This window comes from Mercenaria mercenaria, chromosome 15 (genome assembly GCF_021730395.1).
Source record: "Mercenaria mercenaria strain notata chromosome 15, MADL_Memer_1, whole genome shotgun sequence".
NCBI classification, from domain to species: Eukaryota; Metazoa; Mollusca; class Bivalvia; order Venerida; family Veneridae; genus Mercenaria; species Mercenaria mercenaria.
In genome coordinates, this window is record NC_069375.1 from 37,215,289 (window position 1) to 37,266,046 (window position 50,758).

General features: G+C 35.4%; 3 protein-coding genes and 2 non-coding genes across 5 annotated transcripts; 3 read left to right on the forward strand and 2 right to left on the reverse strand.

Annotated features, from left to right (window-relative positions):
- Positions 1–527: 527 nt before the first annotated feature.
- Positions 528–15,028, reverse strand: LOC123551263 (mannan endo-1,4-beta-mannosidase-like). Its single transcript, XM_045340065.2, has 7 exons — positions 14,706–15,028; positions 12,419–12,589; positions 11,760–11,909; positions 9,609–9,757; positions 4,370–4,552; positions 1,767–1,917; positions 528–1,248 (listed from the first exon to the last, which is right to left on the reverse strand). The coding sequence occupies exons 1-7, from the start codon at positions 14,950–14,952 to the stop codon at positions 1,067–1,069; spliced, it is 1,233 nt and encodes a 410-aa protein (XP_045196000.2). The 5' UTR covers positions 14,953–15,028; the 3' UTR covers positions 528–1,066.
- On the forward strand, positions 6,105–6,176 carry Trnam-cau (transfer RNA methionine (anticodon CAU)). The gene has a single exon. It is a non-coding gene; the product is annotated as a tRNA-Met (tRNA).
- Trnam-cau (transfer RNA methionine (anticodon CAU)) lies at positions 7,495–7,566 on the forward strand. Its single transcript has one exon. It is a non-coding gene; the product is annotated as a tRNA-Met (tRNA).
- On the forward strand, positions 15,010–22,773 carry LOC123551271 (MORN repeat-containing protein 5-like). The gene is made up of 5 exons (XM_045340077.2): positions 15,010–15,122; positions 16,641–16,788; positions 17,493–17,604; positions 19,159–19,290; positions 22,316–22,773. The coding sequence occupies exons 1-5, from the start codon at positions 15,076–15,078 to the stop codon at positions 22,396–22,398; spliced, it is 522 nt and encodes a 173-aa protein (XP_045196012.2). The 5' UTR covers positions 15,010–15,075; the 3' UTR covers positions 22,399–22,773.
- A 1,976-nt stretch (positions 22,774–24,749) lies between these two features.
- Positions 24,750–47,324, reverse strand: LOC123551275 (monocarboxylate transporter 4-like). The gene is made up of 8 exons (XM_053525028.1): positions 47,263–47,324; positions 45,649–45,945; positions 44,640–44,756; positions 34,019–34,162; positions 32,319–32,583; positions 30,541–31,259; positions 29,982–30,208; positions 24,750–28,671 (listed from the first exon to the last, which is right to left on the reverse strand). The coding sequence occupies exons 1-7, from the start codon at positions 47,297–47,299 to the stop codon at positions 30,045–30,047; spliced, it is 1,743 nt and encodes a 580-aa protein (XP_053381003.1). The 5' UTR covers positions 47,300–47,324; the 3' UTR covers positions 24,750–28,671; positions 29,982–30,044.
- Between the last annotated feature and the right edge of the window lie 3,434 nt (positions 47,325–50,758).

Below are 50,758 nucleotides of genomic sequence, written 5' to 3' on the forward strand. Positions count from 1 at the left end.
ATCTTGGTCTGCACTGTTCGCAAAGGCAAAATCACTTGCCCCCAGCAGGCTTAAGGTTAAATGGCCAAATAAAATTCAGTTTGCACTGCAAATTACAAAAATGCAGAAGATTTTTTTTAAAATTTAAAACCTGACTAAAAGCCCAGAACAATATCATCCTAGAAATGTAAATGATAATGATATTATGCAATCTGTATGTACTGGTGGATTATACCTTCCATACATCCATGTCCTATGGACACATTTCTGGTTCTAATTTAAACTTTAGCCTGCTGCCGGCAAGTGATTCTGCCTTTGTGACCAGTGCAGACCAAAATCATCCTGCACGTCCGTGCAGGCTGATCTTGGTCTGCACTGTTCGCTATGCAGTTCGTAAATTTTCAGTTAACACCCTTTAAATAATAGATGGTATTGCCCAAATTGAATGATGGGTCAGTCCATTTTAACGGAATATAGCAGTTAAATTTCTGTACCTTAACAATTAACATCCTTCACTTGTAAGAAAAACATATGCTGTAACAAGTGTATACACTTGGCTGTCAAAGTATTTTTATTATACAACAACAAAGCGTTGAAACAACAGAGATTAATACTGGTAAAGAACTTTGTAAAACAAAAACACGATTTTACAGAAAACAGGAATTCCTACAAGTACAAAAAGGCACGATGAGCAAAGAAGGGTGTAAATTTGTGTTAAAAAGGATTATAAAGCATTAAGATTCATTCTGAAAAAAAGTTGATGAAACCAAATGATGCGCCGCAAAAATAACAGCAGCCAAGTCCGTGTTTACTTTTGGTCATGGTTTAGTGTCGCATTTGCAAAAATGAATCCGGACATTTTGTCATAATTTGACAAAAGGTCAAATTCATACAATTACGTTTTTTGGACTGCAAAAAAAAACACACATTCTAACGGGAATTTAATTCATGATACAGTAATACTATATGAAGTATCACAAAATGTTCATTCGATCATGTGTGTGATAGAAAAAAGTTCGTGCAAACTTATTCATAATAAAACTTCTTAATTTAATACACTACAAAGTACTAGTTTTTATTATAAATGTCAAAGGACAAATATGATATCTGCGATCCATGCAATGTAGCCAAATAATATATACAGAAAACATCTCGTCACTTCCGTTTCCTGTAGGTTTATATTTACACGTCCGCCTTTTGACTGGTCATTTTTGTCTTTCAGTGATCGTAAACCAGTCTCCTGGACGGCCAAAGTGTCTGCAGCATCATCTGAAATACCAAAATAAAATTAACAAAATCCAGGACAAGTGCTTAGTTTATACTTATTTATTTTAGCTCGACTGTGAGGAAAGCTTCCAGCTTTTTTGAAAAAAAAATACAGCATTGATGTCATATGAGAAAGGTGTGGCCGTGACACAATTGGGACTCGAACCCATGACCCCCGGCTTAACCACTATTTTTCATTCTAATGGTATAAATCTATTGTACTTACTGCTAAGATATATATCAATGTATGTAGGTGTATCAAAAGCCGAACTGGCTGGCCCTTTCAGTAGGGGTGACACTATAATAAACAAACACTTTAATTTTTACTTTACTTTTACTGTTAAGATAACAGCATATAGATTTTTCAAGAATCAATCATTTTAACCACATCAGAGAGGCTAAAACACGTTGTGCTCATGCACTGGCACTCTGTGGGCGTGAAGAGGCAGGAAAAGTTGAATGAAGGTCAATATTTCGGTACACAAAATACAGTTTTTGAAAATTATACTGGAGAATCGTACCTGAATCTATTGCACTCCAAGACCATGCTCCATTGTAACCATGGTTATAAGCCCATGTGAATTGTTCTGGTGACGTCAAAAACCCGCCTTTCTTCTGACTAAATTCTCCAATTATGATAGGTTTGTCCAGTTTATAAACGCTAGCATCTACCTGTAAATAAAAGAATGGTGGGCTATGAAACAGGGGTGAGACCTGTGGTTGCTAAGTTCTTCCATTTCATGTTTTTGTGCTTTCGAAAGACCGGAAAACTGCTTATCTGTCGTGTTTTCGCCTTTTCGCACGCGGGGCAAACTACATATTTTTGCATCTTAGACGAAATAACGAGACTTTATTCGCGAACACACAAACTTTTCTAATGGGAAACTTTCGCATCGGTAGGTATTAAACGCCGTGTCGCCGGCTTATATGTGTCGCTTCTTCCTGCCTTCGCCCGGAGCACATGCCAGTTACGACAAAATCGACACCTTATATCGTGTTTTCGGGTCTTCAACATTTCGTAATCAAGTGGGATCCCATGGTACTTTTGCACTCACGGTCACTGTGACCTTGATCTTTGACCAAATGGCCTTCAAATCAATAAAAGTCATCCACTGCCTATGAGTAATGTGTCTGCAAATTTTGAGGATCGTTTGTCAAGGCACTGTCTGGACAAATAACAGAAGCATTTTACGTATTTTGTACCAAGTCACCGCGACCTTGACCTTTGGAACCACGTACAAGCCATAGGTCAAATCATTCTCAAGACACCGTTTGGAAAGGATTTTTAAACTAACGGACAACGTGACCCTGATCTTTAACCCACTAATCTAAAATGAAATAGGGGTTATTCTCTGCCAATGAGAAAATAATGTTTAAGGATCGTACGTGAATGCGTTTTCATGGTATTTAGCGGAAACGGGGTTTGTACTACCAGTCAATGTGACCTTTTCCCTTGATCCACTGATCTCAAAATCAATAGAAGACATTCATTGCTTGAGTAATGTGCGTAGTTTGTTTGAGGACATAGGTCAAAGCATTCATAAATTATTGCGTGGAAACATCCCTTTTGCCCTTTTGGCGCATAAAAATGGCAGCTAAATATAGGTATGAATACATGAGTAATAAGGCTTTGTTTCTACTTCTTAAATGCAAAAGTTCTCTTTGAAAATGCTAATAAAATGTTAGGATACATATACAACGAAATAGAATATAAATAGGGAAATTGAAACAATTTCCTGTGCGACTTTTACTATCACCCTTCCTAGACACCAGATCAATTTACAGCTAATGTCACTCCTTCGAAATAAAAAGTTATTATTAGCTAAACCATGTCGTTTTGAAAGTCCACACAAATTATAGGTCGAACATAAAATCACTGAGGAACGATAAAACAAATCGGGCATAAGAACGTTCATGATGATTATGACCAAAAGGAGACTGAACTAATTGACTGACAGTTATTTCTACAGAGCAGTCTATACATAATTGAGCCGCGCCATGAGAAAACCAGCATAGTAGCTTTGCGACCAACATGGATCCTGACCAGTCTGCGCATCCGCGCAGTCTGGTCAGAATCCATGCTGTTCGATAACGGTTTCTCTACTATTACAATAGGCTTAAAAGCGAACAGCATGGATCCTGACCAGACTGCGCGGATGCAAAGCCACTATGTTGGTTTTCTCATGGTGCGGCTCATATCTTTTTAAGTGAACAGATTATAAGTCCGTACACATGGTAACATAATATTTAGAAACTTTACGACTAAAGTTTTAAAAGCACTGTTATGCTTTGAGTTCTTTATAACAAGACTACGGACAGTGCACAACCGTTGAGTGAGATTTTGTCGTCGAATCAAAATCATTATTTGGAGTTCAGATGCGGAGGAATTATATAGTATTATGAATCGAACCGACAAAAAAATATTTATTTTAAAGAGAAAATCACTGTTTTAGATACATGTACATTTTTTTCGATTCTAACACGATATCAGTGATTACTATCAACTCGAAGATTATAGTCGTTGTTGTTGTTGGATTTAACGTCGCACCGACACATGATAGGTCATACGGCGACGTTCAGCTTTAATGGTGGAGGAAGACCCCAGGTGCCCCTCGATTATAGTCGTATTCATAATCAGCGCGTCGCTATTACGTTTGGCGCTGTCGTAGACAGAACAGCAGAAATCCAAATCTAGTGGTAAATAGTTCATCTATGCTATCGTTATTTGTAATTACTAAGTCCTACCGTTATGTCGGAATAATTACTCTATCGTATTATTATGTCTAAATGAATACTCTATCCTATCTTTATGTCTAAATGATTACTATACTCAATCGTTATGTCTAAATGATTGCTATGTACTGTCATTATGTCTAAATAGTTAATCTACTCTATTGTTATGTCTAAATAATTACATCGTCACCTAAACGCAAGAAGTGGATAACTGCACTGACTTAAAGAAGGGCTTATTCACTTTTTGCGCTAAGGTGACGACATGTACTCTATCCTACCGTTATGTCCAAATGATCATTTTATCGAACCTTTATGTCTAATTGATTACTCTATTCTATCGTTATGTCTAAATAGTTACTATATCTAATAACAGAAATTTAATTCGTCTCACCATGAAGGGGTCATGTGGGAGATATATGTAGAATGTATCGTATGTATGTATCTGGTAGAGGTCAAGACGTGCTCCCGGTTCACCATCGCTTGCCCGCTGTAGACAGTAATCCGAGTAGAAATTTCGCCGGTCTAATGCGTTTGTAATTGATTTGTATGTCCAAGATCCGACGGTAACCAACGACTGTAATGAGACAAAAAAATGAGGCAAATTGAAACCAGTCCGTACACACTTTCATGATACTGGACACAGCCTTGACAGTTCAGGAAAAATATAACAACCCAAAGACGAGGAACATTCAAGTACTTTTCTGGTAAAAAAGACCATATTTTCAGCATATCAAACTTTTAGTATTTTCAAAAAGAACAGCATTTCATTTTTCTGTTTTTATTTACAAATTCTTCTAAAGACGCTCTGCGTAATTTTAAGTACTTGCTTCATATATAAACAGAATCAGTGCCCAGTTTTGAGATCCTTCCGCAACCCCAGAATTTATTATTTTGGTGAGGGATTTTTATGTTCTTCTTGACGAATCATTCCGATAAATGAAATTCGTCGAAACTGTCGTTAGTCAATGACACAATTCTTTATACCAGTTCAGTTAATTATTTGCTGCAGAAGTTATCGTAGGGTTTACTGACGGAAGCATTTCATTTGTATACATGAACGAATTGTCAGGAGAACTATAAGTTCGATCATCTGGCCTGAATCTAGTCTCTAGTATCGAAGACACATTGTTTAAAGACGTTTTACTCTAGCTGCCTACTTCTAGCGGAGACGTTGGACCTTTTATCTTGAGTTCATCACCCCCTTTGAATAATAAGTGGTACTGCCCAAATTGAATGATGGACAGTCCATTTCAGAAACTTAGCAGGGTAAAGGTTAATAGGCATATTCTTTTGGGCGTATTCTGCTCTCTTACGGAAGACACATGATCCCATCATCAGTATGTTCTTTATTTATTCGGGACAAAGACACGAAATGACGACAAACTGCCAAAAAGTCGTGTTTCAGTGTGTTCGGGCGCCCGTGTTTGGGTTGAAGACATGAAGACCCAAAAACAAGACGTAAGGTGTCAAAGTTTGTGGCATTTGTGTGCTCGGAGTCAAAGGGAGGAAGAAACGGCACTGGTCCATCATTCAAATTCCGCACCACCATTTCTTATTCAAAGGGATGTTCACTGAAAATTTACTGACTGAATAGCGAACAGAGCAGACCAGGACGTGCAGGTTGAACTTGGTCTGCACTGGTCGCAAAGGCAAAACCACTTGGCTGAAGGTTAAAACTATTTTACAAATGTGTTCAATATTCAAATAGTAGTGAATGAACAGTTTCTAACAAAATAATAATAAAACAAGTTTCGTCATGTATTTCTCTATCAGAATCTTTTGATCAATATCAAGCCACACCTGACCAAAGAGCTATAAAAATATATATACTTCTTTGACCTGACAGATATAATACAGTTTGACTAAGTAAACAAAAGATAAAACGGTTACTTTAATATTGACAAATAAAGTGTCAGGATTTTATTATAGATACTAAACGCTATTTTCTAATTTGTCTCCTATAAATCATGTCTCTATTCAATTTACATGTCGTTAGTTTTAGCCTTTGGCACTACATCAAACAACGTTATTGGTGATCGATTGATCAACAAAATCGATCTGAACATAGTACATTAAAGTACATATGCGTGTCAATATAAAGTTTACCGTGAAGTTTAATAATCATAAGCAGAGTGGCGCAGTGGAAGCGTGCTGGGCCCATAACCCAGAGGTCCGAGGATCGAAACCTCGCTCTGCTACATAACTTTTCCTGTTTTTCCTAACTAAAAACCGTGGTTCTTTACAAAAACTTGCGCTGAGGCTCAACATCCCGATGATGAAGTGTTAATGGAGTTGCAAATTTACATATTTTTTATTTCTTTTTCAAATGACCATGTGCCCTTCCTTTTAGGTATTTTGACAACATTTACACAATATGTAATGCATGCATATATTTTAAGATTGACCATGTAAATGCATTGTATACACATGGCTAACGTATGTTAGAAATATCTTTCTGGTTTGGTCTTTGATATCTAGTAGCTAAATTGTAACTACAAGTTTTAACAGAAAAAAGCTTGGCTTTTTTCTAGATTAGCCAAATAGTAGAGATTTACCCTAAGCCTTCTTATCGCAAGGGAAACAATCTAATTATATGGTGAAATTGTTGAGTGAACACCGTTTCTTAATTCTAATCCTGCCCATGTTATATCAGTGCAAAGGAAAAGTACCCTATCTATGATAAATGCCATGTATGATTACACAGTTATGCATGTAACAGTCTTGAAATTAATTTCTTCGATTTTCTCATATTTCTAGATATTTTTCCCATACTCTGACGCATATATATGGGTAGTTGAGATTGTTCTCTTTCCAGCAGTAGCCTTTTCAACATATTTCACCTTGTGAAATTCTGTGGGTTTTGACTTTTTTAAAAAAAATCGTCTGTTTGTTGACAAATTTCACCACAAAAAAATGTCCTACTTTCCCCAGGGCAATCAAATATTTGATCTTTACATAGTTTTGTATTCAGGTTGCTAATTCATGTGGCAAGTATGCATGCTTTTTTCATGACTAGAGGTAAAAAGTGGGTAGTTTGCATGAGGTACTAGGTCAATTGTCACCTAAGCCTATCATAAAGTCTTTGCGGAGTTGTCTCCATTTTTTCCAAATATTTCATCCGGGATCATTTTTTTTCAACTCAAATAACTCTTTTTCAGAAAATGACATTTTAATAATTTTTTCAGTCCTCCTCGTATTCTGATGCAGTTAACTTCACATACATATAATATAGATAGCTCCTACTTGAAGTTTGTATTTTCAGTTACAATGCCTACAAATAGTGACCAGTTACAGGCATTTTTTTTCCTGAAAACAGTTTTTTTTTCTCATAAGTCATGCAGTTTTCCTGTGAAACTGACTTTTCATCAGGAGTTCTATTCCCCTCATTCCAAGCAAAGAGCAATCCCCCCACCCTCATTTCCAAATAACAAAACCAGATCGTTTCCCCTCTTAGTCAAAACAAATCGAACTTATTTATGACTTTTGCATCTTAGCCGCACACGCATCAAGAAAGAAAGCAGAGTGGCGCAGTGAAAGCGTGCTGGGCCCATAACCCAGAGGTCCGAGGATCGAAACCTCGCTCTGCTATATATCTTTTCCTGATTTTCCTAATTAAAAACCGCGGTCCATAACAGTATTGCGACGAGGCTCAACATCCAGATGATGAAGTGTTAATGGAGTTACAAATTTACATATATTCATTTCTTTTTCAAATGATGCACTTCCTTTTAGGTATTTTGATAATATTTACACAATATGTGATGCATGCATATATTTTATGATTGATCATGCAAATGCATTGTATACATGGCTAACATATGTTAGAAATATCTTTCTGGTCTGGTCTTTGATAACTAACTGGCAGCAGAATTGTAACTAAAAGTTTTAACAGAAAACAATCTTGACTTTTTTCTAGAATAGCCAAATAGTGACCACTTATAGGCATTTGTTTTCCTGAAAACAGTTTTTTTTTCTCAGAAGTCATGCAGTTTTCCTGTGAAACTGACTTTATATCAGGAGTTCTATTCCCCCTCATTCCAAGCAAAGAGCAACCCCCCCCCCCCACCCCCATTTCCAAATAACAAAACCAGATCGTTTCCCCTCTCAGTCAAAACAAATCGAACTTATTTATGATTTTTGCATCTTAGCCGCAAACGCATCAAGCGAGAAAGCAGAGTGGCGCAGTGGAAGCGTGCTGGGCCCATAACCCAGAGGTCCGAGGATCGAAAACTCGCTCTGCTACATATCTTTTCCTAACTAAAAACCGTGGTTCTTTACAACGACTTGCGCCGAGGCTCAACTTCCCGATGATAAGTGTTAATTGAGTTGCAAATTTACATATTTTTTATTTCTTTTTCAAATGATGCACTTCCTTTTAGGTATTTTGATAACATTTACACAATATGTGATGCATGCATATATTTTATGATTGACCATGCAAATGCATTGTATACATGGCTAACGTATGTTAGAAATATCTTTCTGGTCTGGTCTTTGATAACTGGTAGCAGAATTGTAACTAAAAGTTTTAACAGAAAAAAAAAATCTTGGCTTTTTTTCTAGAATAGCCAAATAGTGACCATTTATAGGCACTGTTTTCCTGAAAACAGTTTTTTCCTCAAAAGTCATACAGTTTTCCTGTGAGAAAAAAAAACCCGTTAACATTCGAACTTATTTGAGTCGCACCATCAGAAAACCAACATAGTGCATCTGCGACCAGCATGGATCCAGACCAGCCTGCGCATCCGCAGGCTAACGAATCGCTAACGGTTTCTCTGATTGCAATAGGGTTTGAAAGCGAACAGTATGGATCCTGACCAGACTGCGCGGATGCGGAGGCTGGTCTGGATCCATGCTGGTCGTAAATGCACTATATTGGTTTTCTCATGGTGCGGCTCATTTATGCTTTTTGTAGTCTGAATTACTGACTGTTACATGCCGATGGAATTATGACTATGGCAACAACATTATAACCAAAGCCATAATAAAAATCATATTTCGGTGTATTCATCAGTATTCATCATATTTCGGTGTATTCACTAAATTATATACCGGCTATTAGTCTGCCTACCGACTACATAATCTTTAAAAAATCAAAACAATTCTGTTATACATTCTGACTTCATCAGTCTTGGCTCTGATTATCTCCAGTGTTTTGAGAAGAAAAGGGACATAATTATACAAAATTTGAATAGCCTCAGGAGTTTTCTCCTGTGAACAAAACACAGGGTCTGAACACAGACTAACATGTCTACAGAAGCTTGCAGTATAATAGCGGTCTTCGAAATAATAATTTAATTAGAATATGTCTTTTAATCATTCATTAATTGAAAAAAATGCATTCTAGCTCAACAGAAGTGTATTGGTTCAATAATCTTTGGGCCAATGACAACATTCCAGCTCTGACAAACTTGTATTTTTACGTTAATCAGCAGTTTCATTCTCAAAAAACTAAAACCTGTAGTAAAATTTATTAACTTAATCATCATTTCTGTTCTTCCTTTTTTAATGGCTACATGCAAGGCTCCTAAATACTAACATGTGAAACACATCAGCGCTTGCTTGCATGTATTTTAAGCATGTCTCAATTAGATCTTAAAGGGTCCGAACAGTTTTGAAAATGATCAAACCTTTGGGTCCTCGCGATGGATTGCGCTAGCCTGTAGCCCAATGAATCTGAGGAAATTTTTCAGAGGTATACTCTGCCTTGTCCAGTCTGCAAAGTCCCAGAGGTGTATTGTAGATGTGTCGTAACAAGGTTCTGTCTTGTCCTCAGTTTCTATGAAAGAAAATCAGTGTTGCTCTGTGATCTTTAAAACGATATATGATGCGGACAAGAGCAGATGCAGTGGTCCACTATTAATACGCTCGACTGAAAAGTCACGGTTCGTGAGTTCCAGTCCCCGCTCCCTCAAATAAAAATACTGCTTTTCAAATAATATAAGGTGCTTTACATCTGGCACTCTAAGGAACGATTCTGGAATTGGAGCAACTTATGTGACATGTATTAATTTTTCTAGAGGAGTCGCCGATTTGGGTCACTTGTAGCGGCTATAAATTAAGATCAGATGCATTCATATACACACATATGATGTGGAAACATCCAATCATTCTAACATGGCTCGATTTGATCGCCAGTTAAACAAAGAGGAAGGTCAATCGATAAACAACGTTGGCGCACGGATCGGTTAGACAGCATTATGACGTCAATTATGATGTCAAATTGCCGCATGACGTCCGGTTCATTACTCCTAGGGTAAATGAAGTCCAGCATAATATTTATCAAAATATTTTAATGAGTATGTAAAAATGAAAACAATCAAGGCTACCACGGTTTATCAGTCAGATGCATCAGAACTTAACCATGAGGGCGTTAGCTTTAGCCCTCGTGGTTCAATTCCTACGCATCTGAACTCTGGACCGACCGTGATTAATTAGACGACAAACCAATCGAGGGCTTTGATTATTTGATAAGCAACCTGTCATATGATATGCATATTTAAACCTTCAGTAAAATGTGAACAAATAACGTATTTGCACCAACAGAAAGTTCTGTAGCAAATCAACGGGCGTGTTGTGGTCCTTTTATTAACATTTGCAAAGTAAAACAAAAAAAAAGTGTATGTGGAAAAACACATTTCTATGAAAAAGGAACTGCAACATCATCAACAATAATATTACAATAAAAGTAGGTACATTTTTGAGAATAATCGTAATAATATGGTATATAAAATGTTTTTCAAAACAGTACACTAGTGCAGAAGTTTCCTTCTGTTAAAGTTATAAATTAAGAGACATTACCATAATTATAGTGTAAGGTAATAATCACTTAATCTATTCATAACTACGATACATTTCAATCACATATGAGCCGCGCCATGAGAAAACCAACATAGTGCGTTTGCGACCAGCATGGATCCAGACCAGCCTGCGCATCCACGCAGTCTGGTCAGGATCCATGCTGTTCGCTTTCAAAGCCTATTGAAATTAGAGAAACTGTTAGCGAACAGCATGGATCCTGACCAGACTGCGCGGATGTGCAGGCTGGTCTGGATCCATGCTGGTCGCAAATACACTATGTTGGTTTTCTCATGGCGCGGCTCATATATTTAATGATGTGGTCAGTCGGAAATATTATAGGTGATCAGTCACATTTCAGTACCTTAATCGGATGCGCCATAATCTAATCAGGTGCCCATTACATCACGTGTTATCTCATACATAATGCCAGATAAAATCTCAACTTTGGTTGTTCAAAAATTGACTACTGATAGAATAATACAAGTAACAAGAATATTTTCAAGCCTACATTTAATTATATTCAAATGAAACATTTGAGAATCATCTACCAATGATTTATCACATGTCTGACGTCGTGGGAATGACGTTGGTCGCATTTACTCGACCGAAGAAACAGAAGAAATTTTCATGTTTCAGCAGGAAAAGCTTACATGTGATAAAAAGAATATTACATTATTGAATTTCGATTAAATTTCGTCCAATAAAATTGATAAAATACTCGACAGAGCCTCGTATTTTATTATTTCATTCAACTCGTTTAATAAATTCAGTATGAATTCAAATTAAAAGACACTTACGTAATATCCTCTATTTGTGGGATATACATAGGCTGTGCACCGACTTTACTTTTAATTAAAATGTTCCCGAAAATATAGATATATAGCAGAAGCTGTATTCAAAGTGACTACAAAATGCGAACATTTTTTTATATCATTCCATAAATGTTCGCTACAGATATTTTAAAAGAGGAGTTGACTTACCCATCAACATGGAACCCTCCGGCTCGTTCATTATTTCCCATATAGCCATTTCCCTTTGCTGTTTCAGTGCTCGAACAATGGGAATCAGTGCGTTTGTAATGTATGATTGTAGGATAGATTCGTCTTGCAATAACCCATCGATCGGTAACCCTGAAAAGTATATTTGAGCAGCATCATGAGAAAACCAACATAGTGCATTTGCGACCAGCATGGGTCCAGACCAGCCTGCGCATCCGTCTGGTCAGGATCCATACTGTTCGCTTTCAAACCCTTTTGCAATTAGAAAAACCGTTAGCGAACAGTATCCTGACCAGACTGCGCGGAATGGATCCATGCTGGTCGCAAATGCACTATTTTGGTTTTCTCATGGGCGGCTCATTTACAGAACTTCAGCAGTGTGAAAATTACGACAACGTTACTCGGTTCGATAACTAGTATCCGCTATACATCGATGTGCCACGTTCACATTTTTTTTTCTAACTTTTCTGCTGCTTACAGCTACTGCCAACTTAACTTCCTATACATATACATACTACCATTATATGATGATTGGTAAATGATGGCGGAGACCACTATACTGACAAATGGGATCATTTTTGGGATTCGAATCTGTCTAAAAAGGACTACGAAATCAAACACATGTGCTGAAAAGTGCGTACCTGCTTTAAGGTCTACAGCGTTCCAGAGCGAGAACGTCACCAGAATATTTCTGCTCTGCGCTTCCCGGACATAGTCAAGTAAGTCACGTGTCGTGTTTGGTCCCGGTCCTGTCACGTGACCAGTGGAGTTGAATGCCGGGGTGTTTCCGCCGGACGTATGAACCCACATTCCTGCAAAACAAAAAAAAAAGCATTGGCATTAATAGTTTTTGGTAATGATCTTGTATTGCACTGTACTTGCTATAGGCGGACCAAAGTATTTAAGGCAGAAACATTGCGTGATCTAAAAGTGAAGGTCCTAGTCATACATTTATTACAAACATGGAATACGGAACCGCCCTTGTATTTTATTTGATTAACACAAGATACAATTAAGATATAATTTTTATTTAAAGTCGGTGTTAATATACAGACAACATTAGCTATGTATAGCTATTGCCCGACATAATATAAAAGCTGACAATGTGACACTTGTTGGCAAAAGTACCAAACTTGTCTTATTTATCCGTTTTAATAAATCCTGAATAGAAATAACAATTTACACGATGTGTTTCTACTTCCCTCACAAACGTGCCCCAAATTACATGGTCCAAGTGAAGAACGTTCACCTAGGAAAATATTTTTTATGCCCCCGAAGGGAGGCATATAGTTTTTGAACCGTCTGTCTGTCTGTCGGTCTGTCAGTCTGTCGGTCTGTCCGCAATTTTCGTGTCCGGTCCATATCTTTGTCATCGATGGATGGATTTTCAAAAAACTTGGCATGAATGTGTACCACAGTAAGACGACGTGCAGTGCGCAAGACCCAGGTCCGTAGCTCAAAGGTCAAGGTCACACTTAGACGTTAAAGGCTAGTGCACTGATGGGCGTGTCCGGTCCATATTTTTGTCATCGATGGATGGATTTTCAAATAACTTGGCATGAATGTGTGCCACAATAAGACGACGTGCAGTGCGCAAGACCCAGGTCCGTAGCTCAAAGGTCAAGGTCACACTTAGACGTTAAAGGATAGTGCATTGATGGGCGTGTCCGGTCCATATCTTTGTCATCGATGGATGGATTTTCAAATAACTTGGCATAAATGTGTACCACAGTAAGACAACATGTCATGCGCAAGACCCAGGTTCGTAGCTCAAAGGTCAAGGTCACACTTTGATGTTAGAGGATAGTGCATTGATGGGCGTGTCCGGTCCATATCTTTGTCATCGATGGACAGATTTTCAAATAACTTGGCATGAATGTGTACCACAGTAAGACGACATGTCACACGCAAGACCCAGGTCCGTAGCTCAAAGGTCAAGGTCACACTTAGACGTTAAAGATCATTTTTCATGATAGTGCATTGATGGGCATGTCCGGTCCATATCTTTGTCATTCATGCATGGATTTTACAATAACTATGCATGAATGTGTGACACAGTAAGACGATGTGTCGCGCGCAAGTCCCAGCTCCGTAGGTCAAAGGTCCTAAACTCTAACATCGGCCATAACTATTCATTCAAAGTGCCATCGGGGGCATGTGTCATCCTACGGAGACAGCTCTTGTTCTCTCTAACTTTTAACTAACAAGCAAAGATACAATAAAAATAATTCAATTTAGCTCTATGATACGATGCTATTGTTTGTATCATTAAAATTTAGTTCCGTGCTTCAATGCGATTTTACCTAAAATACTTGAAGATATCCTACTATCAGCCTAAACAGCGCTAGATTTCTATAATAAACTTGTCCATCTTTCAATTCCGACATTACTGTTAACTGTTAAAAGGGCTGAAAGATGGACAAGTTCATAATAGAAATTTAGCAGGGTAAGTGTTTAAATGGTGGCACATAATGTTCAGCTGTAGAGTCAAGTGGACGGCCGGCAGGCTTGGTTAACATTTTGACCGATAATCTTTTATTCTTTGTTTCATGGAAGAAGATGTTTAAGAATGAACGAAGGATGCCAGAACAACCACATATGCTACATATCACCTCAGTCCTGAACCGTTCTGTTAGTTCACATAATTATTAATATCCGGGTTCCTGTGAACTTAAGACTTCTCTCTCTTTATATATATATATATAAAAAACTATTAGCCTTACTCATTCGGCGCATCGGGATAACTTATTTTATGATCTGATATTTTATCGCCTAATCGAGATGGCTCATTTTACGATTTTATATCTTAATAGAGGTGTACCCATACCTAGTCAAAAAGTTATGATATAGCCTAAACACTATAAACTTGAGAAACGTCCTAATGTAGCTAACACAGACAACAATCAATTCAATCAAAATGAAACTTACTGATCGAGTTTCCTCCATTAGCTTTCAGAGCATCGAAAGTGCGCACAAGATGTGGTTTGGAATTTACATAACTTTTGTTTCCGAAGTCGCCCCCATATCTATACCAGGCTTGATTCACCCCAGACAAAAACACCTTTTCGCCATTTAACATAAAGTTTGTTCCATTAACTGTTAAATATTTTTGTGCAAGCACTTCATAATTATAAGATAATGACAACAAATAAAAGATTCCCAAATAATTTGCCATAGTAGTCACTAAACGATTTTTTAACTTCCTGGCACATGTCTTGTTTGTTTACTTTTCAGTGTCTATTAATAGCTGTCACATGACTATTGTCACGTGGGTTGCCTTGCCAACTCGTAAACCAAAATGGAGTATACAGGAAGCTCCTACGAGGGAGATCGCACAAATGGACGGTATATTATCACCATTCTGGTAGAATACTATCAGTGAAATTGTCCGTTTTGAAGGGATATATAGTTCTCACTTTATTCTGATAATATAACGTATAAGTCTCGTTTCAATTCCAAAATAAGCCCGTAAACGTCAGTTTGTTTTCATTCCCCACCCACATTTATAAATGTTTGTCATAATTTTAGGACTTTTTAAAATAGTGTTGCAATAAGACGAATTGAATTATTAATTTTAACGGAAAATTAACCTTATCTTCATTTTTAAAGATTGAATTGAAGTTGATAAGAGCTTGTTCGAAAAATTTAAACAAATGAAGCTTCCAATAATTTTCCCAAGGAGGCTTGAAACTTTGATGTCAATTGTCAAAATGCATTCCTGATATTAGAACAATAATGTGCAACTCTTGATCATTGCTCCTTGAATCCGTCCATGCATTAAGAAGAAATGATCCGGACAAAGTCATTCTTGTACCTGATATTTGGCCTCTAAGTGTGGCCTTGGCCTTAGAGCTAGGTGTGAGCTAGGGCTAAGGAGATTTCGCATGACACGTTGTCTCATTATGGTAAACACTTGTTCTAAGTAATTACAAAATCCCTTTGTGAATGGCAGAGTTACGAATCGGACACAAAAGGAGCAATGATCAAGAGTTGCACATTATTGTTAGAACTGTGTATGATACTAAGTATGCACCTTTCAGTGTTTTTTCAAGCTAATTTGGGAACATAGCCTATACACCCAAAAATTGGGAATTTTGATGCATAAATGTTCCCAACTGGGAAATATTTAGTCCCATAGGATATAGTAAGGATGTGTTTAAGCACTTTCTCATACACCTATTTCACATTGTACAAGCTCTTTAACATACTTCCATTACAAAATTGTCCATAATTTGGTCAATGTTTGTGCAATTTTGATGAAATTTTTTTCAGAATGTAGATTGGGAAATTTTGCACTCATTTTGGGAAAAATACATACTTTTGGCATTGGGAAGATAGCTGAGTAATGGCTATAAAAACGAGCCTTCTCATTGATCCGAGCCTTTGGAAAATTTGCACTCTCAGCTATTTCCTGTTTCTAAATTTTCTGCATATTATGGCAAATCATACGACATTTAAACAAGAATAAAATACTCGCATTAAATAAAAATATACATAACAGAAAATTTTGGCACAAAATTTGCTCATCTGAAATCAATTGGGTAATATATAATCTTTTTACAGGAAACAGAAACCACATATTGTAAATCTTTTTTGTCTGCAAACAGAATATATATCTGTACTCAAATTTAAAAAAGCCAGAGTTTTTTTCAAAAAGCATAAGTTTTTGAGAGTTGGATCATCAAATTAATGAAAATTAGAATTGTTTGCACAGTACATTGTCATTGAATATAACCAATGAATATCATGCAGATTCTTCCAGTGTGTATGATTAATATATAAAGTACTGTGATGTTGTAGAAATGGGGATACCATAGGAGAGGACTATACTCCAAGTAAATGTTGCTTCACATTATCTTTCAGACTAGAAGGAAAAGGAAATTACACATTTCCCACAGAGACAAGGTATGAAGGAGACTTGAAAGATGGAATGTTCCATGGAAAAGGAACCTTGTACTTCCCAAATGGCAGCAAGTATGAGGCCTCCTGGGAATATGGAAGAGCTATAGAGGTAATTTGTGTTACACACAGATTTGATTTTATTAATGAATTCTGAATTATATGAGATGAAATTATTAAGATGTGTATTTCAACCAGATACAGGTATAAAACCAATTTATAAAAGGTCCAAGCTTAGGAAAATATCTTTCATTTACAGCAAAATAGTAGAACACTAAACTCTGTCCCTTTTCCCTTGATTAAAAGGACTAAGAAATGGCAGTCACAGAAAGATTATCTGGACTGACAAAATGTGTATTGCTGAGATTATTAATAAACAAAAATGTCAGTAGAATATTCTCAGAAATATCTCAATTTTACTAATTTTACAGTCACAGGGAGCCGTGGTCTAGTAGTTAAGGTGTCAGCTGCTCAACCCGGGGTTCGTGGGTTCGAGCTCCATTGGGGTCACATCCATGACCTCTCATATGACACTAGTACTGGTTTTTCCAGGAAGCGGACTTGAGAGTGGTTTAAATAAGCTTAAAGCTTACATCCCAATCAAGCTAAAATGAATTAGTATAACCTATAAAGTCACATGGTAAGAAAATTGAGCAGCCGTTCTGCAGACTTAACTGGGTCTAGAGTACATTACATATTGCCCTGCAAACAGATCTTTTGTATATTGCTTACAAAATAAACTCTAAACATTTACTGAAAACATATCATTTTGAAAATCAAGTAAAGATTCAAATTACATTAATTTATATGTTTCAGGGTAAATACACATTTGCAGATGGCTTGCCGTATGAAGAAGAGAACTGGGAATATTGTGATGGATATGACAGAAGATTTTACACAGAAATAAAAAATGGGCTCAAGCCTGCAGGTACGCATTTTGTACATGTATATGCTAGAGACAGATTCTAATTTGCTTCCATTTGCCACTATTGTCAAATTTGACATACTTTGAAATGTTTCTGAATGCCATACAGTATTGTGAAACTTTCAGAAAATTATTAATTGAACAGGATCACAACCCAGACACTTCCAACCCTCTGCTGACTTGTCAGCCAAATTGGTATTTTGTATGACTTTAGAATGGAAACCCAGTTTACTTTAATCAATGCTCAATCAGCTAGTTTAAAGAGGATTGACAGTTTAAAGACGAGTATAAATAAGAATTTTTGAAAACAAGGCTGAAATTGTTTTAAAAGACAATAATGATTGAGACCTGTGCAAAGTCCATTATAAAATAGTGAAAAATATTGTCTGGCAGTTGTAAGGGTCTGGACCTTAAGTGTCTATGAAAAGGATTCCTTTTCAGTGCATGTTAAGTGTTTTTTAGCTTCATTGTGATCGCTCAGTGTCCGGCATCTGTCTGTCGTCTGTCAATATTTAGCTTGTGTATGCAACAGAGGCTGTATTTTTCAAGTGATCTTCATGAAATCTAGGCCAGGTTCGAAAATGGGTCATCTGGGGTCAAAAACTAGGTCACATCAAAGAAAAACATTGTATATCCTCTATCGATAGGGGCTGTACTTTTCAACTGATCTTCATGAATTTAGGTCACAATGATTATCTTGATAAAATCTAGGCCAAGTTCGAAATGGGTCATCTGGGGTCAAAAACTAGGTCGCTAGGTCAAATCAAAGAAAAACCTTGTGTATGCGATAGAGGCTGTATTTTTCAATTGATCTTCATAAATTTTGGTCAGAATGATTACCTTGATAAAATCTAGGTCAAGTTTGAATATGGGTCATCTAGGGTCAAAACTAGGTCGCTAAGTCAAATTAAAGAAAAACCTTGTGTACGCAATAGGGGCTGCATTTTACACTGGATATTCATAAAATTTAGTCAGAATGATTGCCTTGATGAAATCTAGGTAAAGAAAGAATATGGGTCATCTGTGGTCAAAAAGTAGGTCAAATCGAAGAAAAACCTAGTGTATGCGATGGAGACTGTATTTTTCAATTGATCTTCATGAAATTTGGTCAGAATGATAGCCTTGATGAAATTAAGGTCAAGTTTGAATACGGGTCATCAGGGGTCAAAAGCTATGTCGCTAGGACAAATCAAGGAAAAACGTTTTGTATGCAATAGAAGCTGTATTTTTAAATTGAGGTTCATGAAACTTGTTCAGAATGATTGCCTTGATCAAATCTAGGTCGAATGTAGGTTATCTTCGCTCAAAAACTAGGTCACTAGGTCAAATTGAAGAAAATACTTGTTTACACTTGGTCCAATTTTAATGAAAATTGGTCAGAATATTTGTTTCCATGAAATCACTAGGTCAAACATGTTTACACTGTTATGGTGTGTTCTCAGGTGAGCGACCTAGGGCCATCTTGGCCCTCTTGTTATTCATTCAGATAAACATTGAGCATTGGTATTATTGTGAGACCATGCATGTTTTTTTAAAATGTCAATAATTTCTTTCCAGGTCGTTCCCAGTTAACCAATCGTGTTCCACCTAGAGATATTCCAGAGGGATGTTATGACTGTGGAGATGGTTTCTATGATCCAAAGACAAGGGTGGTTGTAGATTATAACAAAAAATTCCTCAGAAATGCAGGTAAGTTATACATATTACCCAGCTTGACATGTAACTGTAAAATCATTCATGGGGGAATTATTTTTTGTGGACTTCGACTTTACGTTGTTCAGTCAACACTAGCTAACACCACCAGTTTCATCACAAACTCAGCTGCACAATTTCTCTGTGATTCAGATTAATGGTCTGCAAATGATTAAAGTGTTAAATGTGTAATTAAAGAATGAGACAGACTGATATGTGAGAAGACTACCATTTATGAAACATGAACTTTACTCAAAATATACTAATCTGTCTAAATCAGAAAAGTCCAAAACTGTAAAGGTTAAAACCATTATTTACCAGCAAAACTGATAGGTACCTTACAGATAAAACCAAATAACTTCTGACTAATAATTCCATTTATTAAAATCAAAATATAGATAAATCTAAAAGGACTGAGCCAAAATGTACACATTATCAAAGCTTTCTAGGTAGTGAGATTTTAATACTGTCTTTTAATGGGAAGAAATTGACCTAATTAATACACCTGAATGAACGCAAACTGGTCAAAGGGAAATAACTCGACTTTTAAAACTAATTAATCCAAAGCCTTAAAACCAAGACTGCATCACAAACAGTGTTTGAACTAGATACCTTTGAAGTGATCAGAACATTATAACTACACCATCCATTCTATTTTTTTCTGTTCAAACTTTTTAAATTTTTCACAATGATATGTTGCATTTGATTACTATTTAAAGCATGCTTATAGCTGTTTAAAGGATATATAATTTCACTGAAGTAAAGTGAAGGCATAGGAAATAGAGATCAATATAATTGCACCTTTACTAATCCTACCAGGTGTTCTGTATTACAAAAGTGGATCTATTGTGACATTTTGATACAAGCAAAACTGTATTATCTGCACTATTATTTACCTACTGGTATTCGTTTTATTACTGGCTTGTTAAAAGTTAATTTTTTACCATATGTAAGTTGACAGAATCATAGGAACCATGTCTTGAGGGGTAAATCAAACACAAATGAATAAATCCTTAATGATTTTGTTGTGCAAAAAAGTATGATATCGTGTCTTAAACAGTTTTCATTTTCCACCCAATTGTGTAATTGCAAGGGAGTAAACTAATAGATCTCTACTTATAAGTACTAGCCCAAGGCAAGAGTTGTCATTCTTTGTGGATCACAACTTTAAATTAAAAATTAAAACTTCTGTTATTGATATTAACAAAACTATCATAAACTTCACATTTGTGAAATCATTTTTGGTTATTTCAAGGACTTGGAAATTAATTTCTAGACTTTATTAAATGTAATTCTATCATCGAAAATTTTAGGGCCTATCTCTATAAAGTGCTTTGTTTATTCAGGCTAATTTTTGGTATTGACAGATGCATATTTTCTATAATCAAAGCAGATTGGCGGGTAAATGAACCGAAATTGCACAAATTCCAGTGGCAAAGATAGAGCATAAAATTCATATATCCAGTATTCACATGCAAGTTGAAAGTCAAAGTCGGCAGTGAATCCAGGCATTCCTACATTCTGATTCACATTTAAAACTTTAAATATAAGCAAAGTGAAGATTGAACAAATAACAGGAGAGCCATCCTGTAACAATATATGCCTGTTACTGCAAATTATTTATTACTTTTAAAACAATTTACTTGCTGAAAGCACAATGTCATTTTTCAAAATATTTTGACCAATTTAAGAGCTATATAACTCGTCATACGTTCGCAAACTGGTTGATTATCAAACTTGGCCTAAATGTGTATGGTCGAGATCAAAGAAAAAGTCCAATTTTTATGGAGATCCATTCACAAGTATGGCCTCTAGAGAGGTCACAAGGTTTTTCTATTTTTAGACCTAATGACCTAGTTTTTGACCGCACATGACCCTGTTTCAAACTTGACCTAGATATCATCCAGATGAACATTCAGACCAACTTTCATACAGATCCTGTGAAAAATATGGCCTTTAGAGAGGTCACAAGGTTTTTCTATTATTTGACCTACTGACCTAGTTTTTGATGGCACGTGACCCACTTTCGAAACTGACCTAGATATCATCAAGATGAACATTCAGACCAACTTTCATGCAGATCCCATGAAAAATGTGGCCTCTAGAGAGGTCACAAGGTTTTTCTATTATTTGACCTACTGACCAAGTTTTTGAAGGCACGTGACCCAGTTTGGAACTTGACCTAGATATCATCAAGATGAACATTCTGACCAATTTTCATGAAGATCTCATGCAATATATGGCCTCTAGAGAGGTCACAAGGTTTTTCTATTTTTAGACCTACTGACCTAGTTTTTGACCGCAGTTGACCCAGTTTCAAACTTGACCTAGATATCATCAAGATGAACATTCAGACCAACTTTCATACAGATCCCATGAAAAATGTGGCCTTCAGAGAGGTCACAAGGTTTTTCTATTATTTGACCTACTGACCCAGTTTTTGATGGCACGTGACCCAGTTTCGAACTTGACCTAGATATCATCAAGATGAACGTTCTGACCAATTTTCATGAAGATCTTGTGAAATATATGGCCTCTAGAGAGGTCACAAGGTTTTTCTATTTTTAGACCTACTGACCTAGTTTTTGACGGCACGTGACCCAGTTTCGAACTTGACCTAGATATCATCCAGATGAACATTCTGACCAATTTTCATGAAGTTCTTGTGAAATATATGGCCTCTAGAGAGGTCACAAGGTTTTTCTATTTTTAGACCTACTGACCTAGTTTTGGAAGGCACGTGACCAAGTTTCGAACTTGACCTAGATATCATCAAGATGAACATTCTGACTAACTTTCATAAAGATCCCATGAAAAATGTGACCTCTAGAGTGGTCACAAGCAAAAGTTTACGGACGGACGACGGACACCGCTCGATCACAAAAGCTCACCTTGTCACTTTGTGACAGGTGAGCTTAAAAACAAAAAAAAATAAACAATTCACAGACAGAAAGTAAAGTTCTTAAGTACTTTCAATTCACTTTTTGAAAATCTTTCTCACATTACTGACTTTATTTTATAGATGATGACGAGCATAATTGGATCGTAAAGACTTGTCGGAAAGGATGGGACGAGTATGTGGGCTTCAAACAAGCTGTAGTCTGATAGATCTTCCTGTGTGCAATCATTATTTTAGTGGTCAAAATTTGTAACAAAAATACACTTTAAAAGAATTTTATTTATAAATCATTTTCATGGCAGAAACAATTGAGGAAAAATATAAAGGTATATTCTAAGTTTTACTGAAGTTACAATGATGTATGTGAATTCTGTATTTTGTAACTTCAGATTCATACAAAAAGTAAATTCCGGTATTTTACTTTAATGCTGTTTTAATTAAGGAAGTTTTGAAATATTGTTAATACTTGTACAATGATCATGGTCTTGTCTTGCTGTTTTTGTACATTATTTTTTAATTTATCTATGGTTTTAACTTTTATATGATGCTGTAAATATCAAATAAAAACATATGTAATACTACTTTCTTTTGTATTTTAAATTAATTTGCAACAAAACAGCTCTCCTGTCAAAAGCTTCGATAGTAACAGAGATATTTGACTTTATCAGAAACTTTAACCAAAGTCAAAAAGGGTCATAACTCCATCAAAATTCAAAACAGAGTTACAGGGTTTGTTTCTCTTGGTGTAGACTTTGATAGTAAATAAATATTGTAAGTTTCAAGTCAATAGCTTTGATAGTAACAGAAATATTTGACTTTATCAAACACTTTAACCAAAAATTCTAAGTCAAAAAGGGGCATAACTACATCAAAATTCAAATCAGAGTTATGTGGTTGTTTCTCCTGTTGTAGACTTTGATAGTAAATTAAGTAGTTTAAGTTTTCAAGTGAATAGCTTTGATAGTAACAGAAATATTTGACTTTATCAAACACTTTAACCAAAAATTCTAAGTCAAAAAGAGGCATAACTACATCAAAATTCAAATCAGAGATATGGGGTTGTTTCTCCTGTTGTAGAATTTGATAGTAAATATTAAGTAGTTTAAGTTTCAAGTGAATAGCTTTGATAGTAACAGAGATATTTGACTTTATCAAAAACTTTAACCAATGCTGATGCTAGGGTGAGTGCTAAAAGTCGAGCTAAAAAGCACACAAAATTGATCACAAAACCGTTCTTCCAAAAATCGAAACCTTAAACATTTTTTTGTTTTAGGTTCTTTGCCCACTTTATAAAGCAAAAATTAAACATAGAAATGCATTATACACTTAAAAACTGAATGTAAAAGTAATGTTTCAGTCCACAATGCTTTCAGTAGTTCATGGTATTTCAAATAAAAGCAATTCTCATCCATCAGAGGTTCATTCAACTTGGGAATCATAAGCGAGAATAATGAACCACTGAAGATAATTATTTGTTTTTATCATAAATTGATCTAATTAATGCTGAAACTAAATAGCTATGTATGTAATTTAAAGCACCCATTACAAAGACTTTTTATCGAGCATGCATAAGTCTATTACTGTATGTAGAACATCAGTTCAGATTGCGAACATTGTTGTGCTGATAAAAATGTTGTTTCATACTCACACATCATCAAACCAGTTATGCAAGTGCCCTAGAAATGGTTTTGAGTCGCAAATACAATTTTCTACCATTTCAAATGACAATTTTAATGTTGAGACTCCGTAATTCTTTATGTGAGATACTGTCACATATTATCTCTTATCATTGTGAGACTGTAACATTTGTGTGGAGTTTATAATTTCATTTGTTATTAGTTTGTTTGATTTTCCAAATTGCTAATAATAGCTGATATAACTATCTCACTTCAAACTCCCCTTTTTACTGATGAAAATCAATGCTTTTTTTACCTGTAATAATTGCTTTTTGTTTTGTTTTTGTTTTAGTTGGGTTTAACATTGAACCAACACAATCATAGGTCATATGGCAAGTTTCCAGCTTTGATGGTAGAGGAAGACCCCAGGTGCACCTCTGAGCATTATGTCATCGCGAGCGGACACCTGGGTAGAACCAAGACCTTCCGTGAGCCAGCTTGATAGCTTCCTCACATGAAGAGTCCAATTGCGTTGAACCCTCGAAGTGAGGCTCGGAACCACACCAGAAAGTGGCAAGTGATTTGAAGTCAGTGACTTTAACCACGTGGCTACGGAGGCCTCCATATAATAATTGAATCAACCATATCATCACATTTTATTGTTAAAATATTGTCTCTTTTTATTTTTGAGACTCAATTTACATCGGAACATATCTCTCCCAGAGTGGGTAGGATACATCCTATCTTAAGGTTGGTGACAAAGGGTGAAATGTTTGCTATATGATTATAGGTATCCATACAGTACTTCTTGAAATACTGGTACCACAGTTATGGTCCCATCAAAACTCTAACCAGTATAATGGACACAAGATGACAACACAAATTTGAGAAGGATAGCTTACCATATATTTTGTATGGTCCAGCTAAAAATGTACATGCTCGATGTTTCACAGTTTTATTCCAGCTAAGAAATCTCTTGTATATCATCTTAACAAACACAGTGTAATTTGATCACATATTGAACAAATTCATATGTAGATATTAAAACAGTAATATCAGTATCAGCACTATGATTAACAAGTCACACTTAATATACATCTGAAGATATGACATGGTAACAAAGTATTTCAAAAGTAATTTGTTACAGGTACCTTTTTGTTGCACACAAAAATTCTACTTTGAACCTTTAAGATACTGATCAAAATAAAAGATAACTGCAATATGGAAATTCTACATAGGTACTAGTATTTTTGACTTAAATAAAAATATTCTGACTTTAAACTTTAAACATATTTGTGCAATGTTAGTGCGAAACTAGTCCATCAAAATGTATAATAATAAAAACTGAGACATTTGTGTTCCAATAAATCTTAAGACAAAGAAAAAAACAAACTCTGATTAATATACTGGTACTGATGATAAACCCGGACAGATGATAAAGTCGACCACCTTGGAATTATTCGATTGCAATCAGTTATTTATAAAATTGAACACACCATCTAATAGCAACCACTTACAACACCAACTGGCATAAACAAAAACAAAATTGGTAAATATTCTGTATAAATAAATGACTTACATTTATCTGTATAACAAAATATTTATCCAAAATTACTGGGGAAGAGGGTGTTTTTTACGCATGCTCACTGTCAACACATCAAGGCCTGACATTTGGTCACTTTTCATTATTTGATCAGGAATGACTGTTGCAGCATTTTTGGGAAAGTTTCAATATAATGAGGAAAATTTTGTAAATGACAAAAGTGGTCGAATTTATCATCAGTCAACGTTCGTACAGTCACCATTTTACATACCCCTTTCAGGGCCTCACTTCATGTGAGTTTGCTTACTAAATATAAATTTGATTTATGTAATGTTTTCAGCAAATGTTAAGCTTTATTTTGATACCAACAACTGACAACAAATAAAAAAGTTACAGATAAAAAACCTCATTTTCTGTTCGGGTTTACCAGTATCTGATATTAATTACAAACAAGTAAATGCAAAAACAGTATATATTTCCTGAATAAGAACTTCTGACTGTAAATTTAAAATTTCTGACTGTAAATTTACATGTATATGTGTAATGATAGTGCAAAAATAGTCCATTAAAATGTAAGAAATAACAAAATCTGATATATCAGTGTCCTTTGTTTATTTCTTTTGTTGGGTTTAACACCCTATCAACACAATTATAGGTCATTTGGCATTACTTTAAAGCTTTCCAGTGGAAGAAATTCCCAGGTGCCCCTTCCTGCATTATTTCCTCACGGGCTGACACCTCGGCAGTACCACCAGCCTTTTCTAAGCCGGTTTATGGGTTCTTCACATGAAAATTCTATGCCCAAAGTGAGACTCAAACCAATATCGGCAAGAGACAAGTGATTTGAAATCAGCAACCTTTACAACCCATATATATCAGTGTTCTAAAAAGGCTAAAGACAAAAAATAAATCATTATTATTAATATATCCAATATAAATTTATGAATTTCAAACATAATTATGTAAATGCAAAGACAGTAATTGTGGCGCACCATGAGAAAACCAACATAGTGCATTCGCGACCAGCATGGATCCATACTGTTCGCTTTCAAACCCTATTGCAATTAGAGAAACCGTTAGCGAACAGCATGGATCCTGACCAGACTGCACAGATGCGCAGGCTGGTCTTGATCCATGCTCATTGCAAATGCACTGTGTTGGTTTTTTCATGGTGCAACTCATACTATTTTCTGTAAATGTAGATAAATGAAAGACAATGTAAACAGCATAACCATAACAGCACTACTGTAAAAGCACATTTTTTCACTGGGTCAAAATTTCACAAATTCGTAATTTTGATTATGTCCACGAGGTTTAATATTCGGAAAATTGTAAAAATGGTATCCTTCATTAATTTGAATTATACCAATTGTGAATATTTACACAAGGATTAGTTTTCGCGAGATGTAGGGCCTTGCAAATATAGCAAAAATTAAACCCTCACAAAAATTTCTGTTTTTACAGTATTCAGCTATGAACTTCACTAAAACGTTAAGAATACAATAACACATGAACACATTAAAATGAGGTTTACATAAACATATTTTAAATATGGCCAACATAAAAATGCTTACCTTCATAATTTAAAAGCAAAACTTGTAGTATATTAACAAGAAAATAACTAAGATGACTATTATCGGCAAACTACATGCAAGCACTAACATATAAATATTGAAAAAGCATAAACTAAAATTGATATTACATTCTGTAAAGTGAAGAAATCTACAAAAATATGTCTAGTCTATGACCCGCATGTACCCCGAGAAAATTTCAGATCTGAGAAACAGATGTCAGACACTGTTTATTAGTGTCTAGCAATTTTTCCTGTGGGAAATTAACAGTGTAAATATTGCTATCAAATTTTAAGTGGAGTGCCTCTCCCCACTCCAACCATTTCCACCTTCATGTCAATTTTAAATTGTATAAAATGGTAATATTATGTTTTCATAAAACTGTGTAGTTTTGTTACAAAATGTAGAATATGTGTGTGTGTGTTCGGGTTTAACGTCTTTTTCAACAATTTTTCAGTCATATAAACGACGGTGTCTACTTGTAGCAGTGAGCACAATGCCCAACTTTATAGTGCTGCCTCACTGGAATATCACGCCGTAGACACGTGGCATGATACCCCACCCAGTCACATTATACTGACAACTGGCTGACCAGTCCTAGCACTAGCCCCTTAATGCTGAGCGCCAAGCGAGGAAGCTGCTAGTACCATTTTTTACGTCTTTGGTATGACGCGGCCGGGGATCGGATGTAGAATACGACATAGTGAAGAATGTAAAAATGAAAAAATAAAACATGCTTGAAGAAAAACGCCTTTTTCTTTGGTTTAATTTTGTTTTAATTATACTATATCAAGGTTATTGAAATTTCATATACCCCCTCAGCCCTTAAACATAAGAAATGGCAGACACCTTATGTCAGGCTATTTATGACATTAATGTTGTTTTAAAAAAAAGGTTTCCTATTAGTGCGTAGTAAAAATACATACCGGTATTATCATTATACTTATGAGATCAATGAGATGTTAGCACCCTCACACACAACAATAAACTATGTAAATACAAATATGCTTAAGTGTAATTTTGTTAGTATCAATGATATGTAAAACAAAAATTGTTTCTGTCATGCAAACTTCACCAAGATCTTTCTTACATTTTATTACGACTAGGAAAAGACTAGGAATATTTTGGCAAGTCATTCCTACTTTCTTCAATCTTCTCTTGAAGAGCACAAATTTAAAATCTTATATATACCTGATGTCTCCCTTGAAAGCTGATGAGCACATTGTTCATTCTTGTTCAATGATTAGACATTGACATAAATGTATTTTACATACATCAATTTTGGATGTAGGTTAAGCTTGTAATATATACATATTTAACAATATATATAACAGTCTTACTAAAAGAAGTCTTGATGGTTAATTTTCAAACTTACTGCCATAGGTTTAAACGTCCCAAGGCCAACAGCTTAGAAAATTGACCATTACACCATTCAATAAGTGTTTTATTAAATGAAATCAGAAATTGATTTTTTAAAAATTGTTGACATTTTAGCCCAGTAAACATATGCTGAATATAAACCCGTCATATAACCCATACTACTGAATGGCAGTATATGCAGTCATGTAATAAATACAAATATCAGTCTTACAAAAAATTAAAATGCACAATATTTAACAATTCATTTTTTTTTTCAATTTCATTATAATTCAAACAAAAATATCATATGAGATACAGTGTGCTTACTGTCATGTATATCATTATGGCAGGTGTGCGCTATAAGAGATTTTAACATGTTCGTATACTTCATAAACAAGAGGACCATGATGGTCCTGAATCGCTCACCTATCCCCACATGACCCAGTTTTGAACTGAGTATGACGTTGTTATTTCTATTATTTGACATAGTGACCTAGTTTTTGAGCATATGTGACCTAGATATCATCAAGATAAAAAATTCCGACCAATTTTCATGAAGATCCATTGAAAAATATGACTTCTAGAGAGGTCACAAGGTTTTTCTATTATTTGACCTAATGACATAGTTTTTGAAGGCACGTGACCCACTTTTGAACTTGACCTAGATATCATCAAGGTGAACATTCTCACCAATTTTCATGAAGATCTCATGAAAACTATGGCCTCTAGAGAGGTCACAAGGTTTTTCTATTTTTAGACCTACTGACCTAGTTTTTGACCGCACATGACCCAGTTTCGAATTTGACCTAGATATCATCAAGGTGAACATCCTCACTAATTTTCATGAAGATCCATTGAAAAATATGGCTTCTAGGGAGGTCACAAGGTTTTTCTATTTTTAGACCTACTGACCTAGTTTTTGACCGCACCTGACCCAGTTTTGAATTTGACCTAGATATCATCAAGTTGAACACTCTCACCAATTTTCATGAAGACCCATTGAGAAATATGGCCTCTAGAGAGGTCACAAGGTTTTTCTATTTTTAGACCTACTGACCTAGTTTTTGACTGCACGTGACCCAGTTTCGAACTTGACCTAGATATCATCAAGATGAACATTCTAATCAATTTTCATGAAGATCTCTTGAAAAATATGGCCTCTAGAGAGGTCACAAGGTTTTTCTATTTTTAGACCTACTGACCTAGTTATTAACCGCACGTGACCCAGTTTCAAACTTGACCTAGATATCATCAAGGTGAACAATCTGACTAATTTTCATAAAGATCCCATGAAAAATATGGCCTCTAGAGAGGTCACAAGGTTTTTCTATTTTTAGACCTACTGACCTAGATTTTGACCGCATGTGACCCAGTTTCAAACTTGACCTAGATATCATCAAGGTGAACATTCTCACCAATTTTCATGACGATCCATTGAGAAATATGGCCTCTAGAGAGGTCACAAGGTTTTTCTATTTTTAGACCTACTGACCTAGTTTTTAACCCCACGTGACCCAGTTTCGAACTTGACCTAGATATCATCAAGATGAACATTCTGACCAACTTTCATAAAGATCCCATGAAAAATGTGACCTCTAGAGTGGTCACAAGCAAAAGTTTACGCACGCACGCACGCACGCACGGACGACGGACGCCACGCGATCACTAAAGCTCACCTTGTCACTTTGTGACAGGTGAGCTAAAAAATGTCAAGATCATTTGTAACTCAGGATTGTCTCCCTTTATTTAAGCATAAAAGACTGTTAGTATGTTCCATCATTTTCCTGCATTTGTAGTTTCTCTCTCTGTTTTTTCTGTTTATGAAGCCATACATTCCCAGCAGCCATAGTAATACCTCCTAGGACAATACCAATTGAACCAAAATAGAATGCCATGTCATATGTGCCCAGGAAGTCTTTAAACAGACCTGAAAATTGCAAACATATATCTTAACTGTGAAACCATTTATACCTGGGGAGACCTAATTTTTGTGAATGCCTCACAATCTGCAAAATTTTCTTTTTTATCCATTCACGACAAACTGTAATTCTGAAAGGACTGCCTTTCATAAAAGTGTCAGCTCATATCTTGACAATACACAAACTCTATTCACTGCTGGTTTTATTTAATATCTAATGATTACAAAATAACTTTCAGTTCCATACAGCAGTGCCAATTTAAACTGACACAACAAATGTACAACCTTTCTACAATTATATATAAAACAAAGAACTCTTGACTGGTAGGAAGTCAGCTTACCTCCCACAGTAGGGCCAACCAGTCCACTGAGACCTTGAAACATGAGAAGCAGTCCAAACGAGCTGGATAAATTCTCCACTCCTAGAATATCCACCACAACCACTGACTTCTGGGAAATGTATGTCCCTGATAGTACACCATAAAATCCACTGGTTAAAGCAAAATGCCAAAACTTTGACATAGATGGCATGACAAGGGACACAACTGCCACAAAGAACATAACACAATTATATATTATCAACCTATAGGGTTTCACACGTTTTAAATCTAGCACTGAGGACATTACTATCCTTGATATACCATCAAATATCCCTAATATAGAAATTAAATATGCACCTTCCAATCGATCCACTCCCCGTTCCTCTGCAAGGGCAGGTAAAAATACAAATGTCGAGTTGAACGAAATCGTAAACAAAAACAATTGTATACACAGTGCACTAAATGCAAAATTTCTAAAGAGAGATATATCTAAGAGAGGCTTTTTATTTTCCTTCTTGTCTTCAGCTTTATCTGATCCTTTTATAGCTAACTTCACTTGAGAAAATTTTCTTTGAAATAAAGAAGTTTTCTTGGATTCTATTTTCACGTTTGCAGTTAACTCCATAGATGAAGACATTTTTGCTGCTGACTGCGATGGCAATAGATTTTGTGTTCTTGTTGTCATGGTAACGGGAGTCAGTAGGTGTTCAGCTGGTTCCCCTCTAGTCATGTCTTTTTGCCTGTAAATCATTTTGCACAGTTACTTTGGTAACATTTTACTTGTGAGCAAAAGTCAAAAATAGTAATTTGCATTTTTAGCAAAACCAGCAGCTATGGTTAAGTAACAATTTCTATCTTAAACGTGGCCAATCACATTTGAGCAACATTTTAATAATAGGATTATTTACTTTATACTTATGCTAAAATAACACTATCTTGGTTGGGCAACCAGGATAGGAAAATCAAATTTTAAAAATTTATTTATTTATTTATTTTGTTGGGTTTAACGTCGCACCGACACAATTTTAGGTCATATGGCGACTTTCCAGCTTTAATGGTGGAGGAAGACCCCAGGTGCCCCTCCGTGCGCTATTTCATCACGAGCGGGCACCTGGGTAGAACCACCGACCTTCCGTAAGCCAGCTGGATGGCTTCCTCACGTGAAGAATTCTATGCCCCAAATGAGGTTTCGAACCCACATCGATGAGGGGCAAATGGTTTGAAGTCAACGACTCTAACCACTCGACCACGGAGGCCCCAAATTTTAAAAATACTTTAGATGAAAATCTGACGGGTGTTAAGAACTAGGTGAACACAAATAACTGTAAATGATCAGCTTTTGAACAAATTGATTAGTTGACCAAAATCTGATTAACCACCTCTAATTGCTCAACTGGCTGAGAAATGATACCAAAACAAGCAGCTTGAAATGCTATCCAGCATGCCAATAAGCTGTCTAGTGAATAAATTTTTTCATTATTCTATGCATAATAATTATGTTAATCAAAACCATTTTGTGGGAACTTTTTCTATACACAGAGCCATCTTTTAGAATTTTCATTGTTGTTTTTCTTGTAGAAATGAAGGTAAGCAAGGTTGGAACCAAACTAGAAATTGAGAAGGGAAGCCGATTCAAAGTCAGCAATCTAATCTACATTTTTTGCAAAGGCACCTTGATAACATTTCAATGTATAAATAATTCAGCTTAAATTTTAATGAAAATTTTCCATGTCATGAAATGAATATAATTATGTACAACAGAAAATTAAGACTGTCGTAAGACATCAAAATTTACGCACCTGTCATGTTCCATGAGTTTCCTGTGAAGATCTAACGGTCTGAAAAGAGCACCAGATATGAAGAAATTACTCATTACCGCTGACAGTATAATTAATGACCCCATAAACCCGTAATAGTTGAACAGTATCTCAATAACTGGTGGAAACAGGAAACTTCCAAAGCCAACACCAGAGGTAGAGAGACCCACCGCTATACCTCGCCTCTTGTTGAAGTAATAGCCAACAATGATCAAGCTTGGGGTGTAGGTAAAAGCTCTTCCCACTCCTGAAATGGTGTAGAAATGGTAGATTAAATTCAATGTGAAAAAAAATTATTTTCACTGGCATGTAATTTTGTGGTTAGAAATTTGTGGATTCCAGCTTTTGAAGGTGAAAAAAAAAAACAGGCATTTTATTTCATAGTTGGGATTAAATTTTATGGATTGATGCACCATGAAAATTAGTCACCCACTACAATTCATGATTTCACAGTTGTTGAACTTGAAATACAAAAATAACATATATATATTTAAGATGGACTACAGGTGTATTTTTATAAAAGCCTGCCATTTTTCAAGTAAAACTAAAACTTCTGGAAAAAAAAGTTGACAAAAAAATATCCAATCAACTTGATCGCCTGATGACTCCACTGAAAATCATTTCATCAGAATATGATGATAATATGCACAACTACGCTTCACATTAATCAATTGTGAGGTTTGGTGAAATTAAGCTTATTTGTATGCAGCAAGTAGTGTAAACACTGCAAAATATTACAAATCAAGGGCCAAAACTCACTGAAACAGAACATGCCAATGATATGTATAACAAGGCTTGGCACAGATAATTTCTGTAAGATTTGGTGGAGATCTGCCAAATGATGTAAGAGAAGTTGCCAAAATATAAAATTTGCCAAAGGGCCATAACTCCCCTGAAAATCACTGAACCAGAACATGCCAATAATATTCATAATAAGACTTGGCACTGATCACTCCAGTAAGGCTGGTTGGAAATCAGCCCTATTATGTACAAAAAGTGGCTTAAATAACATGACATGCACAATTAGGCTCGGCAATGATCATTTTTGTGAAGTCTAGTGTAATTCCTCTAGGTGGTATTGAAGCAGTTGCCATGTCAAGGTAAAACCACAACAAATCATGGGCCATAACTCCACTGAAACTGAAATTCATTTAACTGGAACATCCTGAAAATATGCAAAATGAGGCTTGACACTGATCACTCCTGCAAAGTTTGGTGAAAATCCATCCAATATTGTAAGAGAATTTGCCAAAACATCAAACATTTGATGAAACAAGGGCCATAACTCTGCTGAAAATCACTGAATCAGAAACTGCAGAAAATACACATAAAGAGGCTTAACACTGATCACTCCAGAGATGGTTTGATGAAAACCTGCCCAATAATGTAAGAGAAGTGGCCAAAACATCACAAAATTTGATAAATCGAGGGCCATAACTCATCTAACCAGAATATGCTGTAGACTGCACAACTAGGCTTGGCAATGATCACTCTTGTAAAGTTTGATGTAAATCTATCCAGTGGTGTTGGAGGAGTTGCATGACTAAACTTTGTGACAGACAGACAAACAGCCCGACAGCACCAAATTAATCTATCTCCCACACTACATGTGGAAGGCATTATACTCATCACTGTTCTATTCAGAAACTTTTAATAAGCAGTTTTTCAGTGCTCTAACTTACCACCAAGTACTCCATAGGTAAGATACAGGTACGGCAGATCAGGAACGAAGGCGGAGATCAGTACACCTAGTGATGCGATAGCTGCGCCTAGTATCACCACAACCCGACAAGAAAATCTGTTACATAGGGCACTAGCAAGTGGTCCTGAAATAATCAGTTCATCCATTTATTCTTCTCTCAATTTCTACATCTTTTACTTGTTTCAAAAACACAGAAGTTTTTTCTTCAATCAAAAGGTTTTAATTCATCATACTGTATAAAGAATAAATCTTTTGACCACAGAAGGCTAGGGGCAGAGCTCCTGCTTAAAGAGCCAATGGTCATGCATTTACTCACTAGCTCTATAGAGATATTTTAATTGTTCAAACAGGTTCTAACAAGTAACATTTTTCCTATATAACTTTAAAAACCAGAGAAGATTTTCAAAAGAAAAGATTCAACTGTGGCAAGCATTTTTTTCTGGGAGGGGGGGGGGGGGGGGGGGGGTGTAAATAAAGATTGCTTAAAGATTAATTAAAAGAATTATTCTGTAACATTATTTCAAAATATAAGACCAGTGGTTTAAGAGGAGATGGCGTTTGAAATTGTTTTCCCTTTTTTTAGCTCTGGCAGTCATGTTTTATGACAAATAGTAGCTCACTTCCTTGACACTCATTATTAAAAGGGGAACTGGCTTCTCTTCTCTCATACTCCTATGGCAATGGATACCAACAGAAATAAGAGTTTGAGAGAGAACAACAGATGTAGTAGATAATAAACTCTATAAAAAGATCCATTGCAAGCACAGAACGCAACCAAGCAAAATCAATATCAGAGTCTGTTCATAAGAGGCTACACCTCTCACACATCCCTAGCACTGGCTTAAGGAGGTACGAGCGAATTTTTTCTAACGTTAAGAATTTTTTCATATCCTGTGATATTGAAGAACATTAGTTTCTAAGACAAACAAGAGCAGAAAAATTTACATAGGTCACCGGACTCGTTTTAATTTTATAGGACATTTTCTTCACCCACTGCTTAAGCATTTCTGAAATTTTGTAAAATTAGAAAAATGGTGGTACTATATAAAACATATAATATCCTACTTAATCTTATAGGGATTTCAGGTCTTACAGGTTAATATGAATATATGGTGATGTCAGTATTATATAAGCATAAATGTCACTAACAAATCTCTTTAATTTTTACATGTTGACATAATTACCACACCCACATTATTTTCAATGGAAAAAACGTATTTAGATCTACAAAAAAATAATCTGACGTTAAGATTTTCAAAATATTTTGCAGCATTAAAGACACACAAAAATGCTTCAAAATGGAAAGAAAAAAAGTTGGGGTCACCGTGCATCTAAGAGATTTATTAAGAAAAAACTGCTAAAAAGTGGTGAATTTTGATATTTTTTGTTCTTTTTGTTTTAATTTATATTTTCTAGATAATATAAAGTGCTATCTTGACAACTTTTATTTTATTTATAGCTTAACATTATATATATCAGTCAGAAAAATATCAAAACCAAACCTGATCTACTTTAATAGATATTTGAAATTACCTACCCCTACCCCATTGTAAATCTTACGTTAATTTTAGGCAAATGCCAGCCAAAAATAAGGGTGAAAAACTTTTTTTCGCAAAAAGCATAATAAATTTGATTAAATGGTACATTTTTAGCCATATTTTAATTATTTAGCATTAATTTTTGGCAAAACTTTTGTTAGAAAGCAATATTCGAAGAAACATTTTTCAAAATGGCGGATATCCTGAAAAAAACGCTCGTACATCCTTAAGTGGAATTCTATTGTAGTAAAACTAATTGTACTCCATGATCCAAAAGGACCAGAAAATATGCAAAACTTTCACAGAATATTGAAAGTCAAAAAAACAGACCTAAACCTTTAAGTCACTGTCATCATGATACAGTTTAGGTTTGTTGCAACTTCTCCTTTTCCAACAACAGAGAAAGACCTCAGGTGCCCTTCTGAGGTAAGACAAGGGCAGGCAACAGTGTACACCACCACTTTTGTAAGTCAGCTGGACAGTAACAGTGATGGTTGACAATTTCGAAGTCATCCATCCTACCCATTCAGCAACAGAGGATCCTAAATAAAGTCTACAGACAACCTCATATCCTTTCGACTACCGCTATCGTACACCGACGCACTACCTCAGCCGCCAAATGCAGAATATCTTTTTGGGGTTCTCCATTACCACCACTGTTTTGCAGGCGGGCTACCGGAGACGATTAATACGTACCAGAAAAATGGGGGTGCTCATTTCCATAGCGCATAATGCAGTATTTGGGTAAAAATCATATTTTTTCGCAATTGAAAATAGAAGGAATTACCAAAAATATACTACATTTTTAGGCTGCGGTAATTTTTATGTAAAACGGTTGCTACACTATGGTACTTATGTCCATTGTATTTTTACTGGTATAACTACACTGTGGCATAACTTATAATTTCTTGTTTCCTGCAATAGTCTACTACTGTATTTATATGCATGTAAAACATTTATTTAAACCGTCACTGCATCACTGTGGCAGTACATCCTATTTTATGTAAATATGTATTAATACGCTGCGGCACTGTCTTGAGTTTCGTAGTACTGCATTAAACTGCTGTGGTATTCGGTGGAATAGAAAATGCCTACTGGATAAGTTTTGATTACTAGTATAATCCTATCGCAGGGCAACTTTCTCAGTACTGTAAAAGTGCACCTAATTTCATATAATGTGTATAAATACACTATGGCACTGCCTTAAAATTTCTCACAAAAGTCTACTGAATTCCTGAGTAATGGGACGGGTAAAACTACACTGCTGTACTGCATTGAAATTCATTCTTCCTGCTGCAAACGTCTACTGTGGTACTTATTTGCAGAGTAAACATACAGTTAATGGTATTTATTAAAGAGAGGCTTTAAATTATTCGTGTCAGCAGATGCCGTTTCTGAGTATCTTTGGAATTTTCATGTTTATATTAGAGGAAAAAAGAAGTAGGACTAAGGAGGAGGTTGTTGAACATCTCGTTGAGCCAGTGTATCAACGAAACCATATAATGTTTCTAGACACATTCAACACATCAATCCCTTTGGCACAGGCGTTTCATGCCAGCTCAACCCGTCTTTTTGGGTCTTTCAATATAGAGCGGAAATTTTGGCCATATGATTTGAAACAACAGAAATCAGTCGGAAAGAAAGATGACCCGGTTAGGACATTGAACAGAGAACAACATATGACATGTCAAACCAAAGATGAAAAGATGATAGCTACAGTATGGAAGGATTCAAGGCATGTAGACTACAACTTGAATATATGTTTCAATCCCGTTCCTATAAGAACAGGAGACAGTCCTCAAAAAGCAAGTAAATCCTGAAGGAAAATGGAAAAAGCGGTATACCCATGTCCACCTCCTATTGTTGAATTCAACAAGTATATGGGGGTGTGGATAGGTACGATCACCTCCGAAGTAGCTACACCATACAAAGACCAAGCGTTAGGTGGTGGACCTATTTCCTATGGTTTGCTGCGGTCATAGCCCTGATGAATAGCTACAAAACCATAAGGTCAAGGGTTAAGCACCAAAAAATTCCAGATGAGGCCTGTAATATCTAAATCAAATGAAAGAAATATCCTATAAATATATAATATGAAAATGCGTATTGTTATAACATTATTTTAAACAAGAGATCACAGAGTGATCTTGGCGCCCACCAATGTGCCATTTTTGAGTGTTCCAAATTTCAAGACATACTGACTAGCTCAAGGTCAAATTTCATTTCCGTACACAACACTGTGCATGTGGTACAAATTCGAAAGCTGTAGCTTGAGAAATGTGAAAGCGGGTCACTAGGTCAATGTCAAGGTCAAAGTTTGTTTCGGTACACAATCCTATGCATGTGGTCTAAATTTGAAGCCTGCAGCTACAGAAATGTGAAAGTAGGTCACTAGGTCAATCTTAAGGTCAAAGTTCATTTCGGTACACAAAACTATGCAAGTGGTCCAAATTTGAAGGCTGTAGCTTGAAAAATGTAAAAGTAGGTCACTAGGTCAAAATCAAGGTCAAATTCTATTTTGGAATACAAAACTATGCACAAGGTCCAAATTTGAAGCCTGTACCTTCAAAAATGTGAAAGTAGGTCACTAGGTCAATGTAAAGGTTAAAGTTCATTTTGGTACACAAAACTATGCATGTGGTCCAAATTTGAAGGCTATAGCTTGAGAAATGTAAAAGTAGGTCACTAGGTCATAATCAAGGTCAAATTCTATTTCGGAATACAAAACTATGCATGTGGTCTAAATTTGAAGCCTGTACCTTAAAAATGTGAAAGTAGGTCACTAGGTCAATGTAAAGGTCAAAGTTCATTTCGGTACACAAAACTATGCAAGTGGTCCAACTTTGAAGGCTGTAGCTTGAGAAATGTAAAAGTAGGTCACTAGGTCAAAATCATGGTCAAATTTTATTTCGGAATACAAAACTATGCATGTGGTCCAAATTTGAAGCCTGTACCTTAAAAATGTGAAAGTAGGTCACTAGGTCAAAGTAAAGGTCAAAGTTCATTTCGGTACACAAAACTATGCAAGTGGTCCAACTTTGAAGGCTGTAGCTTGAGAAATGTAAAAGTAGGTCACTAGGTCAAAATCATGGTCAAATTTTATTTCGGTACACAAAACTATGCATGTGGTCCAAATTTAAAGGCTGTAGCTTGAGAAATGTGAAAGTAGGTCACTAGGTCAAAATCAATGTCAAATTTCATTTTGAAACACGGAACTATGCATATGGTCCAAATTTGACGCCTGTACCTTCAAAAATGTGAAAGTAGGTCACTAGGTCAAAATCAAGGTCAAAGTTTTTTCCAGTGCAAAAAACTATGCATGTGGTCCAAATTTGAAGGCTGTAGCTACAGAAATGTGAAAGTGGGTCACTAGGTCAAAATCAAGGTCAACTCATGTCAAGGTTCATCTTGCCACTCAAAAATATACATGTGGTCCAAATTTGAAGGCTGTAGCTACAGAAATGTGAAAGTAGGTCACTAGGTCATAATCAAGGTCAACTCATGTCAAGGTTCATCTTGCCACTCAAAAATATACATGTGGTCCAAATTTGAATGTTGTAGTTATTGACAAGAACATTTTAAAAGCTTTTCCCTATATAAGTCTATATGAACCATGTGACCCCCGGGGCGGGGCCATTTTGACCCTAGGGCAATAATTTGAACAAACTTGGTAGAGAACCACTAGATAATGCTACATTACAAGTATCAAAGCCTTAGGCTTTGTGGTTTGGACAAGAAGATTTTCAAAGTTTTTCCTTATGTAAGTCTATGTAAACCATATGACCCCCAGGGCGGGGCCATATTTGACCCTAGGGGTATAATATGAACAATCTTAGTTGAAGACCACTAGATGATGTCACATACAAAATATCAAAGCCTAGGCCCTGTGGTTTTGGACAAGGGGTTATTCAAAGTTTTTCCCTATATAAGTCATTATAAACTATGTGACCCCCAGGGCGGGGCCATATTTGACCCAGAGAAATAATTTGAATCATCTTGGTAGAGGACCACTAGATGATGCTTCAAACCAAATATCAAAGCCCTAGGCTCTGTGGTTTTGGATAAGAAGGTTTTCAAAGTTTTTCCCTATATAAATCTATGTAAAATATAGAAATAAACAAAGGGCCATAACTCACTCATAAATTGTTGAACCAGTCTGATTTTCAGGGGGACACAACTAGGGTACCAATACATCATTCTGACAAAGTTTGGTCAAAATCCCCCCAGTAGTTTCTGAGGAGATGCGATAACGAGAAATTGTTAACGGACGGACTGACGGAATGACGGACGGACGGACCACGGACGCAGAGTGATTTTAATAGCCCACCATCTGATGATGGTGTGCTAATAAAAATTGAATCATTTACATCAGGTTGCTGAACAGCTGATTGGAGGTTACCGTTCAAGATTTAGGAAACCAAAACAAACGCATTAACTGATAGTTTGCAGACTCGCATGAAATTATCTCAATATCAGGGGGAACAAGGGCTTTTCGGTTTTGCAGTATGAAGAAGCTAAAGACCACCGGTGGTCATCAACGTCATCGTTTGGTTGTAAGCAGCGTAAAGTCAATTTGCCTTCTTATTATAAAGTTACATTGATCTTATGAGTAGTTTTAATGATTTATGGTGTTATTGAGTCCTTGCTATGTTAAGTGAACGTTATTTCTTATACTCAATTTATAAATCAATATATATAAACTGGGTCTGAGTCATTGCTGATAACATAACAAGTCGCTCAAATCCAAAAATATACTCAAATTATCCCTCCAGATCCAATTTCTCGAAACATTCTTAAAAGCATATCATAAGAGGGTGAGTCTGTTATTGCATTAAACATTCGACTGCTCAAAACGTTAATATTCTTAGTACAGGATTAAAGGTTTCGAGATATCCAGCCCTGACGTACAAAAGCTAGTTCCAGGTAAGTTGTGCATAACTGTAGTTGAAAATCAAAATGTCTTGCTTACATAAAATATTTGTCATCTAATTTCAGTGTTTATCCCCGTGATCTTTTGATTAATACTTTCAGGGAATGCTTTCTTCCGTATCTTGATGTTGCATTCAGAACTGGGATGGCTCAGGACAAGTCCACACATTTGGAAACGCCCGTAAAACTTATGGCAATGAAAGCGAGATTGGAAATTCGAGAAAATTGTTCAGGCAACAGAAAACGGCGTCTGGAAAAATTAGGAACTAACCTACTGTGTCTAAAATTAAGTGCATGAAGTATTTAAGTATTCTTTTATTATTTTAGTATATATTACCATTGTAAATCACTAAATGTTATAATTTGATACGTTTTATTATTGCTCATTATTACTACATTTTAAAAAGAAATCCCTTCCTTCAATTTAGCTACATGACCGTTGCAAAAATCACCCAGGAAGGTACATGTTAAAAAATGAAACACCCCGTAAGGGCCATCAAAATCATCTGGGAAATCGACAAAAAAGAAATGACTGTCTGACTAGCTGACATTAAGCTAAAACCGGAGAAAGAAACAGAACGTCATCGAACGTCATTACTACGTAACTTTGATTTCATTTAAATGATATGGTATAAAAATAATAATCGGACATATTAAATATATACACATATAAATTAAATGATTAAACACTACTACCGATGATGTTTATCAGACTGAATTTTGAACATTTTGTCTTTCTATTCCTCATTAACAATGCCAATTACCCTAAACCCCCTTTGCCTTCTAATATCTTGTTTAAGATTATATTCAGAAAATACATGTATATATAGATTGACGGTTATTGTCGTAAGATGTTGACAAAATTGTTTTATTCTAACTCAGTTTAAACGGACTACAGTAAAAATTCAACCAAAATGTTACCTTTTGCGATGATTTGTAAGTAATGCAAGATCCACGTCCGTTATACCTTTTATAACTTGCTTCGTTTAGTGGTAATTCTTGTTACTTTCTTTCATATGTTTTTGTTTGCTTTTAATGTTTTACTTTTAGTCTCCTACCGGTTTTCCCCGGATCGGTCTATGTATGACTGTCTATCATGAAATTTAGTCAAAATTACGTTGTTCAGGTTATGTAGCATTTGATATATGATTTTCCTTACTCATACCCGTTCATAGGGAATTGACTGTACTGTAGTGATTTTATTATGTTCTGTTATAAGGTTGTTTGTATACAAAGAAAATGTTTTTTGTTGCATTTTACTTTTAGTCTCCTACCAGTTATGTCAGCGGATCGGACCATAAGATTGACTATCATGAAAATGTGTCAAATATACATTATTCAGGTTTATTCAAATTGATACATATCATTTGGTTTTCTTTTTTTGTGGTGTATCTGATGCAAGTGCCAAAACAAAACTCAAAAAGGTCCATTAACAATTCTTGGTAAAACTTATAATAGTAGCTAGTAGTATCTTTTTCTTAGATTGTTGTGCCTTATTGACTTTCAAACAGATTTTCAAATAACTAAATTTATACTAAAATATTATTATGTAAATTAGAGCGTGTCCCAGTCGCGAGCTGTATTTCTTTGATACTTTTCTTTAAAGTCACAATTTAAGTATCAATTATCTACTTATATAATGAAGAATTGTAAGATCTCATTTCACCGTAAACACTTTCATGTACCGGTACGGTTTTGGAAACAGTTGATACTAATACTTCTAGGACTTAAAATTTTAATGATTTTGAGCTTTTATTTAGAAAATTTTATTGTTTCTTTTCGGACTTAGAAAAGAACATCTGATTATATTATGCTCTGGTTTCATTGAAATTAATATGAGATATTACCGGCTTTTGACAAAAGAAACATAAAATAAATTAAAAATGTATTCCTTTGTTCTGTTTTAATGGAATAATTTATGGGGCTTTCCAGTAATTAGGCTCCATTCTAGAGTTAAAGATTTTATACTGCCTGGTGCCCGTAGCTCGGTGGTTAGAACGTCTTCCTCATAATCGGGAGATTGAGTGTTAGACGATGTCGCCAGACCATATTGCAAATGTATAAAATTACTATGCTTTAATATTTAAAGTATTTCCGTCTACACATAGTGTCGATAGGGTAGATTTAATTACCAAAACCTGGCAATGACGATTTTACATCTTGAAACAAATTGCCAATTTGCCACAAAAACCAGAGTATATAAATGATTAGTTTGTTTTTGTTCGGATTTACGGCCATTTTCAACATTATTCAGGCAGTTCACCTAACCTTCGTTCCTGGGAAAGACCAGTGCTAGACGCCAATGTCCGTAAGCAACTGCCTGCTTTCTCACATAAAAAATCATCTGGGAAATCGACAAAAAAGAAATGACTGTCTGACTAGCTGACATTAAGCTAAAACCGGAGAAAGAAACAGAACGTCATCGAACGTCATTACTACGTAACTTTGATTTCATTTAAATGATATGGTATAAAATCAAGATTTTTTTAAATACCGTAGCAGGGCGCGCTCAAACCTACGACCCTCCATCAGTGAGAGGTTTCAGAGATTACAAGTGCACGAATGTATCTCCTACACCACAGACCCTGACTATAAATGAATATAATGAGCATGCAAAGTCTTATGTGGAGTACTGAATACTGTACCGTTTATAAAGCATTCCAGAGTCTCTATGCATCACATGTATAATGCATAATGCATAGAGCTCAAAGTCAAAATTACCAGTGTGTACTTTTAAATAATTTAAATGCATTGTTAAATAAAGTTTGAGCTTAAAAGTTGAAAAGTACAATACTTCCATAGTGAATAAATGTACACACGTCTAATATGCAACTGGAAGAAGCGATGTGTGCATATATATTACCGTTGCGTCGTAAAAACGGTAAAGCGTTCTTTAGAGAATTACCACAATGTATATATGTATGTTCCATGTGCAATAACAATTTAACATATTACTGCCATAGTGTATAAATGTACACTATTTCAGTCTAAAAAAATTGTATGTACTAAATAGCGATTGCACATCACAATCGATTACCACAGTGCACATTTGTATTTTACTGGAAAAAGTTCAGAATTACCATAGTCCCACAGTGAAATTAATTGAAGAAAAGTCTACAAAACGCATCAGTGGCAGATCTGTGGTTTTCAGACTCCTAGAATGCTGAAGCCGCATAATGCAGACGTAGCAAAATAGCTTTAAATACCGTAGGGTAGAAATGAGTAATTAATTAAGTTTTAAAAACTGAGTTTGATAATTACCGCGACCAGCAACCTTCAGAATTTACTGGTATTTTTGGAGAGTAATGATCTCTTAATTGCCTGAAAATGAATGTCTTATCAACAGTTTGCGATAACAATGATTTTAGAACATCATTGTGCACGAGACGATTGATATTGTTTTTAAATTTAGTGGACACCTGTGATTTGTTGCGTAATAACATTTAGTATGTCATATGAATGACTTAACTTATTAGTTTAACTGATTTCATACCGTTTTGTTAATAATACATAGAAAGGTTACACCTCAGATGAAATTCTACAAAACATAAAAAGCATTCAAAGTCCACCCAATTTTAAAGAAAAACGAAAAATTTCCGGTAGTCCTACGCTGTACGATAATATGGACCCCCATTTTGATGGTACGTTTTAGGCATCTATGGTAGTCAGTCGGTGTATGATAGCGGTAATAGCGACCCCTGTTTTTATGGTACGCATTAGTCTGCTACGGTAGCCGAAAGGATATCAAACAAGAGCACTGCCTATGGCTGCCGTCGCTCATCTGCAAGTGCTGGACAGTATGTAAGAAAAAAAGTTACAGTTCAGAATTTCTAAGTATAAAAAGAGCCATAATTCTGATAAAATGTAGGTTAGATAGAGTTATGGGTCTTGACCTGCATAGTCACCTAATGATGATAAACAAGTGTGCAAAGTTTCAAAGCTGTAGCCTGCCCTTATGGTTTTTGAGAAAAGGTGGACCTAAACAAAAAGTTTAACCAACGCCGATGCTGACACGGACGATCAAGTGATGACAATACCTCGTAGGCTTTTTAAAAAAGCCTGGCTAAAAAGTCAGTAGACAGCAGAATATCTGTTTCTTGTTGGCATGCAATCATCTTGACATATAAAAATTACCCATAGCAAGTCTGAGAGTGGAGAAGACAGACAGTACCCAGGATGTTGCAGTTGCACTGTGACCATATTTTGACAGCAGCTGAAGATACATAACTCCATTGGAACGTTCAAACCCACCTGCAAAAAAAGTGTTACGTACACTGTCAAGCCAGCAAGTGATACATTCTGGCTGCTTAAGACTGGTGAATGTTAAGACCAGCTGAAATAAGAACAGATACCGGTAGACAACTTGGGAAGCATACTGACTGACTGACTGCTATAAAAGGGATGTGGCTGCTAAATACAGGTGATTGCTAATGATGGTTCAACTCCATTTTATATAACTTTAATTTGAACCGTATATTGTCAGATCAGTAAAGGCAATATATCTATTAAATCTGTATGTTGATATGTCCATTAAATGAAGGTTTTATTATTATTATCTTTAATATTTTTAAGTGCTGCTGAACATTCTAAAATACGAATATTATAGATATAGTAATGTTATTAATTTTAGTCAGATTATTTATCAATAACATGAGCTGTCACTAAAGGTGACAAATGCCCCCGCAGCGCCTTGACCTTTGACCTGGTGACCTAGACCTTTGACCTGGTGACCCCAAAGTCCATAAAGGTCGTGTACTCAATAAGTACTATCAGCATGTGAAGTTTGAGGTTCCTGGGTGCAGTGGTTCGCGAGTAAAGTGCCTTCATGCAAAAGTTAACGTTAATTATTGTGACGAATGAATGAACGAACGAACTAACGAACAGACAGGCAGCTGAAAACTAATACGCCTCCCTTCGGGGGCATAAAAATGTTCAATCAAACACAGCTCAAAGTAGATGCTAAAATAATGCTATATATCTTGGTTGAGCAACCAAGATAGGAAAATCAAATTTTAGAAATATTTCCAGTGAAAATCAAAATGTATGAAGAACTCAATGAGCACAAATAAGTGTAAATGAGCAGTAGTTAAAGTTTGGAACAAATCCATAGGCTGCATGACCAAAATCTGATAGTAAGATTTACCCATAATTACATGAACCAAACATGATCCAACAACTATGAACCATCCCCAGCCTCCATCTGGTGCTTTCTGTACTTCCTGCTCAACAACGATTGACTCATCCTTCTCTGAGGTTTGCTCACATGGCTTATCTCTTGCCTGCTGATTGGCTGATATAATATCATGTGCCAAAGTTGTATCATCATTAACGAATTGCTGACTAGAAGAGAGATCCTGTGATGCCGCAGCACCATCATCAGCATTGTTCAAGACAGAATTTTGTTCAACCATTTTTGCAGATACTTTCCAAGATTTCTTTACTATAAATCAGAATAATAATATAATCTCTTTTCAAAAACATTCAGCTTTTTAAATTTCTATCAAATACTTCTCATTCACTGACGTTTTTTACATATATCTGATACACTGATTTAGTCTATAGGGGATAGCTTTATTTTACGTCCATTCTACAGATAGAGGAGCAACTCCAATTTAAACATGCATGTCAACACAGTTCAACTTGTTATACTTTTTGGTATTATCATTATTTTGCTTTCAAAATGAAGTAGGCATGTTTTATAGAGTCTAAAATCGCACTGAAATGTCCACTAGAGATAACTAATTTTTGAAATCAGACATTTACACAAAAAATGTAACACATGCACATGAGATCAAAAATCTATGTCGGCAATCTAGGGTTAAATTAAATTGCATGGTACTGAAATTTAAATATCTGGACAATTACTAAACTGTTATGCTCAAATGATTAGTTAATGATATATATCTTGAACAAAACGTCACCTTTTTCAATATGTGTCAATCGTTTGTATATTGACCATGTACATTTTGTGTCGGCAATTTTGACAACAGATACGTTACAACATCTATTCACCTCATTTTATGATAATTGATATTTGTGTAAATTAAATTAGTTTTTCCATACAATTTGATTTATTTTATCAATCATAATATATAAATAACTTCATTTCTTATTAAACTATAAAGAGTATTTAGTCTGGACAGGTAAATAACCGACACAAATATTGTTATATGTTATATTAAAATAGTTTTTTTGAATGAAAATTCACAGTGTAACGTATCTGTCGCTGATATACAGCCATCTTTGCAAAATCAACGAAATAACGAAAAATTGTCGATAGTCAACTAAAATATTTAATTTGTGTACTCCAAAGGCATGAAACAACTAAATAAAATAAAATCTGAAAGTGATTATATTTGGGAACATCAGATGTGGGGACATTTTTACTGTCCAAGTTGCTCCTCTATCTGTAGAATGGACGTTTACATTTGATGACATATGAAAAATAACACAACAAGCAAATATTTAAAATGTATGTCAGAATGTTTGTTTGCATGCCAGTAAAAGAATGATATGAAAATTTATACAATAATTCAAGTCTAAATGCAAAATTTATCAACCTATCCCCTATACCCTAAAATCCGCTATACCCTAAAGCACTGTATCACTACATCCGCCCCTGCATGTCCTAAATAATCACCTTGAAGTTATTAAACTTTACATCAACTTAATACATGGTAAACGCTTAATTTAGATAAAATGTTTTTTGAGTGTATTCGAACTAAATTACCAAATGCCGAAGTAATGACACATTAACCTGAAAGAATACGACTTTTATAAATATTTTCTCTCATTTCATGTTTTTCATCTGAGAACAGAGTCTGCTCCCCTAAACATCTACACTAGATGCTGTTCCGCCGTCCCATGACAGGTATTATTCCCGGAAATCACAGGGGTCTTTCTTATTACACTTTTGTTTGTAAATGCTAAGTCACTTGATTTTTTTTGTTGTCTTTGTTTTTGGTCTCTCTGAATATGGTACTGCATGTATAGATGTCTCTATATTTTAAGGTTTTTGGATTGCGACTAGTGTTCTGTGATGATCCACAGGACTTTGGTGCAATTATCATCTAATCATTCCATTTAATATTTCTTATTTCTCCCCTTTTTGGGACTTGTGGATGAAGCAAACTGCTGGAGTTGTACTTCCAACTATTTTTATACCAATGTAAGTCCAGTTACATATAATCGTAGTTATATGTATTGCTCAATCTTGTGTAATTTAATTGTGTAACATGTATGCATACACCCCGGTTAGGGTTCATGTTCTTCTGAATAAACTTGAAACTTGCACCTTGGAATGGTCACATATAATTTATTAAATGTTTCCAGGGAAATTATATAGACCTTCCTGTTCAAACCTAGCACTAGCCCAAAAGAATTGAAACCATACCCTATAAGGCTATGCATAATAAGATAATAAGTCAGGTTGTAACGAGATTTTAAAGTTTTTGACTCATTTATGCTGTATCTAAGCGAATCCATTAAGTAGTTCATTTATCAATCGCATTTGGTTTCTAATATATACATGTACAGTTTTACCTGTTGAATTATAAATCAAATTTGCATAATTCTTTCGGCAAACTATTTATGCAAATGAGTTTGCGGCGACTTTGCAGCAAACAATTATGCAAATTTGTTTGCCGCAAATTTGCAGCAAACTTTTGGCGCTAATGTAACAGACCTTTTGTTTTTGAAGAACAAAGGATATATTTTCAAGAAAAGTAAGAAAGGTCTATTAAATTAGCAAAATATCATTTGCTAATAACGATTTATCTTTTCTAAATAATTATAAAGAAAAAATACAACTGCACGAGATCATTATGATAAAGTATGTCGTTAGTAAATATATTTTATGCTTACATGGGTTTGAAACTCTTTAAATATTTTAAAGGAACTGTTGTGAAAGCTGATAACTGATTTGCAAAGATTTCCTCTGTGTGCAAATGTCTTAATAAATTTGCAGATTCACTAAATTATTTATTGCAATCTATTGTATCTAATGGTCTTTAGATGACACAAGTCTGATTTAAACAAAGGCTAGCCGTATAAAAATCATTCTGCTTTTGCATGCGTAATAATGTGAAAACTAACCTTCTATCGCAACATTTATCCACGGAATTAAACACAGTAAACTTCGGCGATTTATCCATCTTTTTGTGGAAGTTTTTGTTTTATTTATTATAGAAACATAAGTAATTCATGTTAATACATCGATGTTAAACTACTGTTTGGCAGTTTGAAAATGGAGCCAAACTCTATGCAGCCAATAAAAACAAAGAAGAAGTCATGTGATACTGTTCTGGCATTCCTCTGGCGAACTTTCACATCTGGTCAGATAATTAAAAGATCATATGGCGAATGTTTTGGAGAAGAAAATATAGATAAAAGATTCTGATTATGTTTTGGTGAACAAAATCATGTGATAAAGTTTCTGGCGATGTTATGGCAAACTCTTAAAGTTTGTGGTGAGTTTGCAGCAAAGTCACCGAAACGTTTTCCGAAAGGTCACCGCTACCGGCGAACTCCTACAAACATTTATTACTCTGTTCTGGTGAACTAAAATGTTTGCGGCAAATTTACCGCAACTTTGCAAACTTTTCATTTTGGTAAGGGTATTGCAACGATTGCTCTTTTCCAATCATTTGGGACTTGACCTGTTTTAAGAGGTAGTTGGAATATCTTTGTAATAATTGGGGTTATCTCTTGGTGAAGTTCTTTTAGTAATCTTGGAATCACACATGGTACAGACAAAATGTACCCCAAAACCAGGAAATCGCATACACGGTCACAAGTTTAAATCTCAATATTTTGATATTTTACCACTTTCGAATATCTATGCTTGAAGAAGGAAGAAAATATTTACTTTTATCACAATTTATTACGTGTAACTGACTGACGAATTCTTGCATGCCACGAACATACTTATTCACAGGAAGTATTCGCGGAATATTCGTTGTTACCAGCGACCATGCCGGGATTGATTTGATACTAGTTTGTGGGATATTCGCAGGTTGACCAATGATCGCAGTTTATTTGCGAGAAGAACTTAGATGATATTTTGGTAAACTGTTCACGGAGAGCTTTGATAAGAGCATGTAATTGTAGATCAATTAACTTGTGACATTATCTGTAAGGTTACAGTATGAGCCTGATAACTTAATTACACAGATCTATATTTTGGACATGTTTAGAAGGAAATCTGAATGCATATACTCATATGTCTGAATAAACATGAGGGATTTTGAAATTGAATTACATTGATGCTTAAACTTTTGTCGAGCTGAATGAAATTATAAATCTAAAAGGATATATAAAAGCTTACAATTTTAAAAGTAAAAGTAAAACTATGACAGATTTGTAATCGTACATATAAGCAAAGAGCTATAAAAATAATATTTTTAGTTCTTTGATATAAGCAGTGTGAAGAAAAAACATTGGGATGAAATAAATACATGCTCTGAGAATTGTTATTTAAATTGCAATTTATAGTTAAATTTCATTTATATTTTGCCATTTAAATTCAAAATATAACAAGTACCATGATATGAAAAAGATTTCAAAAACTTAAAGAAAGTCATCTAAGATAATTAAATTACGTATCACACCATTAACAGTTAAAAGAAAGGATTAATGACTTTCGCATTAGGTGTGAAAGTACAGTCTGCTCAAAGAACTATATTATAGCTCTTTGGTCTGCTCATCTGCTGAAGGTGTGAAAACTGATCTACATCTACATCGTTACAACCAACAATCGATTTCCGATTATGACTGGTCGGCGCTGTCAGAGAAACAGTTGTTAGAGAAATTTAGTATATTACAGTATTAAAAGTAAAAGATAAAAGGACAGTATGCTACAGTTAAAATAGGACAGAATGGAAGAATTACATAGTGACCGCCGCCAGCCTCTCTGTAAAGATACTGAGGCTGGGGCTAGCTTTGACTGATGTGGGGAGGGAGTTCCAGAGACCGATGGTTCTAGGGAAATAAGAGTTAGCAAAGTATTGAGTGCTGGAATAAGGGATCAAGTAGTTCAGGTTTCTAGTGGGGGACAAGTAACATTGGTCAATAGTAACGGTCTGGGTCCTTACTTTGTAAAACAAAAGTAATGAACAGTTTAACCTACGGTACTGGAGAGTTTTCCATTCTAAGGATTTCAACATTTCAGTTACACTGCTTGTATAGTTGTAATCATTCATAACATACCTAGCTGCTGACCTTTGGACTCGTTCAAGTTTATGGGTGAGGGTTTT

Coding starts and splice junctions, on each gene's coding strand:
- LOC123551271 (XM_045340077.2), top strand. CDS start 15,076: ATGGAGTATACAGGAAGCTCCTACGAGGGAGATCGCACAAATGGACG. Junction 15,123..16,640: donor GGAGATCGCACAAATGGACG/GTATATTATCAC, acceptor ATTATCTTTCAG/ACTAGAAGGAAAAGGAAATT. Junction 19,291..22,315: donor AAAATTCCTCAGAAATGCAG/GTAAGTTATACA, acceptor TTTATTTTATAG/ATGATGACGAGCATAATTGG.
- LOC123551275 (XM_053525028.1), bottom strand. CDS start 47,299: ATGAGAGAAAATATTTATAAAAGTCGTATTCTTTCAG. Junction 44,757..45,648: donor TTTGGTTCATGTAATTATGG/GTAAATCTTACT, acceptor CTTTTTTTGCAG/GTGGGTTTGAACGTTCCAAT. Junction 32,584..34,018: donor TACCTATGGAGTACTTGGTG/GTAAGTTAGAGC, acceptor ACACCATTTCAG/GAGTGGGAAGAGCTTTTACC.
- LOC123551263 (XM_045340065.2), bottom strand. CDS start 14,952: ATGGCAAATTATTTGGGAATCTTTTATTTGTTGTCATTATCTTATAAT. Junction 12,590..14,705: donor TAATGGAGGAAACTCGATCA/GTAAGTTTCATT, acceptor TTTGTTTTGCAG/GAATGTGGGTTCATACGTCC. Junction 11,910..12,418: donor CGCTGTAGACCTTAAAGCAG/GTACGCACTTTT, acceptor TATACTTTTCAG/GGTTACCGATCGATGGGTTA.